General features: G+C 39.1%; 1 pseudogene; it reads right to left on the minus strand.

The window, feature by feature from the left end:
* Nucleotides 1-32094: 32094 nt before the first annotated feature.
* LOC132535950 (U1 spliceosomal RNA) lies at nucleotides 32095-32224 on the minus strand (annotated as a pseudogene).
* Between the last annotated feature and the right edge of the window lie 39865 nt (nucleotides 32225-72089).

Here is a 72089-nt window from a genome sequence, read left to right on the forward strand (position 1 = left end):
TGGGTGGGATGGGACACAGTCTTTTGGTGGTAGGAAAGGTGTTTATGTACACTCCTATTAATTTGTAGTTACATAAATCACTATTTAATTAATATGAGAGAGGAAAAATTGATGTGTGTCTCAAACTTTTTAAAGCACAGACTTAGTCTTTTTAATACATATGCTGAGTCTTTGATATGTTGACTCTCTCAAAGCCTAGACCAAGGATAATGGAAGCAACCAGTGGCAGAGCTATATGCAAGACGTTGGGTATTATACAGCAAATCCTAACAAAGGGACTTTCAAAGTTAACCCAATTACCAAATAATGTGATGATAACAATAACTATCTATTGTCTTCTTGAACCCTAAGACAGCAGGAACCTCACATTTCCACTATAGAGCCTATATTTCCCCCAGTCCTGGTACCTTAGGGTGGGGTGCACTTTCCTGCATGCTTCTCTCAATTCATACCAAATAATATTGCACCCGCCAATCCCAACCTAATCAACGCAAGGAGTGCCACCCCAGCATGCTTCACTTCAGACTGTGTTCAGAGACTTCAGGTGTGGAATGACAACCCTTCAGCTTCATCACTTGGGTGCGACCTTTCCTTTCAAAGTATTCTCTAATTCCATTCCAGGCGGTTCACTTCCTAACAAAGTCCCAAAACCTAGATATAGACCAGGTACCCTGAGATAGAGCATATGTTCACACATATCCATAAACTAGGGCAAAATATATACCTGAAAGCAGTACACAAGAGTTTGCAGTGAGTACCCCCCAACACTTCATCTGCACTATTCTAGCCTTTAGGTCAATAATTGTACAACAATTTGTTTGGCTTTGTATGTGAACTCTCTTTTCAGCCACCAGATTCCAGATTGTCATGATACCGACCAGACTTCCCTGGACAGAGGACGCCACCAATGTGTCCTGGAGCTCCGATTCCCCAGAGACCCACCCTACTAGGGGAAAAGAGAGGCAGACTGGGAGTATGGATTGACCAGTCAACGCCCATGTTCAGCAGGGAAGCAATTACAGAAGCCAGACCGTCCACCTTCTGCATCCCACAATGACCTCGGGTCCATACTCCCAGAGGGATAAAGAATGGAAAAACTATCAGAGGAGAGGATGGGATATGGAGATCTGGTGGTGGGAATTGTGTGGAGTTGTACCCCTCCTATCTTACAGTTTTGTTAATGTCTCATTTTTTAAAAATAATAAATAAATAAATAAATAAATAAATAAATAAATAAATAATAAAAGAGTTATACTCTGAGGGAGTCGGGTGGTAGCGCAGCAGGTTAAGCACACATGGCACGAAGCGCAAGGACCTGCTAAGGATCCTGGTTCAAGCTCCCGTCTCCCCACCTGCAAGGGCGTCGCTTCACAGGTAGTGAAGCAGATCTGTAGGTGTCTTTCTCTTCCCCTCTCTATCTTCCCCTCCTCTCTCCATTTCTCTTGTCCTATCCAACAATGACGACATCAATAACAACAACAATAATAACTACAACAATAAAAACAACAAGGGCAACAAAAGGGAAAATAAATAAATAAATATTTTTTAAAAAGAGTTACACTCTGGAGGGGTCCAAGCTCTCATGTCATCACAAAGCATATAGATGTTCACAGTTGCTTGCACTTATTTCCAGGCTGCTATAGGTATCTGAGTTTAAGGGCTCTGAAATAAATAAATAAATAAATAAATAAACAAATAAGTAAATAAATAAATCTGCCTGTTGCAGGGATATCATCCCTGGGGGTTAGAACTAGAAAAAGACCTGGAGGCTAAAGTTGTTTATTTTTTTCATTTATTTTCAAGAAAAGAGACAACGAGTGCATTAGTTTCTGTAACCCAAGTCTGAGCAACTCTTGACAAAATTAAGGCTGACGTTAAACAAAAAAATAACCTATTAACCAAGACTCTGTAATTTGGTAAGGCAGTCTCACTAATATGCATATATTTATCTCAATCATAATGAAGGTAATGAGGGCTAGAGCTAACTAAAGTATGGTACCTACCAGAATGTATTCAAAAGGGAATGAGAAGTGAGCATGTTCTCAGAAGTAGCAATGAAACTCAGGACATTACCTCATTTTATAAGCACCCCCTGACTCCTCTAACCTAGTCTTCCCAATGCTCAGTCATGCAGAAAGTGACTCTCTGCTAATTCTTTTTTTTTTTTCCTCCAGGGTTATTGCTGGGTTCGGTGCCTGCACCATGAATCCACCGCTCCTGGAGGCCATTTTTCCCCCTTTTTGTTGCCCTAGTTGTTGCAGCCTCGTTGCAGTTATTATTGCCATTGTTGACGTTGCTTTGTTGTTGGATAGGACAGAGAGAAATGGAGAGAGGAGGGGAAGACAGAGAGAGAGGGGAGAGAAAGATAGATACCTGCAGACCTGATTCACCACCCGTGAAGCGACTCCCCTGCAGGTGGGGAGCCGGGGGCTCGAACCAGGATCCTTACGCTGGTCCCTGCGCTTTGCGCCACGTGCGCTTAACCCACTGCGCCACCGCCCGACTCCCTCTCTGCTAATTCTTAACTACTCATCATTAATTTCCAATCAGGAGCCGCATAGTAATCAAATATATATATATATATATATATATATATATATATATATATATGTACATGCATCTATATTAATAATAATGTAGCAAACTCATTTAGTTTCTATTCAGATCTTATAACATCATTTTTCATTTCGTCCCTTTGATGATTTTAGAATATTTTACCATTTATGATTCTCTTCTTATAGATAACAAAATCAAAACCAACAAAGTTATGAAGCTCTCCAAATGTCACATATTTGGAGGTAGAATTCAGGGCCAGATATTAAGACAAAGAAGGTTTTCATCTGTGAAATTTGGAAAGTTTTAACTAAAGCCTTAATAGATAAGACATGATTCCATGCTAATTATTCTGCCTGCTTCCAGAGCATGATGTATTAGATTTTTTCTTTGAACATGTTTGATAGTAGAGAAACTGGAGCCCTAATAATGTTGTTGAAATTGTTTTGAGTACTTTTTGAACAAAGATCTCAAATGCAGTTCACATTCTTTTGTTTATTTATGATCACATCTGCTCAGTTGGACTTAGTTCTTGATCTCTGTGATCTAAGACTTCAACCCACAATAAATACACTTTATGTTACATGCACTGCGTTATATAGCCTTTTACATCAGAGCTTGTTTGATATGTACTGGGAATTTAGTAGTGAGTAGGAAAAGTTGAGCAGATCTGCTAAAGTTCAGGCAGTACTCCTGATTTCTCCTTCAACTGGAAATGACTTAAATCTTATTTACAAGGAAATATGGTGCTTGGATGTGTCTGGCTAATTTGATGTCTATATTAGCATAAATATGACTAGTGTTCTGACAGCCATTATTCTGTTTTATTCAGGACTTTATAGGATGGATCAGCCTCACTCCCTTGTTCTCAGAAGGTTAACCCCCCCAAAGGAAAATGGGATATGTGCTAAGTTTTGGTTGGTTGTTAGGAAAAAAATAAATAAGTTTAAAAAAAGAAAAAAGAGAAAAAAAGAAAGGTGCCAATGAAAGTTTTTTTTTTTAATTTGAAGTTGAGTGGGAGGCTTTTAAATGTCATTGAAATCAACTCAGCTAGATGTTTGGCTGGAAAATATCAAGATACATTAACACTGCTTAGACTAGCTTCCTACAGTCTGAAACTACATGGCACAAAAAGTGTATTCAAAGGCGTTGCCTGTGGGAAAATTATTTCTCAAAACAGGGCTGTACAGGCCATGGGGGATGGAGAAAAAGAACCACTGTGTCTGTGGGCCAAGAGTTAAAAGAGAGTCAATGATAAAACTCAGGCATTAACACTTGTAAAACAAAGCATAGACTTCACATCTGAATTATAAAGCAAATACCCTGAGCAAGTAGACTATTGGTCTACAGTCAGCCATATTGAAACTCAAAAGACTTGAGGTGTGCTCTCTTAGACCCTTTCCTTACTCTGCTTTCTGGGACTGAGGATATCAAATTAAGGAGAGAAAAAGTCCAAAGGCAGAGGAAAAGAAGCACAAGGAATACAGGAGAGGAGACAAGAGCAATTTAAAGGTAGGGATCCCTCCCCATACAGGGTTTCTGCCCTTGTACCAAGGGCACAGAGCTAATGAAAACATAGGCAGCCCTTTCGTATCTCCAGAAAACTAAAGCAACCGAAGTTACAATGAGAATCTTTTTTTTTTGTTTTTGCCTCCAAAGCACTCTGAGCCCTCTGTGCCACCTTCCCTCCATGCCTGGATCCCTCAGTGCCTCTGGTGGACCTATCCTCATGGTAGGAAATCAATAAGCAAACAAGAGCATTAAATGAAGAGATGGATAGGTTAGACCTACTAGACATTTTCAGAGCTCTTCATGCCCCCAAAGTAGAATATATATTTTTCTTGAATCTATATGTGACATTCTCACAGATAGACCATATGGTAGGCCACAATGACAATATAAATAAATTCAGAAGCATTAGACATTCCAAACACTTTGTCAACTACAGTGGAATTAAACTAACATTCAGGAGTGAACAGAAATTTAGAAAAAAAATATGGAAACTCTGGTCCAAAAAGGATGACAGAGGACCCAGTGAGGGTTGTATTGCTATGTGGAAAACTGGGAAATGTTATGCATGTACAAACTATTGTATTTACTGCTGAATGTAAAACATTAACTCCCCAACAAAGAAATTTGAAAAAATATGGAAACTCAAAAGTAAATTATCTAACAACTATTGAATAAGAAAGGAAATTAAAATGTTTCTGAAGACAAATGAAAATGAAGAACTGAGCTATCAGAATATTTGAGACACAGCTAAAGCAGTACTAAGAGGGACATTCATAGCCATACAGGAACAAGAAACAAGGGGAAAAAACTCAGAATAAATAACCTGACTTCACATCTGAAATATTTAGGAAAAGAAGAACAAAGGAAACCCAAAGCAAGCAGTAGGAACAAAATAATAAAAATTAGAGTAGAAATAAATAATGTTGAAAATAAAAAAAAATCCATATAAAAGATCAATGAAGTTAAGAGCTGGTTCTTTGCAAAGTTAAGCAAATTGAAAAACTACTGGTCAGCCTTACTGAAAATGGGGAGAAGAACCAAATAAATTGTATCATAAACAAAAAGGGAGAGGTCACAACAGACACCATAGAAATCCAAATTATTATGCAAACCTTATATGAACAACTATATATGCCACTAAACTGGAGAACATGGAAGTGATGGATAGATTTTTAAGAAACATATACTCTCCTCAGACTAAACCAAGAGGAACCACAAAACAAGAATAGACCAATTATAGCCAAAGAAATTGAAACTGTAATCAAAAACCTTCTAACAACAGAAGTCAAGGCCCAGATGATTTTGCAAATGAGTTCTACAAAACCTTTAAGAAAGGACTACTGCATATACTTCTCAAGCTCTTCCAAAATATCGAAGATACAGAAATACTCCCTTCCACATCCTATAATACTCTGATTCCAAAATAAGACAGTGACACAACTAAAAAACAAAACTGTAGATATATCCCTGATGAGTATAAATGCTTAAGATATTTAACAAAATTCTAGCCAACTGGAAACAGCAATACATTAAAATTTATCCCAGTGGTGCAAAGCTGGCTTATCATATGTAAATCAATAAATGTGATTCACTATATCATCAAAAGGAAAACCAAAAGCCACATAATTATTTCAGTAGAAGCAGAGAAGCCTTTGACAAGATCAAGGATCCTTTCATGATCAAAACATTGAAAAGAACTGGGATAGATGGGAAATTTCTCAACCTAGTTTAGTTGATATACAGCAAATGTATAGCCAACATGATAGTGAATGATGAGAAACTGAAAGTTTTCCCACTCTGGTCAAGTGCAAGGCAGCGCTGCCTATTAACACCACTACTGTTGAACATAGTAGTGGGAGTCCTACCCATAGCAATTATGCAAATGAAAAGAATTAATGGGATTAAGAGTAGAAGAGAAGAACTAAAACTGCCACTATTTGTAGATGGTATGATTACATATGTAGACAATTCTAAGGAATCTAATAGATAACTCCTGGGAATTATTGTACAACATAAAAAGTGGCAGGCCACAAAATCAATATGCAAAAATAATTGGCATTCTTCTAAATTAGAAGAAAAAGATATCCAGAAATCAATCCCTTCTACTATAGCAGCAAAAACAAACAAAAATATTTAGGAAAAAATATTTAGTTTACAAAAGCCTTGTACACTGAAAATTAGGAGTCCATCTTCAAAGAAATAAAAAGATATAGCAAGAAATGGAAAGATATATCATGCCCTTAGATTGGAAAAATTAACATTGTCAAAATAACCGTTCTACCCAGAATCAAATACAAATTTAATGCCATTCCCATCAAAGTACTATTAAATTTCTTTAAGGCAAAAGAACAAAAGTTACAAACCTTTTCTGGAACTAGATGTACCTAGGACTGCCAAGGAAATTGTGAGGAAAACAATAAAAATAAACAAGACTGAAAGTGTTACACTACCTGACCTCACGCTATACTGCAGCACTACTGTAATCAAAACTTTCTGTTACTGAAACCAAATTAGACATACAGACTAGTGGCACAGAATTAAAGCCCCCAGAAAAGCTCCCACAAGACTGCATCAGAATAATTCCTCAGTGTCAAAGGGAAAGGAGGAGATGATGCTGAGGAATTATTCTGATGCAGTCTCCGCCCCCAGGTTTTACCACGCCCTGCGAAATCCTAGCAGTGCCCTCTTCAACCAATCCTGGCCCCACACGTCACCCCTGGTTGTCGCCCAATAAAAGCCCCCTCACCGCCCCCCTCTCTGGGCTCTCAGCTCCCCCTCTCTCTCGGCTCCTTCGACTCTCTCTCAGATCTCTCTCCCTTCTCTCGCCCTGTGGTCAGGTAGTGGGGACGGCCATTGTCGGCTGACTCCACGTGGCCTGAGCCACCCCCCCATCCTATAATAAAGATTTGTGTACCCCACTTGCTCTGGACTTCCTCTCTCTTCTCCGCGGTGCAGCCCGACACCTGACCACAACAACAACACCCACACCTATAAACAATTACCTTTTGGTAAGAGGGCCCAAAACATTAAAGGGAGTAGGAAGAGTCTCTCCAACAAGTAGTGTTGGGAAAATAATTTGACTGAAACTTGCAAATGAACGAAATTGGATAATCGCATATAGCCATGCACAAAAATCAACAGCAAGTAGATCAAAGACATAGACATTAAAACAGAAATTGTCAGATACATAGAAGAAAATATTAGTAGAGCATTTCACAACCTATGCTTCAAAAATCTCTTCAAAAACTCAAGTCCAACAGCAATAAAAACAAAACAAAAAATAAATCAATAGGACTGTAGTAAACTGAAAATCTTCTGCACAGCAAAGGGTACCATCACCCAAACAGAAAGAAACCCTACAAAGTTGCAGAAAATCAGATAAAGGACTAATAATAATAATAATAAAACCCACAAAGAACACAACAAACTTAACACTAGAAAAACAAACAAACCCATTAGAAATTGGGGAAAGGACATGGACAGAAACTTCAAAGACAGGGTAGGAGGGTGGTAGCTCAGTGGGTTAAGAGCATGTGGTGGGAAGCGCACGGACCAGTTTAAGGATCCCAGTTGGAGCCGCTGGCTGCCCACCTGCAGGGGAGTCCCTTCACAAGTGGTTGAAGCAGGTCTTCAGGTGTCTACCTTTCTCTCCTCCTCTCTGTCTTCCCCCCCTCTCCATTTCTCTCTGTCCTATCCAACAACGACTACAATAAGCATAACTACAACAATAAAACAACAAGGGCAACAAAAGGGAATAAATAAATAAATAAATAAATAAATATAAAGAAAAGAAACTTCATAGTGGAAGAGTTCCAGAGGGCCAACAGACACTTCAGAAAGAGCTCAAAGTTACTGATTATCAGATAAATGCAAATGAAGACAAAAATGAGATACTGTTTTACACTGGTGAGAATGTTATACATTAGAAAGGACAGTTACAACAAATGTTGGAGAATGGAGGGGATGACATTGCTGCACCATTGGTGGGAATGTAAATTGGTCCAATCCTTGTGGAAAACTGTCTGGAGATTTCTCAGAATATTAGAAATTGATCTACCCAATGACCCTGTAATTTCTTTGCTGAGGATTTACTCAAAGGAAACAAAAGCACCTATTAGAAGAGATCTATGTACACCTTTGTCCATAGCATCACAATTCGTAATAGCCAAAACTTGGAAGCAGTTCAGATGTCCAAGGACAGATGAGTGACTAAGAAAATTGTGGTATATATACACAAAGGAATACTAGTCAGCTGTTTACAATGGTGAAGTCATCTCCTTCGCCGCACTGGGATGGAACTTGAAGACATCACGTTAAGTGAAGTAAGCCAAAAAGAGAAGGGCAAATACTGAGTGATTTAATTTGTAGGTGGGACTTAATTAATAGGGACAGGGTGGAGAACACAAAGCGAAATTGGGACTGTGCATGGTGTATTGCATCAGAGAAAAGGATTTGGGGAAAGGAGGGTAAGGGAAGGCCTGAAAAGCATCATGGGGTCCTGGTGTATGATGATGTGGAGGGACCTATGTTGTGGGTGAGAGTATTCTGCAGAGAACTCTCACAGGGGGATGAGAAATGGTAACCATGTGTTAATGACTACACTGTAAGCCATGAACCTTGCCAATATAAGGATTAAAAGACCAGATAATTGAAAACATAGAACTATAGAAATAAATATATCAGTAATCACAGTACATTTAGTCTAAATGCATTTAGTAAATATCTAAAACAAAAAATAGACAAGAAAATATAACAGAAGATCCAAGAAGAGGAAATTTAGTAGAAAGTTAAAGAAAATAAGGGTTCAAACAATGGTAGCATATGTAAGGATTCACCAACTTTCTCTGTTGTGATTCTGAAAAAGCAAACCATCTTGTTAGGGATAATTCGGGAGATGTTATTAAGGCAAGGAGCTCTTGGAGAATGCATTCTCTAGCTTACAACTAATCAAAACGTGGTGAGTTCTGCCAACAACCCAAGTGAGCTTAGAAGAAAGTCAACTATCTGAAAGCCAAGAAGGGTCTTTCAAAGTAGCCAAATCTGCCAACATAGTGAGTGATCATGGACATTCTCTCCCCCAGAGCTGTGAGAAAAATCAGTCTGTTGGGTCCTTCTTTACCTTAAGTGCAACGCAGGCTCTAGCCTGGACCCCGCTACATAGAATGGAGCTTCAGTGCTGTGGTCTCTTTCACTTCCTCTCTCTTTTTGCCATTCTTCCTCTCTGTCTCTGTCAAAAAAAAAAATCAAGATCTTTAAATCACCTAACCTGTGGTATTTTGCTGTAGCAGCCTCAATAAAAAGGCAAAAACACATTAGTTTTCAATTTTTCCACCTTAGGTATCCTAGACTAATAAAATAGCTTGAAGGAAACTTATTAAACATATATTTCAGTTTCTTTTAGAAATACAGATGCCAGATGCTTTCTCTGTGCACACCCCATTAGCAAGGTCCTCACATCATTCTTGTAAATATGATAGACTTATATCCTCTTCTTTTACAAAATTTACTGGGGGATTAGTGGTTTACAGTCAAAGTAAATACGGTTGTTGGTACATGTATAAAATTTATCAGTTTTTCTGTAAAGCAGCCTAACCCACCATCATGCACCAGGCCCTCATCCACCCCAGGGCCCACAAAGTCCTTTACTTTGGTGCAACACATCAAACCCAATCCAAGTTCTGCTTTGTGTATGTCGTGTTCTTCTCAACTTCGGTCTATGAGTGAGATCATCTCATATTTTTCCTTCTCTTTCTGGCTTATCTCACTTAATATAATTCCATCAAACTCCATCCAGGATGAGGTGAATTAATCATTTTGAATAGCTGAGTAGTGTTCCACTGTGTATACATCACAACTTTCTCAGCTCTCTGTTCAACTTTCTCTGTTGTTGCAAACATGGGTTTTGTCCAAGTTTTGGCTATTACAAATTGTGCTGCTATGAACACAGGCATACCCAGGCCTTTTTGAATGGACGTGTTTGATTCCTTAGGGTATATTCCCAGGAAAGGAATTGCAGGGTCAATAGGGTAAGTCCATTTCTAGCCTTCTAGAAAGTTCTGTAGACTGCTTTCCATGGAGGTTTAACCAATTTACATTCCCATCAACAGGGAAGGAGAGTTCTTTTGCTCCCACAACCTCTCCAGAATTTGTTGTTGCTATATTTTCTGATGTATGACATTCTCACAGGGGGTGAAGTGGTATCTCAATGACTTTATTTCCATTTCTCTGAAAATCAGTGACTTGGAGCATTTTTTTAAAATGTCTGTTGGTCTTTTGTATCTCTTCTTTGGTGAATAGTCTGTTCATATCCTGTCCCCATTTTTGGATGGGGTCATTTGGGTTTTTTTGTTGTTATTGTTGTTGCTGAGTTTGGTGAGATCTTTGTATATTTTGTCTGATGTATGCCATGTAAAGGTATTCTACCATTCTGTAAAGAGTCTCTTTGTTTAGTTGGTGATTTCTTTTGCTGTGCATCAGCTTGTTGATTTGATGTAGTCTCATTGGTTTATTTTTGTTTTAGTCTTCCTTGCAATTGAATTTTTGTCACTGAAGATGCCTCTATTAAGTTAGATGGGAAAGAGTGCTGCCAATATTTTCCTCTAAATATTTGATAGTTACTGGTGTAACATCCCAGTCCTTGATCCATTTGGAGTTTACTTTTGTGTTTAGTGAAATGTAGTGTTTCAGCTTCATTCTTTTGCACATTTCAACCAATTTTCTCAACACCATTTGTTAAAGAGACTGCCCTTTCTCCATTTAGTTGTTTGGGCCCCCTTGTCAAAAATTAGAAGTCCACAGGTGTGGGAGTTTATTTCTGGACTCTCAATTCTATTCCACAGGTCACTGTGTCTATTTTTGTAGCAATACCAGGCAGTTTTGATTACAATGGCCCTGTAATACAGTTTGAGATCTGAGGGTGAGATGCCTCTAGTTCTATTCTTTATTTTCAAGATTGTTTTGGCAACCTAGGTTCCAGATAAACATTTGTAACTTTTGTTGTAGTCTCATAAAAAAATTGGAAGGATCTTAATGCAGATTGCATTAAATTTGTAAATGGCTCTGGGTAGAATAGTCATTTTGATGATAATTCTCCCAATTAATGAATATGGAATATATTTCCACTTCTTTGTATCTTTTTCTATTTTCTTGAATAGTGACTCGCAGTTTTCAGTGTATAAGTCTTTCACTTCTTTTGTTAGTTTTATTCCTAGATATTTTATTGTTTTTGCTGCTATAGTGAATGAAACTAATTTCTGGATTTCTTCTTCTGACTTAATGTTGCATAAAGGAATGTCACAGACTTATATATGTTGATTTTGTAGCCTGTCACCTTACTATATTGCCAGATAATATCCAGGAGTTTCCTGCTGGATTCTTTAGGTTTTTCTGTGTATACTATCATATCATCTGCAAATAGTGACAGTTTGATTTCTCTTACATCAGTATCCCTTTAACTCCTTACTCTTGCCTGATGTTTAATACTAGATCTTTGTGGGAATGCTTACAGTTTCTTAACCATTGAGTATGATGTTAGCTATAAGCGTAGGGTATATGGACTCTACTAGGCTAAGGAATTTTCTTTCTAGTCCCTTTTTTTGTAGTATTTTGATCATGAAAGGATGTTAGATTTCATCAAAGGTGTTCTCTTCATCTATTGAGATAATCATGTGTCTTTGGTTTTTCTTTCGTTGATGTGGTGGATCACATTGATTTATTTACATATATTGAACCAGTCTTGCATCCCATGAGTCATGATATATAATATACTTCTCTATCCAGTTTGCTAGAGTTTTGTTCAATATTTTACCATATATATTCTCAGAGATAATAGTCTGTAGTCTTTTTTTATGTGTTCTTGTCTGCTTTTGGTACTAGGGTGATGTTGACTTCGTAGAAGGTGGATGGGAGTTTTCTTGTACCTTCAATATTTGGAAGAGCTTAAAAAGTATAGGTATTAACTATTTGGAGTTTTTTTGGCGTTTATCTGTAAAACCATCTGGCCCTGGACTTTTATTTTTGGGAATATTCCTGATAACTCTTTCAATTTCTTTGGCTGTGATTGACCTGTTCATATTTTCTAGTTCCTCTTGGTTCAATTTTGGACGAATGTATGTTTCAAGGAATTTTTCCAATTCTTCCATGTTCTCTAGTTTTGTGGCATGTAGTTGTTCATAAAAACCTCAAATAACACTTTGAATTTCTGTGTTGTCTGCTGTGATGTCTCCTCTTTCATTTACAATCCTATTTATTTCAGTTTTATTCCCTCCTTTTTTTTAGTGAGTCTGGTCAAAGGTTTGCCAGGTTTTTTTTTCTCTTTTTATTTAAGAAAGGAGACATTAACAAAACCATAGGATAAGAGGGGTACAGTTCCACACAATTCCCACCACCAGGTCTCCATATCCCATCCCCTCCCCTGATAGCTTTCCCATTCTCTATCCCTCTGGGAGTATGGACCCAGGGTCATTGTGGGTTACAGAAGGTGGAAGGTCTGGCTTCTGTAATTGCTTCCCCGCTGAACGTGGGCGTTGACTGGTAGATCCGTACTCCCAGTCTGCCTCTCTCTTTCCCTAGTAGTGTGGGTCTCTGGGGAAGTGGAGCTCCAGTACACATTGGTGGGGTCATTTGTCCAGGGAAGTCTGGTGGGCATCGTGCTGGCATCCGAAACCTGGTGGCTGAAAAGAGAGTTAACATACAAAGCCAAACAAATTGTTGAACAACCAAGGACCTAAAGACTGGAATAGTGCAGATGAAGTGTTGGGAGGTATTCCCTGCAGGCTCTTGTGTACTTCAGCTTTCGGGTATATATTTTGCCCTAGTTTATGGGCACATGTGAACCTATGCTTTATCTCAGGGGACCTGGACTATTTCTAGGTTTGGGGACTTTATTGGGCAGTGGAACACCCTGAATGGAATTAGAGAATACTATGAAAGGAAAGGTCTCACCCGAGTGATGAAGCTGAAGGGTTGTCATTTCCACACCTGAAGTCTCTGGACACAGTCTAAAGTGAAGCATGCTGGGGAGGCACTAGTTGTGTTGATTGGGCTGCAATCCGCGGATGCAATATTATTTTATTTGGATTGAGAGAAGCATGCAGGAAAGTGTGCCCCACCCTAAGGTTCCAGGACTGGGGGAAATATAGGCTCTATAGTGGAAATGTGAGGTTCCTGCTGTCTTAGGGTTCAAGAAGACAATGGATAGTTATTGTTATCATCACATTATTTGGTGATTGGGTTAACTTTGAAAAGTCCCTTTGTTAGGGTTTGGAGTATAATACCCAGCATCTTGTATATAGCTTTGCTACCAGTTGCTTCTGTTCTCCCTGGTCTAGGCTGTTTTTTTTTTTTTTTTACCCTTTTGAAGAACCAACATTTAGCTTTATTAATTTTATAGTGTTCTCTTGTCTTCAGTGACATTTATTTCTGTCATAATTTTAATTATTTCAATCCTTCTGGTTGCTTTAGAGATCATTTGTACTTCTAAGTCCTTAAAGTGTGTCATTAGTTGTTTATTTGAGCTTATTCTTGTTTCCTGATGTGTGCCTGTATGACAATGAATTTCCCTCTTGTATTGTCTTAGCTATGTCTTAAATATTTTAATAGATCTTGCCTTCATTGTCATTTGATTTTAAGAACATTTAAATTTCTTCCTTAATTTTTTCTTTGACCCACTAGTTGTTAAGTAGTGGATTTCTGAATTTCCATATTTTGGGACTTTTACTAATTTTCTGTTTGTTGCTAACTGTTAGTTTAATTCCACTATAGTCTGAGATGATGCTTGGGATAATTTCAATGCTCTTGAATTTGTTGACACGTCTTTGTTCTCAAACATATGGTCTATATTTGAAAATATCCCATATGAATTTAAAAATAAAACATATTCCAGTTTCTTGAAGTAAAGGACTCTCAAAATGTTCAGTAGGTCTAGACTATCTATTTTGTTTAATCCTCTTGTTTCTTTATTAATTCTTTGCCTAGATGATCTGTCAATTTTAGAGTGTGGAGTGTTGAGGTCTCCTATTAGTACTGTGTTGATGTTGATTCATTTTTGTAGTTCTTTCAGTAGATGTTTGACATAGTTAGATGGCTCCTTATTGGATGCACAAATACTAATAACTGCTAAATCCTCTTGCTTGACTGATCCTCTGAGCAATGTAATGTTCATCACTATCTTTTACTGTTTTATTTATTTCAAAGTTTTTTTAATGTCCAATATGAGAATAGCTGTTCCTGCCCTTTGTTGTGGCCTGTTAGCTTGTATGATAATTTTGTACCCTTTCACTTTGAGTCTGTGTTTGTCCTGTTGAATTAGGTGGCATTCCTACTAACAGCATATGGTTGAGTTGTGTTTTTAATAGGCAAATTCAGTCCATTGACATTTAGTGATATTGTGAATTTAAGATATTTCAATGCCATCATTCTCACCTTTTCTGAGCATTCTGATATATGGAATGTTTTGCATGATATTATTGTTGTTCATAGGAGACCATTTAAAACTTCCTGCATAGCATGTTTGGTGATAGTTAATTCCTTCTACTGTTGCTTGTCTTAGAAGGTTTTATTAACTTCATCTAGTCTGAATGACAGTCTAGCAGGATACAATAATCTTGGCTGTAAACCTTTCTCATTGAACATTCAATGTATATATCTTGCCATTCTATTCTGGCTTTTAAAGTTTGCATGGAGAAATTTGCTGATAATATTAATGGATTTTCCTCTGTATATGACTGTTTTTTTTTTCTCTTGAAGCCTTCAGAATCCTTTATAATTGTTTTTATTCTTTTCTTTTCTTTATTTTATTTCCTCCAGGTTTATTTCTGGGGCTCAGTGCCAGCACTATAAATCTATGGCTCTTAGTGTCCATTTTTAAGTTTTTTGTTTGTTTATGTTTTATTTGACAAGACAGAGAGAAATTGAGAGGGAGGGGAAAGGGGAAAGGAGAAAGAGAGACACTTGCAGAGCTGCTTCACCACTTGTGACGTGTCCTCCCTGTGGTGGGGGGCAGAGGGTTGGGACTGGAACCCTCGTCCTTGTGCATGATGGTATGTGTGCTTAACCAGGTGAACCACTGCCCCCTCCCTTAGAATCCTTTCTTTATCCTCACTCCTTTCCATTTCAACTATGATGTGTCTTGGTGCATGTAGGTCTGGATAAATTCTGTTTGATATTCTCTGGACTTCTTGAATATTTATGACTTTTCTCTTGGTTCAAGTGGAGAAGTTTTCTTCTATTATCTCCTCTAGTATGCTTTGTTCAAACATTTCCTTTGACAATCCTTTAATATGTATATTGCTTCTTTTGAGGCCATCACAAATGTGTCTCTTATTTTAAGTATCTCTTAATTGCTTTTTCAGTTCTCTTACTTCTTTCTTAATTTTCTCTAATTCATCCTCTATATTGTTAATTCTGTTTTCTGCCTCAGTTCTTTTGCTCTTAATTCCCTCAACACTATTCCTTAGTTCATTTAATTTGTTACTGTATAGCTTTTTCAGCTAGTTGGGATCTTTACTCAGCTATTGCAACTTTCAGCTCTCTAATTACCTCAAGATTATTCATGTTCTTTCAGAGTCTCATTTATTTGTTGTTTCCCCATTTCTTATAATATTTCCCTCAAAAGCTTTCATAACTTCTATGATTATTACACCAATTAATATTTGCATGTTTTCTTCATTTTTATTTGCTTCTGGCATGTCAGGTTTTTTTTTTACTTGTGTCCTTGTTCATTGCTACAATGGTTATTTTAGGTTTAACTATTCTATTTAGTATCATTTAAAGTTTGTTTCCTGAGTGTTGCTGTTCAGGTATGATGAAAGGTGGCTTCTGGTCTACTGCTTCTTGGACTTTTGAATCCAGTCACCTTGTGGCGTGTCTTAGGAGCGGGTGGAGCTATTGTTTTAGTGGTAACACCATTGCCATTGGAAGATGAGAAGTAAGGTCTCTTACATTCAAATTAAATAGAGGAACAGGTGAGTAGAACAGCTACAAAACAGAAGCAGAAGAAAGGAGAAGGAGGAGAAAGAGAAGAAGGAGAAAAAGAGCTAAACAAACTAACAAAAAAAACCAAAACAACTAAATAAACAAAAAACCCAAAACCAAAACAAGCAAATGAACAAAACAAAACAAAAAAAAAAAGTTGCTAACCCCAGAAAACAGAAGGACTATACACTGAGTGCCACAGAAGTTCGTGGAAAAATTGGTACTTATGAAATCAGGATCCTGTTTCACTCCATTGGCTCCCACTTTCTTCCTCTTTATGTCTTTTTAACTTCTTTCCTTTCATAGCCTGCCTTCCTGAATTTCTCGCCCAAGAGTTCTTTTGGATTTTAATTTCAAAGAAGATATTTTAAAAATTAGCTTCTGGAGGTGTGACTATGGAATAGCAACAGCCAATTGACCAGTTCCCTGTTCAACTAGGAAAAGCTATGAAAACTACCTGATTGTCAGTAAAATACAAAAGGATTTACTATGAAACTCACCAAACCAGAGGTGAATATAGACACGTGTGGCTCAGGGACAGAAAAGGGGTGAGGGAGAGATTCCTGGGACTAAAAGGTCAACTCAGGGACAGTTGGCACCAAACTGGTCTAAGTCAATGAAACAATTGTTAAAAAAATAAGAAAGAAAACCACCCAAGCCACAGGTGAGTACAGACACATGTGTCCTGTGGATAGAAAGGGGGTGATGGAGTTATTCTGGGAACTAAAAACTAGTGCTAAGGAATGGCTGGCACCAAATTGGAAGATTGGCAGCTGAGCTGCACCAATTCCGAGTCCAAGTCTAAGCAACAAAGAACTGTTAAAAAGAGGGGAAAAAATCACCTAAAATTTGCCAAATTACAATTGTGACATCTTCAGTTCCCAATGCTGTTGTCCCACAAAAGGTGGAAGAGCAATAGAATGATCCTATATTGACATCAGGGACACTGACCTATCCTGGTGACTCGGGATAAAAATCTCCTCTTCCCCGTCAAGATATATAAACAGGGAAATCAAACGCCTTAGCCACAGTGCCTCCTGCTGGCACAACAAAATCCACAACAAATAAGGAAACTGAAAAATACACAGACAAAAATCACAGAAAACCCCATTGATCAGACAGATCTAGAAAAAATGACAGAGATAGAGTTCAGAAAATTTATTATGAAATCATTTCAAGAAACTAAACTTAAGATTCAAGAGCTCAGTGATCATTTTACAAAGAAATTCCAAAGAACAGAAAAAAACTCTAAACAAAACTTCAGGACACTTTAAATGCAGTTGAGGTTGAGGTAAGAGGTCTCAGAAGTAGACTTAATCTGGTGGAGGAGAGAATATCAACAAGAGAAGACAAAACCACCACACTCTGAGAATTTAAAACTCTTGGAGTGGAAAGGTTTAGAGAAAATAAAGTAATTCTCTATCAGACTCTAGTATCAGAGTTATGGGATCCCTAAGAAAAAAGAGAAAGAAGGAGAAGTAGAGAACTTATTCAAAGAAATTTTAAAAGAATTTTCCATACCTGAGCAATGTTCAAAAGAAGAAAGATAAATTAACATCTAATTTTCAAGTCCAAAATGACACACACCAAAACACATTATTGAAAAGCTAACTAAAACCAAGGGCAAGGAAAAAAAAATAATGCAGTGTGCCAAAGAAAGGAAGAAAGTAATATACAAATGTAGAACCATCAGGCTTTCATCAGATATCTCATTACAAACCCTAGAGGCAAGGAGAGAGTGGAATGACATAGTCAAAGTATTACAAGACACAAATTCTTAGGGTTCAAAAAGACAATAGATAGTTAACGTTATCATCACATTATTTGATAATTGGGTTAACTTTGAAAAGTCCTTTTGTTATGGTTTGCTGTACAGTATCCAGTATCTTGTATATAGCTGTGCTATTGGATGCTTCTAATCTACTTGGTCTAGGCTTTTGAGAGAGTCCGCATATCAAATACACAGCCTATATATTCCCAATTACCAAATAATGTGATGATAACATTAACTATCGATTGTCTTTTTGAATCCTAAGACAGCAGGAACCTCACATCTCCACTATAGAGCCCCTACTTCCCCCAGTCCTGGAACCCTTGAATAGGGCCCACTTTCCCAGATGTGTCTCCCAATCCAAACCAAATAATATTGCATCCGCCGATCACAACCTAACCAACGCAACGATTGCCACCTCAACATGCTTCACCTCAGACTGTGTCCAGAGACTTCACGTGTGGAATGACAACCCTTCGGCTTCATTACTCGGGTGAGACCTTTCCTTTAATAGTACACTCTAATTTCATCTCAGGTAGTTCACTTTCTAACAAAGTCCCATAACCTAGATATACATCAGTTTCTGTGAGAGAGAGCTTATGTGCACACGTATCCATAAACTACTGCAAAATATATACCTGAAAGCAGTAGTACACTAGAGTTTGCAGTGAGTACCTCCCTAACACTTCCTCTCCACTATTCCAAGCTTGGGATCCATGATTGCTCAACAAATTGTTTGGCTTCGTATGTTAACTCTCTTTTCAATCACCAGGTTCCAGATGCCACCAGGATGCTGGCCAGGCTTCCCTGGATTGAAGACCCCACCAATGTGTCCTGGAGCTCAGTTTCCCCAGAGACACACCTTACTAGGGAAAGAGAGAGACAGACTGGGAGTATGGACCCATGTTCAGCGGGGAAGCAATTACAGAAGCCAGACCTTCTACCTTCTGCAACCCTCAAAGACCCTGGGTCCATGCTCCCAGAGGGCTAGAGAATGGGAAAGCTATCATGGGAGGGGGTGGGTTATGGAGATTGGGTGGTGGGAATTGTGTGGAGTTGTATCCCTCCTACCTTATGTTTTTGTTCATTAATCCTTTCTTAAATAAAAAAATTTTTAAAAAGACACAAATTCTAAGCCATTAATTCTATTTACTGCTAAAATATACTTCAAATATGAGGAAGAAATAAAGATATTTTCAAACATTGAGAAACTGAAGGAATATGCCACTACTAATCCTGCCTTGCAAGAATTTCTGAGAGGAGTCTAACATGAAATGAAGAAACAAAGTAATTACAACTTTTAATGAGATTCTCTGTATTATAATAGAACCAGGAACACAACAAAAATCGGGAAAACCAGACAGAAAAGGAGAGAGCAAAATAGTCAGTCTTGAACAGCTATTGCTGCATCCTATAGGGTCTGATAGTTGGTCTATTTCTCTTTTTATTTCTTCAGTATCCCATGTATTATTCAGAATTATTGTTCAGTTTCAATAATTTAGGTTTATTTCTTTGTTTCTTTTTGTGGTTGATTTCTAACCTCACCGTCTCATGGTCAGAAAAGATACTTTTCATAATTTCAATGTTTATGTATTTATTAAGCCTGTCTTTGTGTTCCAACGCCTAGTTGATCCTCGAGAATGTTCTATATGCATTTGAACAGGATTTATGTTCTTTTTTGGAGGGATGAAATGTTCTGAATATATCTATTAAATTCACCTCCTCTATGACTTCATATAAAGCCTCTATGCCCTTGTTGATTTTTTCTTTGTCCTGATGATCTGTTTCTTGCTGTGAGTGGTGTGCTGAGGTTTCAAACTAAATCTCTGCTTCTGTCCATGTCTCCCTTAAGGTCTGTAAGTACTTTTTATATATTTTGGTGTAACTGTATTAGGACCATATATATTGAAGATTGTTATATCTTACTGTTGGATTGAAACTCTGACAAATATGTTGTGTCCTTGAGTCATTGTAGAGTATGGGCCCAAGATCAAATTAATGGGCTTTGTAATTACCAGTATTTGTGTACTTTTCACATATTTGGAAACTACTCTCTTCCCCCTGATCCAGCTTTCTAGTTCTATTTCTAACTCTGACATCATAGCCCCAGACAATACATTTATCCCGCTGTAATGTTAGCTGTCAGGCTCAGACAAAAATTAGTAAAGTCATGGACCCCTTGGAATATACCTAAAATAGACCTACTAGCTTTTTCCAAAAAGGAAATTCCGAGTATCATCCACGATATTCTTAGCTTTAGGCTTCTGATTATTAAATTTTTTTCTGCTTTATATCTTAGAGCTTTTTAACCACCAAGTTGCAGATGCTGCCATTATGCCAACATGACTTCCTGGGCAGAGAACCTCACCAATGTTTCCTGGAATGCCACCTTTCCAGAGCTCTATCCCACTAGGAAAAAGTAGAAACAGGCTAGGAGTATGGATTAACCTGTCAACCTCCATGTCCAGCAGAGAAGCAATTACAAAAGCCAGACCCTCCACCTTCTGCACCCCATAATGATCCCAGGTCCTTGCTCCCAGAGGGATAAAGAATAGGAAAGCTTCCGATGGAGGAGATGGGATACAGAACTCTGGTGGTGGGAATCGTGTGGAACTGTACCCTTCTTGTTCTATAGTCTTGTTCATTATTATTAAATCAAAAATAAAAGAATATGTAATGTCCATGTCTGTCACTTTTCACCTTCTTTGCCTAAGTCTAATTTATCTGACATTAGAATAGCTGTTCCTGCCCTTTGTTTGTGTTATGGGCTTGTAATACCTCATTTCATCCTGTAGCAGAAGCTTCTGTTTTTCTTTCTTTTGGACATGTGTTTCCTGGAGACTCAGAATAGATGGGCCTTGATTTTTGACCATTTAGTCACTGTGAATCTTTTGACTTGTGAATTGAAGCCATTCACATTTAGAGTGATTGTTGATAAATCGTTTGCTTATTTACATTCTTATTTTTTCATTTCTAAAAATTTATTCATAAAATAAAAATATCAACAAGATCATGGGATAAGAGGGGTACAATTATACACAATTCCCACCACCAAAGTTCCGTATCCCTTCCCCTCCATTGAAAGCTTTCCTATTCTTTATCCCTCTAGGAGTATGGAGCCGGGATCATTATGGGGTGCAGATGGTGGAAGGTCTGGCTTCTCTAATTGCTTCTCCACTGGACATGGGTGTTGGCAGGCTGATCCATACTCTTAGCCTGTCTCTATCTTTCCCTAGTGGGGCAGGGCTATGGGGAGGTGGGGCTCCAGGACACATTGATGAGGTTATCTGCCCAGTGAATTCAGGTTGGCTTCACTGTCTGGAACCTGGTGGTTGAAAAATTAGATATAAAGCAGAACAAATTGTTTAACAATCAGGAACCTAAAGGCAGAAGTATAGCAGATGAGATTTGCGACCTCCATTTTGGAAAAAGCTATTAGGTCTACTTTAGGTATATTACAGGGGGCCTATGACTTTATTAATTATTGCTTGAGCCTGAAAGCTAACATGCAAGTGAACCAAAAGTATTGTCTAGGGAGATGGTGTCAGAGTTGGGAATAGGACTAGAAAGCTGGATCAGGGGAGAGAGTAGCTCCCAAATATGGTGAAATATATATAAATCTGGTTAACTGAAAAACCCCATTGATTTAATCTGGGTACCATATTCAGTGCTGGAGCCTGTGTTACCTCTGCATCCATCTCTGTTGATCTGAACTTGCATTCTGTGGTCATAGCTAGGAACATTCTATGCTTCCCTCTTTGCAGGACTCATCTTCCTTGATTGATAGAGTATTTTGGCCCAAACTCCCTTCAGAGAATGGGGCAGTCCCTACCATTGTTGATCCACATTGAGGGCAAGGTCCTATAAGGGGCCTACAAAGGGGTTCATTATGTTGTTTCTACTGGAGATGACCAGTGATAGTGGAGAGAGGGATCTGTTAGAGGTCTAGGCCCATTATGTCTGTGTGGGAATCCCAGGATTCCCTAACTAGGTGATGAGGTGGCCTGGTAGCAACCAAAAGAACCATCATTAGAGTATGCTAGTCTCTTACTCTTATCTAACTTTTGTAGTCCTTACTTTGTATGACAAAGTTAGCCTGACAAGGTTAGATGATATCTAGGTCTAAGTAGAAACTATTTAGCTAAGTACGTTATGGTGCCTTTTAAAAAATGCCTTTCTACATGCTTGCTGCACTTATTGGGTCACTGCAAACTACTGTGCACTTTTGCTTTAAGGTGTATATTTTTCCCTAATTTATGTGTACATGTGCTCCGTCTCTTGCCCCCTGGTGCATATCTAGGTGCTGTGGCTTTGCTAACAAGTGCACCACCTGAAATGGAATTATGGAGTCTTATGGGCTAGGAACCATCTCACCAGAGTACTGGAGCTGAGGGGTTGACATCGCAGGCCTGGCTTCTGTGTACATAGTCTGAAGTGAAACATGTTGAGGTGGTACTTCTTGCACTGATTAGGCTGAGATCAGCAGATACAGTATCAATTGGTATGGGTCGAGAGAAGCTTTCTGGAAATAGAACCTCACAACAGGTTCCAGGACTAGGAGAAATATGGGTTTTATATACAATAGGGAGGGTTCCTGCTGTCTTAGGGATTAAGAAGGCAATAGGTAATTATTATATAGCCAAGTTATTTGGAAATTTGGTTGACTTTGAAAATCTCATTGTTAGGATTTTCTGTATCATACAATATGTCACCATGATTTATGTCATTTAATGCTATTTACATATAGCTGTATCTTATGTAGCAATGCAACCAGTTGTTTCTGGTCTCTCTGGTCTAAGATTATAGGTGACAATATTTCAAAGAAAAATACATTATTAGAAATCTATTAACAATTTAAGTCCACTGTTGAGATTCAATCAGGTTACCATTTTGAAGCTTTGAGTGCTTAGATTAAGGGAATATATACTCAGAACTGGGGTCTATGCATCAGAAAGTTTTAGACATTCAATCAATCTATTTTCCCCCTCTCATATTGATTAAATAGTGATTTATAAGAATATAGGTTCATAGGAGTGTGTATTAACACCATTCCTGCCACCAAAGGTCTGTGTCCCTACCCTGCTCCCCTACAGTGAAGCTGAAATCTACTCTCCTCCTAGAGGTGGTTTGTTTGTTTGTTTTTACTTTGGTGCAATACTCCAAACTCAGATTCTGATTTATTTACCTTTCTGTTCTTCTTTCTCATATTGCACTTGTGAGTGGGATCATACCATATGCACCTTCATCTTTCTTACTTACCTCACTTAACATTATTCCTTCTAGCTCCATCCAAGATGGATCAGAGAAGGTGGGTTCATTATTCATAATAGCTAAGTAGTATTCCATTGTGTAGATATACTACAACTTTCTCAGTCATTCATCTGTTGTTGGGCACCTAGTTTGCTTCCAGATTTTGGTTATTATATATTGTGCTTCTATAAACATAGGTTTACACATATCTTTTTGTATGTGTGTGATTAAGTCATTAGGATATATCCCTAGAAGAGGAAATACTGGATCATATGGAAGGTCCACTTCTAGCCTTGTGAGAATTCTCCAGACTGCTTTCCACAGGGGTTGGACCAATTTACATTCCCACTAGCAGTGCAGGAAGGTTACTTTGTTCCCACAATCTCTCCATAATTTATTGCTGTTTTAATTTTTGATGTATGACATTCTCACAGAGGTGAGCTTGTATCTCATTGCTGTCTTTATTTCCATTTCTCTGACAATCAGTAACCTGGAGCAATTTTTCATATGCTTGTTAGCCTTTTGAATATCTTCTGTAGTGAATATTCTGTTCATATCCTCTGCCCATTTTTGGATGGGATTATTTACTTTTCTGTTGCTGAGTTTGGTGAGCTCTTTATATATTTTGATTATTAGTCTCTTGTCAGATGTAAAGATCTTCTCCCATTCTGTGAGGGGTCTCTTTGTTTGGGTGATGGTTTCTTTCACTGTGCAGAAGGTTTTAAATTTGATGTAGTCCCATTAATTTATTTTTTATTCAGTCTTCCTTGCAGATAGGTTCCTATCATCAAAGATGCCTTTGAGCTTCAGATGAAAAAGGGTTCGGCCAATATCTTCCTCTGAGTATTTGATAGTTTCTAGTCTAACATCCAGGTCCTGGATCCATTTGGAATTGACTTTTGTTTTATCTTTTAATACTTAGAATATGCCATTCCACTCTCTCCTTGCCTCTAGGGTTTGTAATGAGAAATCTGATGAAAGCCTGAAGGTTTGTCTTTGTATGTGACTTTCTTCCTTTCACTAGCAGCCTGCAGTACTTTTTCCTTACCCCTGGTTTTGGTTAGTTTTTCAATAATGTGTTTTGGTGTGTGTCATTTAGGATTTAAAAATTAGATGTGCATTTATCTTTCTTCTTTTGAACATTGTTCAGGTATGGAAAATTCTGTTAAAGTTTTTTTTGAATAAGCTTTCTACTTCTCTTTCTTTCTCTTTTTTCCTTAGTGGTCCCAATAACTCTGATATTTGTCTTTCTGATAGAGTCTGCCAATTTGTTGAGAATACTTTATTTTTCATAAACCTTTCCACTCCAAGAGTTTTAAATTCACAGAGTGTGTGGTTTTGTCTTCTCTTGTTGATATTTTCTCCTCCACCAGATTAAGTCTACTTCTGAGGCATCTTACCTCAACCCAACCGCATTTAAAATGTCCTGAAGTTGTTTTCTTTTTGTTTGTTTTTTTCTTTACTTTCTAATTCTTTTGTAAAATGATTGCTTAGTTCTTCAACTGATTTCATAATAAATTTTTGAACCCTATCTTGGTCTTTTTTGTATAAATCTATACCTGTATGGTAATTTGGGTTTCTGTCACTGCTGTCTGTGTATGTCTCAGCTTCCTCATTTACTATGGATTTTGTTGTGCCAGGAGGAGGCACTGTGGCTAAGTTGTTTGATTTCCCTGTTTATACATCTTGATGGAAGAGGGGAGATTTTATCCTGAATGACCAGGCTCATTTAGTAACTTTGATGTCAATAGAGAGTCATTGTGCTGCTGTTAACTGAGTTTTTAGGTAATTTTTTGTTTATAACAGTTTTTTTTTTCTAAAACTAGAACCCAGAAGTGGTGTTTCTCAGTCCCTAATCTAACTTGACATCTGCTATCTCTGAGCACTTGCTTTTTAGTCCTAGGAATCACTCACCCTTTTTCAGTCCTCCAGCCACATGTGTCTATAGGTGTGGCTTAGGTGATTTTCCTTCTTCCATCTTTCTTCTTTCTTTCTTTCTTTCTTTCTTTCTTTCTTTCTTTCTTTCTTTCTTCCTTTCTTTCTTATGTTGTTTCTTTAACTGACTCAGAAGTGGTGACTCTCATCTGCCAAACTCCCTGTATGGTGCCAGTCATCCCTGAGTACAGACTTTAAATCCTAGGAATTGCTCTGCATCCTTCTAGATCTGAGCTCACATTCTGTGGTCATGAGTAGGAATGTTCCAAACTGCCCAAATATTGACCCGCCTTCCTCAGGTGTAGCATACAGTCTGGTTGAAAAATGAACTTGATCTTGAGATATAAAGGGGAAAAAAAGCAGTCCACTGTTTTCATTGACCCCCCCCCCCCCCACGATCAGGGAGTTCTTATTTTAATAAGCAATGTGTTATGGAAACCAAGTTTCCTTTTTCAGTGTTTGTGGACACACTTTAAGATTGGGTATAAATTCAGGATTCCAGAAGCTGGAGTGTTTTCTCAGTCTAACAAATACACTTCTACTGAGTCTAATATTTAGAGACTATATAGGTTTCCCCCCCCCCCCCATTTGTAAGTTGCTGCAGCCTATGACTGCTGTTCATCTTGGGAATTTTAATAGTAACTTTGGAAAATTCCCAAGTCATTAGCTTTGATTCTCTTCACCTAAAGGTATAACTAAATGTATATTTTAAATGTATATTTGTCTCCCGAAGCTTCTTTGCTCTGGGTTGCCTTTTCCAGATAGACAGAGAGAAACAGTGGGAGTGAGGGAAAAATACCCCAACACTATAGCTTCCTTTGATGGTGGGTGTGGTGTGGAACTATGTAATCTCTTGTAAATGACTATTAATCACAATTAAAAATGACTTGATAACAAGTGTATACTGTAAATTTATTAACACATCTATCATTTTACATAGAGGATTTTTGTAGTGAGAATTTAAAAAAATTCTCTAATAATTACTTTATTTTATTTGTCACTACAGTGAGTTACAAGATTGTAGGATTACGGGATATAGTTCCACACTACGCCCACCACTGAAGTTCTGTGTTCCCACCCTCTGACTTCCCAAAGATAACTACCACAAGAGATTTTCAGGGACATAGCCATGGAGTAACAGCAAGTGAAAAACCACACTTAGAAACAACCAGACAAAGCAAGGAAAAAATAAACCAAAATGTGGAGATAACAGGACACTCTACTAAATCAAAAACTGTGTTTCCCATTCAAAGGGTGAAAGTGGGCTTCCAGAGTCCAGAATAAAGCCTGAAACAAGGCATAAAAACCCACACAAGTGAAGACAAAAAAAATGCTCCCCTAACACCCCCACACATGATAATGACATAAAAAAAAAAGAACCAGACACAGCACCACCTGTTGGATGAACAACAAATACTACATTATGGAAGCTCAAAAAGAGTTGGACTAATTGTCAAAATTTGACTTCAGAAAAATTATGAAGGCAATTCAAGACTTCAACTATAACAAGCAAACACAAATTCATGACCTTAAAGGATATTTTGCCTAACGAACTACAAAATTCACAAAAAAAAACTTAGACTGGAAATTCATGAAATTAAAGCTCTTAAGGGAGTTAGATCTAATATTAGATAATTTCTTTTTTAAAATTCATTTATTTAAGAAAGGATACATTAAAAAAAACATAGAATAGGAGGGGTACAACTCCACACAATTCCCACCACCCAGTCTCCTTATCCCATCCCCTCCCCTGATAGCTTTCCCATTCTCTATCCCTCTGGGAGTAAGGACCCAGGGTCATTGTGGGTTGCAGAAGGTGGAATGTCTGGCTTCTGTAATTGCTTCCCCGCTGAACATGGGCGTTGACTGGTCGATTCATACTCCCAGTCTGCCTCTCTCTTTCCCTAGTAGGGTGGGGCTCTGGGGAAGCGGAGCTCCAGGACATATTGGTGGGGTCGTCAGTCCAGGGAAGTCTGGTCGGCATCATTTTTATATTTTGTATTTGTTGAATGTTCCTTTTGATTTTTTCCTTTGAAATTTCCACATCTCACTTAGAATAATACTGGCCTTTTAAAGTGAGTTGGGAATGTTTCCCCTTCTAATTTTTTGTAGAGTCTGAGATGAGTTAAATTTAAGTCTTCTTTATGTTTGGTAGAATTCTTCAGTAAGGTCATCCTTTGTAGATCTTTTTTATTGGGAAATTTTTGTGTACTGATTCAACCTCCTTACTAATTATCATTCTGTTTGTATTTTATATTTTCTTATATTTCAGCCTTGGTAGGTTATATGTTTCTAGGAATTTATTGATTTTTATAAGTTATGCAATTTATTTGTGTATGATGGATTGTTCATAGTATTTATTCTCGTATGACTCTTGGTATTTTTATTATATTAATTGTAATGTTTGACTTAGAATTTTATTTGGGTGGGTTTCTTCCTTTCTTGGCTAGCATAAAGACTGGTCAGTGTTGTGATATTTTCAAATAACGAAATCTTGGTTTTGTTAATTTTCCTATTTGATTGATTTACTCTTTAATGTTCAATGTATCCCTTCTTTTTAAATATTTTACTTATTTATTCATTCATTTACTGGATAGAGATAGAGAAACCAATACGGAAAATGGAGTTATATAGGGGTAGTAGGTAGAGTATGTTATCCAACCTCCCTTCAGAGAATGGAACATTCCCTACCATTGTTCATCCACATTGAGGGCAAGGTCTTATAAGGGCCCACAGAGGGGTCCATTATGCTAGTCCTGATGGAGATGTCCTCATACTCTTTTAATGTAGTCCTTCATGGTCTCTTTGCTCCATGGGGATGCTTTGGTTTCAACTCTAGGTTTTGGGCTTGCTTTCTTTTCTATAAATAGTTGCTAGTTGGCCTTCTTATAAAGGAGGACTAAAATTGGGAGCAACCCATGCTGCTGCCTTGATGACATCACTCTATTTTCTTCTTAATAGGAACATTCTGTCAAAAGGAACTTTACTGTCCCAGGAGTTTTGATAGGATACAAATGTAATGAAAGTTTTAGTGTCTAGTCAGTGTAGCTCCCCAGAATCAATGAATCAGTTACTTGGAGTGGCAAATTATTTACTTAGTTCACTGCTTCAATATGACTTAAGCATAAACCTGAATGTGGTATATATATAATGCTTATGTATATTTTTCATTATAAGGTTAAATTATATCTCTTTTTAAATACCTCCTCATTCTCTTTCTTTTGAAGCAATTGACAGGTCTTCCATATATACACATATCTGGGGATATATCTCTAGACACACACACACACATATATGTAGACTTGTATAGCTATGCATAATCTATAGTGTGAAAGATGAAATGCCCTTCTTGCAGGTAGAACTTCCTCCAGAACAGTTAATGAATGAGACTCATCCTTGACATATAGACTTTATTAACATCATAACTTGTGTGTCATTTCCTGTGGAAGGACTAGACTTGGGTAAACTTCAAGGTTGCTTATCTACAGATGTTGACCAGATTAGTTTGACCAGATTAATCATCATACTGTCATATTTTCTCACAAATATACCTACATTCTGCAACACAGCACTGAAAACATGCAACCACATGTATGCATTATTGGCTTCTTTTGGTTGAATTTAATGGTTTCAGAGACAGACCATTCATAAGTCTAGAGTTTGAACCCATGGGTCTTACTCACACTCATTCCAAAGAAGTTATTGCTGAGTTAATTTTAAATGTTTGAAAACCCAAGAGTCTGGCACTGGATGGTGGAAATTATGGATGGCATAGTCTCAGGACTGGCTCTTCTACATGTATTTTTCCTGAAAGATAAATTGCTGTTACTGATGCCAAAATAGAAAACAAAACTGGAGTTGTTGCAGCATATAAAGAAATATAGGTAATAATGACTCATTAGAAGTAGCAATAATACCAAGTAGTGGGTTATAGGAATGACTTTACCTAAAACTGGAAAGGGTGTATCATTACTTTAGGCTCCCCTTTTGAGTAGTTTTTTCAAAATGAGAAAAATTATCCTTTGAAGATCTCAAGTTCAACTTGGTTGTGGAGTCACAGAGCCGCTTTTTTTGATTCACTGAGAACATGTCAAAGAAAATACCAGCAAAAATGTTCATGAAGTGTCTAGGTAAGTAAAATGGAAAACTGAAAGATTGGTTTTTGAGGCTTTCTTGAACGATTGCTCAAATTCTTCTTGAATTTGGAAGATGAATCCTCACTCCTTCTGGCTCTGAAGTTCAACATAGACCAGTTATGAGTTTTCCAGGAAATGAGTAATAATAGTAAGACCAAGGGACTCATTTCTGGAGCCTTAGAAGACTGCTTCATCCAGAGTCTGTAGGTGGGGTTTGCCCCAACAAAAGGTTTCAGGGAGTACTTGAGGTTTGTGCAGACTTGCAATAGGAATGGAGAACTGAACATGATCTTGTCCTAGAGATTCTGCTAGATCTTTGAGCTCAGACCCTAGCTTTTCCCATGCAAAAAGGCTTCTTCCTTTATATTCTTCCTCATTATTTTCTTCTCTTATTTTCAGCTTATTGTTCAATTGTTACTTTCCACAAAGTCTAAATAACAATGTCCATATAAAAATCCCAAGAAATTTTGAATAGGCATCATTTAGACTTCTTGGAAGACATAAAAGTAAACTGCTGCCAAGTGACTCTGTGGGTAGTGACTATCTTCTGCTTCACACCCAAGCCAAAATCATGAGAGCTCATAAAAGTCATTGTTGGAAAAGGGATGTACGAGAGAGGGAGAGGGAGAAAGAGAGAGAGGGAGAGAGAGAGGGAGAGGGAGAGGGAGAGGGAGAGGGAGAGAGGGAGAGAAAGACGAAGAGAGAGAGACAGAGAGAGACAGAGAGAGAGAGAGCTATCACAGCAGTGAGGCTCCTTTTAATATGTGGGGTCCAGACTTAATCCTGCACCATTCACATGGCAAAGCAGCACACTACCCAGGAGAGCTATTTCACCACCCTGTATTCATGATTTTTTTAAAAAAAGAAATGTATGTTCTGCTTAGGATAAAAAAGTACAGTTTTAGTTCAAAATTCAGCGGATATCATTTTCTCTAGACATTCGATCACTGAACAAATATGTATCGTGCACCTGCTCTGTGTCAGCATGGTGTTGAGTGATGTTATGGCAGAAGATAGTCACTACCCACAGATTTCTGTGGTTTAGGAAAGAAGAAAGATAATAAAAAGACTAAGAGCTGATGCCACGGATAGTTAGGGAAAGTGACCAGAATTTGGGACTCAATTCTGGATGTCCTAAATGTTAAAGTTAATGAGGACATTTTGTGTATGCATGTGTTTTTGAGCATAGAAATGCATACAGACACACACACACAAAGTTTCCTAAAGCATCCAAAACTTCAGCGATCTCCTTCCAGTTGTTCAATCTACCGCCCCCCCCCCCCCCCCGGCAACTAGACTGACACTCAGTATTTGCTATATAACTTCCAAGCAAAGCTTTGGCTCAGAAGTCTTCTTTCAAACACAAAACAAACTAACAAATCATGCTCTTCTGACAAGATAGGGTGTGTTCAGGGTGGTATGGCTGTAGACATTCATACTCTTCTGATTGAAGGATGAGGAGACAGCAGTAAGATCATGAGGAGTGGGTCTACTGCCAAAAATTGAGAAATTTTACCCACGTATTTACTATAAACCATTAACCTCCCAACAAAAATAAACAAACAAACAAATACATATATCTGAGTCTGTAATAGGATGTATTTCACAATTAGAGGGAAAATGGGGAAAACTTTGTGGTACCCTTGAGGAAAATACCTATTCTATGCATCATACCCATTCTTGTGTTTTGCTTGCTTGTTTGTTTGTTTTTGTCATTTCCTTGGATTTATCATTCTAGGCTCACTTTTTCATATAGAGCTAGAGGCAGAAAGAAAGATAGATAGACAGAGAGAGAACAAAAGCTTTCTTCAATGCTGGGGTACTTGAACACAAAGCAAAGTGCTATCCAAATGAGCTATGCAAATACTGATCTCTACACTTAGAACATGAAGGAGTAAATCATAGATTTATACCACATACCACAGCTCAAATTCCATTAAGATGAATTTCAAGGGCTGCCCACATTCTTTAACTGCGATAGAATGTAGTTGTATTTAGTGTTAGTCAACTTAAGTAAACTCTATGTTAGTTTAGAAATAGTTGGTTTGGTAGAACAGATGATCTCAAAAGATGTGAACTTTATGAATTCTATGAATTCTATACCTATTCAATTCTATCTGTACCCTGGAGATAAGATTAGTAAAGCTTTTTTGAAACTTAGGTCTATTCGTTCTTTTTTTCTGAGTAATTTCCGATGATAAAGTATTACGTAATAATGCTATAAAATCCACCATGTGATGAATATGTAAAATATGAAATAAATATTTTTCCACTCTTGGTTTCTTTCTCCAGATTCACTTAATATTTTCTTTTAGCATTTCTCATCAAATTTCTATGTATATACAAAATAATTAGTCTTTTTAAAGATAAGCATTTTTGACATTGTACAGTATAGCTAGAAGAAGACACAGTAAATATTTTATACTTTGGCGTATTTAGTATATTCTTTGTGGTGTATTTCTTAGCAAATTTTTATTCTCCCCCCACACTTATGGATAACTGATTTTTGACAAACGGTCCCAAAACATTAAATGGAGAAAGGAGAATCTCTTCAACAAGTGGTTTTGAGAAAAATCGGGTAGAAACATTCAAATGAATGGAATTGGAACAAGAAATATCACTGAACATAAAAGTCAACTCCAAGAAGATCAAATACATGGACCTTAGACCAGAAACTATCAAGTACGTAGAAGAAAACACTGGGGGCGGGGATAGATAGCATAATGGTTATGCAAAGAGACTCTCATGCCTGAGGCTCCAAAGTCCCAGGTTCAATCCCCCGCCTCACCATAAGCCAGAGCTGAGCAGTACTCTGGTGTTTCTCTCTGTGTCTTTCTCTCTCTCTGCATCTCTCTCAAAAATAAAATACTTTAAAAAAAAGAAGAAGAAAACACTGGTAGAACACTTCACAATACATGCTTCAAAATGTCTTCAGAAACATTAGGGGAAAGGGTGCAGTCGACTGCATAACACAGTCGAATTTCCCACATTTGGGGATATCACAGGGGTCAGCACATCTGGAGTGTAATGGATAAACCTCACCCTGGGAAAACCACCTTCGTGATCATGGTTATCTCCCCTGCCGGGTAAGTATTAATGTATATTTCTAAAAACGATGTGAAATAACTTGTGGTGAACACAAGATTGTTGTATTGTGTTTCCGAATGCATGGCGGTGACAAGGCACATAGTGGGTACAATGGCTACCGATATACATAGGAGATGAAGATTTTTCCTGAACCTACCTATGCCTCTACAAGGCATCCAAATGGATAAAAGTCTAGGAATTTCTCTTTTGGTATCAATGTTTGCTGAACCCTGTGACATAACAGCAGCACGTGAACACTGTGTGAAGAGAGCTGCCTTTGTCTCATTTCCAGTAGGATGTAAGTGTGAAGCTCTACAAAAGATAGAGCTTAAGCCTGTGTAAACAGTGAGCAACTAAAGCTGCATTTTTTTCTTTTTGTATTACTGATTTTAATAATGCTCTACAAGATTATAAAATTATAGGGGGGTAGTTCCCAACTGCACTCACCACCAATGTTCCGTGTCTTCCCCCACGCCATAGAATTTCCATAATTCTCACAAAGTCTTTGAGATAGTTAGGTTATGCCTTTTTTTCCTTTTAATATTTTTGCAAGTTCATGTGTTCTAGATATCTGTATTGGAGCTGGGAGAGAGCATAATGGTTATGCAAACGATTTTAATGCCTGAGTCTGTGATGTCCCAGGTTCAGCCCCCCAGCATCACTATAAGCCAAAAGACATCAACCATCTACATTCTACTATTTGTACATTCTCTATTTGTCTTTCACCTCCTTACTCACTTCATTAAGTGTAATCATTTCCAGTCCCATCTGTCCTGAAGGACACAATATTGCCTTTTTAAATTGAAGAGAAATGTTCCATTGAATATATGTCCTATTGTTCCTTTATCCTGTCATCTCTTGGTGGGCATTTAGGTTTCTCCCACTTCTTGGTGATTATGAATTGTCATCTTTGGGGATCTACCATTCCATCTCTATCTTTTTAAGATAGAAAGAGAAAGACAAGACAAAGGAGCAGAAGGGGTGAAAAAAAAAGGTACCATAGCACTGACACTTCCCCCAGTGAAGTAAAGGCTGGTTCAAACCTGACTTGCTAGTATATCATAGTAGGAACCCTCCCAAGTGAGCTACTGAGTTGGGCCTAGAATTGAAAATTTTTTGTAAGTGCATTTCAAGTATCTAGAGAAGGAGAATGGAGGTGGGGAAGAGAGGAGATTAACAGAGTTCTAATGAAAGGTAATTAAATTTTTGTAGCGTTTGGAGTAAGATGAAAAAGTTAAAGTGATTGAAAAGTCAGCATACTAATGTATATTGGGTCTAAGAAAATAAATGGTAAAATCAGTGAACAAGGAAAACCATAATAATAATAAACTACATAATAACCAATGAAACTAAAAGTGAGAGATTTGTTTACAACTTTTTCAAGACTAGACAATTCACTCTATGATGACTTCCAAAAGTCATATATAACATATAAAAGTCACTATAACAGAATCCCCAATATGCTGAGAAGCAAAATGATAAAGTGGAAAGAAATCCTGATACGAAGTGCTTGACAATTAAATGAGTGTATTCTAATTCTGAAGAAAAGCTAGAATTGTTGTGGCATAGATTGTTACTTTAGTGCACTCTACCAGTACTCTGCTTTGTAGTCCCCTTCAGAACTATCTCAGCCATGGCCATCTGATCAACTTAGGTCACTGAAATTGTTAGGGAGAGGTTAGGACCAGAAGGGGCCCTGAATCCTAGCTTCTCTGGAGTCTGGAACAGTTGTGACCAGGAACCTTTGGCTTGCCCTTGCTACTGAGAGGGAGGAGAATTTGGGGAACACCTGAGGGAGCCAGGACTGTTGTTTCCCTTACCTGAGAGGGAAGATGAAAAAAGACCCACAAGTTGTAATAGGTGTGGACATAGCTTAGAAAGGAAGTGAAGGCGAGGCCTTAAAAATAAGTAAAAAAACTTATAACCTCACTGCCATTCTCCTATTTGCCCACATGTCTCTCTGAGCATGTGCTTTCACTTTTCTTGAATAAAAGCTTTAAAATCTTGAAATAATGCTCTTCTCCCCAATTCTTTATCAAGTTTAGTATGACAAACCAGAGACCACTAAGGAAAGCTACCTTGGACCCTTTCCCCATCAACAGAACCCCGAGAAGGAGATGACACAATTTGGTAACTTGGACATAACATTCTGGAAAACTCCGTTTTGGGAACATTGTTGTAAAATCACTTGAGCTACACAAAAGGACAAGAGGAAAGAGGTCTTCAAGGGCAAGAAGCCATTTTATGTGTTTTATGTGTTACTGCTCAAGTCAAACTTTCAGCTGAGTGCAAACACCACAATTAAGTAGTCCCAATTACTCTCATGTGGCCTGAAAACTCATAGTATCAAGAGAATAATGAACTGTGATCTCCTTTTGTTTTTTATTTAATAAAAGAGAACCAAGTGCTTCTTTGGCATACTTGGTATGAGGAGTCAACCCTGAGCCGCATGTAAATTATACATGTAAATTCTGTGCTCTGGCCCTGAAACATCTTCCCAGTCATTGAACTGTTCTTTCTAGGCACTAAGATTTGTTGATTTATTATGCAATTATGGACACCTGAAACATATGCTTATGAAAACACTTCTTTTATTGAAGAGGAATATGATGTAGAAATGACAAAGGGATATATTTGCCCAAAGTCCCACAACTAGTTAGTGACAGAACTGGAGTTACATCAAGAACTCAGATCTCTTAATAGGTCAATTTGATGTTTCCTCCCCCATGTTACTGAAAATAATAAATTTTATTGTTGTTGTTGGGTAATTTCAGTTTCTGGCATTTCAAGACCACTTCAGCATTTGTACTTTTCAAATGTCCTAGAAACACTACTATTAATACCCAACATTTAACTAAGAATTTCTGTATGCCAGACACTCACTAATCAGGTGTTATCATTATCCTCATTTAATAAGTGAGGAAATCAAATTTTAGGCAATAATTTTCCTAAAGTCACATAGAGCTACACAATAGAGCTGCGTTTCTAACCCAGCACATTTTCAGAGACTTTTGTCTTGGTCACTGTGTTATAAGAGTAAAAATAAACGAAAGCTAATTAATTATGAGTAAAATGAAAATCTTCATAACAACTGATTTAGTTCAGAGCTCTCTTGTTGATGACTTACATGGATTGAAAAATAATTGATTCAGGGTCAAGGAGATAGCATAGTGTTTATGCAAAAGATTTTCATGCCTGAGTCTCTGAGGCTCCAGGTTTAGTCACTGGCGTCACTTTAGGTCAGAGAAGAACGGTGCTCTGGACAATGGAAGGAAGAAAAGAAAGAAGGAAGGAAAGAAGGAAGGAAGGAAGGAAGGAAAGTAGGAAGGAGAGAGGGAGGGAAGGAAGGAAGGGAGGGAGGGAGGTAGGAAGGGGAAAAAGGAAGAAGGAAGGAAATAAAGGGAGAGCAATGCAAAGAATATCTATCTATATTAATGTCTCCTTTTTTAAATAAATTAAAAAATGGAAAAAGAAAACTGATTTCCAGCTACCATTTGTTAAGTATTATCAATCACTAGTCCAGTTCAAAAGATGTGTATAGATATGGTCTGCACCACATGATTTTGAAAACATTTATACTTTGTCACTGTGCAAATGTCTGGAAATGTAAGCTTTGTCTGAAGATCCACATATAACTTAAGCCCATGACTTTTTTAATTAAAAGCAACCATAAAATTTTGCCTCAGCTAAATGCGAGTGTTCACTATATTGTTTAGGAAGAACTGTTCAATTTATAAGCAGTATTGCAATTTTATATGATTTGGGTCATAAAAACAGCTTTCTTGTATACTGCACTGGTTTGCCATGTGCTGGGCCCAGTTTCCCTCTGGCTCCCAAAGCATTGGGAGAAGTGTTAGTGCTGTGGTTTCTTTCCTGCTCCCCACCCTGCCATGCCCCCACCCTATTCTTCTCTAACTCTAGATCTGAAGAGACCAGAGTAGTGATGCCCCAGTGATGACAAAAAACAATCTCTATGTTTGAAAAACTTTTTTTGGGGGGGAAATAATGTACAATAATCAAGTATATCTCTTTTATAAAGCCTTCATTAACAAATTACAGTCTTTCATGACTCACTCTTTTTGTTCAATATACAATAAAACCTACTGAGTACTATTACCTAGTAGATACTAATGACACATCAACAAAAAAAAAGCGGAGTTGTACTTCAAGAAGTTCAAAACACTGGTAATATTAAGTTGTTAAGTCATAAGTAAAGGTATGCACTTAGTCCTGTTTATTATTTCTTAAACCTATTTTGATTCTGTGCTGACATTGTGACAGATAGAGATCTACATGCCAGGTAAACCAGCCAAACAGAATTCCTCTCTTCAAGATCCCATAACTCAACAACAAGGGAGGGAGTTCATATTCTGGGAAACACATAGAGAATAGTTCTCTGGTGAAACGAAGAGGCTGCTGCTACCCGAGAATAACCCAAAGGTGGAAAACTGGAGTGGTGGGTATTTGCTGAGAGGAAGAGCTGGTGGGATCTCTCACACAGTAGCACTTAAACTGACAATCACGGGGAGTTGGCGGTAGCGCAAGTAGCGCAAAGCACAAGGACCAGTGTGAGGATCCCGGTTCAAGCTCCCTGGATCCCCACCTGCAGGTCTGCAGGTGTCTATCTTTCTCTCCCCCTCTCTGTCTTCCCCTCCTCTCTCCATTTCTCTCTGTCCTATCCAACAACGATGACAACAATAATAACTACAACAATAAACAACAAGGGCAACAAAAGGGAATAAATAAATAAATAAAAATAAATAAACTGGCAGTCACATGGGGAGATCCATTACAGACAAAACTAAAAGTGCAAAGGCTCCGAGGTGGGGCAAATCTTAACTCAGTACTAAGAACTGACAGCAGGCTAGCAAAATTAGGGGCTTTTGAGTCTAGTACTAGACAGTGATAGATGTGGAGGCCAGATAATCTAGGCCTTCAAGACTATAAGAATTTTTCTCAGGTGGCACACTTGGTAGAGTGCACATGATATCATACATAAGAACCTGGGTTCAAGCCCCTAGTACCCACCAGCACATGGGAAGGTTCATAAGTGGTAGAGCAGTGCTTCAGGTCAATCTCTCTCTCTCTCTCTCTCTCTCTCTCCCCTAGCTCTCTATCACTCACTCTTTATCAAACAAAACAAAACAAAACAAAACAAGGCTACCAGAAGTGATAAGAGTCCTTGTGCAGACACCAAGCCCCAGTGATAATCCTGATGGCAAAGAACGATGAAAAGCTGTTGATAGGCATGGTGTCAGGCTGAGATCAAGGGATCTAGAATCATGATGTCCAGTTGATTTTTACCCCCATGACTTAGTGACTATGTCATGTTGGACAAGCGATAAGCGATAACATCTTTCTGTGCCTCATCTTGTTCATCTATAAGTGAGAATGATCATAGCGCTTATTATTGTAAAGATTCAAATGAGTCAACAACAGATACAAAGGGCTTAGAAAGGTACTATTGATAGATGGGAAACATTCTATCTGCATTAGCAATTAAGCAAGATGTGATTGACTTTCCATATCTCAAAAATATTTATTAATTTATTTATAGACTGGAAACATCAGTCATCAGTCTGTCTTGGCATTTGCAGGACTGGGGATCAAACCTTGACCTTTAAGCATGTGAAACCTGTGCTCTATTTGCTGATAATCTCCCTGGATTCTCTCTCTCTCTCTCTCCTTCTCCTCAGTATCACTTTATTGAGTAAATATTGCTTTACAAAATTTTCTTTTAAATTTTTTATTAGTGATTTAATATTTACTCACAAAATAACAAGGTAACAGGGGCACATCTCTTCACTGTTCCCACCATCAGAGTTCTGGATTCCCCAACCCTTCCATTGTAAGAAACAGCAGTTCTCCTAAGGTTGCAGATATGGGTTAACTATTATTTCTACAACTATCTGTCTATGTGTGTATATATTTGCCCATTTCCCTCCCCCATGGTCCCATCTTCTATTCCTTTCAAAGTCACACATACTACTACACCCAAATGTCCCTCCCTTTTTCTTCTCCTCTTTCTGGGTCCTCATGGGGCTAGAGTTCAGAGCCCTCTTGTCATCTTCCTTCTATCATTACTGCCCCACTGGGAGCATGGATCAAAATTATTTTTGGAGTGCAGAAGATGCGAGTTTTGGCCTCTTTAACTGCTTCTCCGCTGAACATAGGTGTTGACAGTTTGAGCCATACCCCCAACAGCTTTATAGAATTTTCCCAGTCACATGGGTACATTTTCACATGTCCCTCAAGATTGATATCAGTACATTTCACCCTCAACCAAACTGTCTTACTCTTAAGGACTTTAATCGCTTAACAGGTTCTAGCTTAACGGGTGGGGGACTTGAAGGACTTAGGCATTTTCACCTTGAAAGAGGGCTTTTTCTGGCGGTGATGACAATCAAGGCTTTCTAGAAGGCCTGTAGGATTCTGAAAAGCAGTTGAATCTTGAGTTTCCTAAGTTGAAGTTTGTTTTCTCTTCTTTCTCTCGCAGTCCTAGCAGAAGTGCATTGTGATCTTTGCCCTGGTGTGCTGCTTTGCCATTTGTATTACATTGATTTTAAAAAATATATTGAGGGGGATTATTAATTTACAGTCAACAGTAAATACAGTTGTTAGTATAGTATAAAATTTCTCAGTTTCTGCAAAACACTATAACCCACCCCCACCTAGGTCCTCCTCCACCAGTGTGCACCAGGACCAGAACTTTCTTCCTCCAGAGTCCTTTACTTTGGTGAAATACACCAAATTCAGTCCAAGTTCTCCATTGTGTTTTTCCTTTCTGGACTTATTTCTCAACTTCTGTCAAAGAGTGAGATCATCTCATATTCATCCTTCTCTTTCTGGCTTAACTCACATAGCACAATTCCTTCACACTTCATCCAAGTTGAAGCAAAAAAAAAAAAAAGTGAAGTCATCATTCTTAATAGCTGAATAGTATTCTGTTGTGTATATATACAACTTTCTCAGACACGTAAGTGCTGTTGGAGACCTGGGTTGCATCCAGGTTTTGCCGATTATGAAGTGTGCTGCTATGAACAGAAGAATACAGAGATCTTTTTTGGATGGATGTATTTAGTTTCTGAGGATTTATCACCAGGAGAGGAATTGCAGATAAGTCCATTTCTAGCCTGCAGAGTGTTCTCCAGACTGCTCTCCATGGGGGTTGGACCAATTTACATTCCCATTAACAGTGCAGGAGGGCTCCTTTGACCCCACAACCTCTCCAACATTTGTTGTTGCGTTGTTTCTGATGTACGACATTTTCATGGGGGTAAAGTGATATTTCACTGTTGTCTTTATTTGCATTTGTCTGACCATCAATGACTTGGAGCATTTTTTCGTATGTATGTTGGTCTTTTGTATCTCTTCTTTTGTGAATATTCTGTTCATATCCTCTCCTTTGGATGGATCTCTTTTTGGATGAGGATATTTTTTATGTTTATTTATTTATTTATTCCCTTTTATTGCCCTTGTTTTATTGTTGTAGTTATTATTATTGTTGTTATTGATGTCGTCATTGTTGGATAGGACAGAGAGAAATGGAGAGAGGAGGGGAAGACAGAGAGGGGGAGAGAAAGACAGACACCTGCAGACCTGCTTCACCGCCTGTGAAGCGACTCCCCTGCAGGTGGGGAGCCAGGGGCTTGAACCAGGATCCTTACACCGGTCCTTGTGCTTTGCGCCACGCACGCTTAACCTGCTACACTACTGCCCAGCTCCCAGAATGGGGTTATTTTGTTGTTGTTGTTTTAGTAGTTGTTGCTGAAGTTTGGTGAAGTATTTGCATATTTTGGTTATTAGCCTTTTGTCTGATATATGACATGTAAAGATCTTCTACCACTATGTAGAGAGTCTCTGTTTGGGGTTTCTTCTGCTGTGAAGAAGCTTTTTAATTTGATGTAGTCTCATTGCTTTATTTTTGCTTTAGTCTTCCTTGTAATTGGATTTGTATCACGTGTTAGCGAGCAAAAATCAAACCACCATCCACTGCAAGGAAGCAAAAGATGTTTATTCAAGAATTCGAATCTGGGCCGAGAGGTGACTGACAGCAGTCCAGCAGCTCGACCCTGAACAAGGCTCAAACCACACAATTTATAGGATTCTAGAGTACATTCTGAGTGGGGAATATGCAAAACTAGAATTCTATCACACACTTAATAGCATTTTACAGAAAACGCAGGATCCAGTCATTTCAGACATTGTCATACCCTAAGCAGCCTATAAGAATTGTCTAATTTCAAGCCTTTATGCAAAATAGGGTCACCACACTTTCTTGTTGTCAGCCAAGACCACCTGGCTATCAGCTCCCTCGACCTTGAGCAAGTGGTTGGGTTTCAAGGACTTGGTTAGGCTAGCTATTCTCTTTCTTACATCTTGGTGTGTGGGTTTTGTTTTTCTAGGGGAAAGGGTAAGGAATTTTCCATCTCACACTATAAGCAGAAAAGCAACTATACTTAAAACTCATACTTAAAATTATACTTAAAGCAATTCTAAAGCTACTGCTTCTAACATCACGGAAGATGCTTATATAAGTTAGATGGGAAAGAGACCTGCCAATATTTTCCTTTAAGTATTTGATAGTTACAGGTGTAACATCCAAGGCCTTGATCCATTTGGAGTTTACTTTTGTGTTTGGTGAAATGTAGTGGTTCAGTTTCATTCTTCTGCATATTTTAAGCCAGAATTTCTCAACACCATATATTGAAGAAACTTTCCTTTCTTCAGTTAATAGTTTTGGCCCTATTGTCAAAAATGAGAATTCCACAAATGTGGAAGTTTATTTCTGATGTCAATTCTATTCCACAAGTCACTGTGTCTATTTTTGTGGCAATACCAACCAGTTTTGATTACAGTGACTCTACAATATAATTTGAGATCTGTAAGTGAATGGAAATTAAAAAATAAAAGACTTTGGGGGTGCAGCTTGGCACAGGATTAAACAATTGAGAGGTTTATTACATTGTGGTACAGAGGTATGGAATGGTATTATTTAGGTACACTAAGACAAGCAAAGTGGCAAATATAAGACTAGGCTGGGCCCATGAGTCCATAAGTTAGTTACCAGCATTCAGCTACACATATACAGGTCCCAGGAGAAGCGGCCATGACAGTCTTTGAGACAGGAGCCAGCACCAAGCTGTGCAGGAAGAGGAAGGTTGGGAAAGAGACTGACTTCCGCCAGGCTCAAGCTTAAATCCATCAGCCTGTATGCTAATTACATTCGTCCTATCAGCCATATGCTAATTACATCCCAAAATACTATTCATGTGCTGTGTCATAACAAGAGTGTGATACAGATAAACTTTTTAAAAAAATATTTTTAAATGTTTTTATTTATTCCCCTTGTTTTATTGTGGTAGCTACTATTGTTGTTATTGATGTCGTTGTTGTTGGATAGGACAGAGAGGAATGGAGAGAGGAGGGGAAGACAGAGAGGGGGAGAGAAAGACACCTGCAGACCTGCTTCACTGCCTGTGAAGCAACTCCCCTGCAGGTGGGGAGCTGGGGGCTTGAACTGGGATTCTTAAGCGGGTCCTTGCGTTTTGCGCCACCTGCGCTTAACCCGCTGTGTTACCGCCAGACTCCCCCCCCAAGATATTTTATTTGTACTTTGTGTCAAGATTATAAGATTACAATGCATAGTGCCACACAGCACCCACCACCGCAAAGTTCTGTATCCCCACCCTCCCACCTCCCAAATAACCACCAGAGTTCTCACAACTCTTACAAACAGCTTGCTTTGCTTCTGTTTTGTTTGGATATTTTTTCTTTTTGGCAAATTTATGTAAATCAGATCTCTAGATTCCACATATGAAGGAAAGCATCTGATAGTTGTCGTTCATCTCTTTATTTAATTTGCTAAGCATAATCGCCTCCAGTTACATTCATATTGTTCCAAAGGACGCAATATAATCTTTTTTTTAATTGCAGAGTGGTATTTGATGGAATATATATCCTATAACTTCTTTAGCCAGTCATTTGATGATGGGCATTTAGGCTGTTTCCACTCTTTGGCTATTGTGAATAATGCAGAAACGAACAGAGAGGTGCAAATATCCCTTCTTTTTTAAATATTTATTTTATTTATTTATTCCCTTTTGTTGTCCTTGTTGTTTTATTGTTGTAGTTATTATTGTTGTCATCATTGTTGGATAGGACAGAGAGAAATGGAGAGAGGAGGGGAAGACAGAGAGGGGGAGAGAAAGATAGACACCTGCAGACCTGCTTCACCGCTTGTGAAGCGATTCCCCTGCAGGCGGGGAGCCAGGGCTCCAACCGGGATTGTCCTTGCGCTTTGCTCCACCTGCGCTTAACCCTCTGTGCTACAGCCCAACTCCCGCAAATATCCCTTCTAATGCCTAAGAGTGGTATTGTTGGGTCACTAGGTACTTCCGTTTTTATTTGTTTAAGGACTGTCCATACAGTCTTCCAAAGCTGCTATACCAGTTTGCATTCCCACCAGCTATCTAGCAGGTTTTTTTTTTCCCCTCCACAACCTCTCCAAATCGTGTCATTTCCTGGTTTGTTGATGTAAGCCATCTTCTCTGTTGTGAGATAGCATCTCAGTGTAGTTTTATTTTTTTAAATTTCTTTATTGGGGGATTGATGTTTTACAGTTGATAGTAAATACCATAGTTTGTACATACATAAGATTTCTGTTTTCCACATAACAATACAATCTCTACCATCATGCTCCAGGACCTGAACTCCCCCCACACCCACCCCAGTCTATTTTTTTTATTTAAAAAAAATATTTTATGACAAGGATAATTTCTTCTTGCCATACACTACACTGTCCCACGACATATATTCTTTTTCATTTGGGCTGGTTGGTTTCCACAACTGGTTTGTGTGCTTTCTTTTCATTCATGGCCCTTGCAACAGGTTTAAATTTGGGTCCCTTACCTTATGGCCTCATCTAAAACCTAGTCACCTCTCCAGACTCTCCAAAATACCATCTCACAGGGCTTAGGGATTCACCATATATGAATCGTGAGAATAATTTATAAAAATTAAAAATTTCAATTAATTTACATGCAAATATCCAGCCCATAACATTTTCCATCTTTATTTCCATTTTCTTTATTATTTTTTTGCAGTATGTTTTTCTTTTAATTTCTTTATTGGGGGATTAATGCTTTACACTCAACAGTAAATACAGTAGATTGTAGATGCATAATATTTCTCAGTTTTCCATGTTCCAAGACCTGAACTCCCCCCCACACCCACCCCAATATTTTACTTTGGTGCAACACACCAACTCCAGTTCAAGTTCTGTGTTCTGCTTAGAGTTTCTCTTCTGATCTGTTTTCCAACTTCTGCCTGTGAGTGAGATCATCCCATATTCATCCTTCTGTCTCTGACTGATCTCACTTAACATGATTTCTTCAAGCTCCATCCAAGATGCACTGAAAACAGTGAAATCACCATTATTAATACCTGAGTAGTATTCCATTGTGTCTATAAACCACAACTTGCTCAGGCACTCATCTGTTGTTGGACACCTGGGTTGCTTCCAGGTTTTGGCTATTACAAATTGTGCTGCTATGAACATATACACAAGTCTTTTTGGATGAGTATGTTTGGTTCCCCAGGAGAGGAATTTCAGGCTCAATAGGATAGGTCCATTTCTAGCCTTCTGTGAGTACTTCAGACTGCTCTCCACAGAGGCTGGACCAATTTACATTCCCACCCACAGTGCAGGAAGGTTCCTTTCTCCTCACAACCTCTCCAACATGTGTTGCTGCTACCTTTTCTGACGTATGACATTCTCACAGGACTGAAGTGGTATCTCATTATTGTCTTTATTTGCATTTCTCTGACAATCAATGACTTGGAGCATTTTTTCATATATTCCATGGCCTTTGGGATTTCTTCTGTGGTGAATATTCAGTTTATATCCTCTCTCAATAACTCTGATGTTCATATTTCTGATGGAGTCTGCTATTTCTTATAGAAATGCTTCATTTTCCCACCTTTCCTCTCCAAGAATTTTAAATTCACACAATGAAGTGGTTGTTTCTTCCAGTGTTGAAATTCTCTCCTCCATGTGATTAAATCTACTTCTGAGGCCTTTTACTTCAAGCTGCACTGCACTGAAGTTTCCTTTAAGCCCTACGATTCTGTTTGAATTTTTTTTTTAACTCCTGTACTTTGTAATTCTTTGATAAAATGATCACTGAGTTCTTGAATCTTTCAGTTTCCACATTTAGTGTTCTTTTGTTGTTGTGCCAGCAGGAGACGATGTGGCTAAGGTGTCTGATTTCCCTGTTTATATATCTTGGTGGAGAAGGGGGATATTTTAGCCTGAGTTACCAAACCAAGTCAATGTCCTTGGTGTCAATATAGGGTCTCTCTGCTGATGTTCTAGCCTCTATAGGGGTAACAGCATTGGAAACTCAAGAAGTAACAGTTTTAAATTGGTGAGATTTTAGGTGATTTTTTTTAAAAAATTGTATTTCTTTATTGCAGAATTAATGTTTTACAGTTGACAGTAAATACAATAGCTTGTACATACATAACATTTTTTTTTCTTTTTAATAGTTTTTTGTTGCTTAAACTCAAACCCAGAAGTGGTGCAGCTCAGCCTCCTATCTCCCAGTTTGGTGCCAGCTGTCCCTGAGCACTGATTTTTAGTCCTGGGAATTTCCTCTTTACTCCCTTACCATCCACTAGCTACATGTGTTCTCACTTGAAGCTTAGGTGATTTTCTTTTTTTTTCCCTTCCTGCCTTTCTTTCTCTCCCTTTCTTTCTTTTCTTTTCTTTTCTTTTCTTTTCTCTCTCTCTCTCTCTCTCTCTCTCTCTCTCTTTTTCTTTTAAACAGTTGTTTATTTAAGTCAGACCTGCAAGTGGACCCCTCAGCTGCTAATCTCCCAGTTCGGGACCAGCCATTCCTGAGTATAGTATTTTATTCCTGAGAATCTCTCCTTCACCCCTTTTTCTCTCCACGAGCCACACATGTCTGTACTCACCTGTGGCTTCTTGAGAGTCCAAGAAATCCTGGTCATGTTTTGTTAGTTTGCAAGTGATTTTTGTTGTTCTTCCTAGTTTACCAGGGAGAGCAAAACGAGTCTTCTGAGATTCCATAGCCTCTCTGCTGGAAGTTTACTAGATAAACTTTTGTAGTCTTTGTTCTATTCTCTTAAAAAAAAATGGTGGGACCTTGATAGGGATTGCATTAAATTTGTATATGGCTCTGAGTAGAATATTCATTCTGATGGTGTTAAGTCTTCCAGTCCATGAACATGGACTATCTTTCCACATCTTTGTATCGTTTTCTATTGCATTGACTTTTTTCAGCAGTGGACATCATGAGAGAAGATGAGGATGGGCTGTCAGGGAAAAAATTGTCAAAATAAATGTGAATAAGAGGTAACAAGCAAAAATTCTCTTTTAAGGGGTGTGCAAGAATGTCTAAGAGGGGACGGTGGAGAGGAAAACCTCATAAGTACATGTGATCACCCAACTTAGTCATATGCTGATGTTTGTAAATTTGACAGTGGAATACACAGGTATAAGGTTAAATTTTAGCTTTATATTTGACCATAGTCAGTATGGAGTGGCGATAAAGTGACATTATATGGCTATTTTCATTTCTAAAGATCACAGAGTATGAAGTTTTGGTTTATTCCAAGATGAGTGTGGCAAAAAATGTATCTCCCAATAGTCAAAAGTGCTCATTATATCAATTGGAAATAAAGACACACAAATCTCACATGTAGGAATTAGGGATCACACCAATCAGCCCATCTTTTAAAAGATACAGGCTATCTCAATTTGCTACAATGCAACAGTTTATTTTAATCTAGAAATTATTATAGATTAGTCAATTTTTGCATTATTTCTACTCAGAGATATTAAATGACACTTCTCTGATTGGCAGGGCCTATCAAAGAATGCCAAACCATCATCTTTTCTTTTAATTTTCATCTTTGTTTTTTAATTTATTAAATAGAAGTATTGACAAGACCATAGAATAAGAGGGGTACAATTCCACACAAGTCCCACCCCCAGAACTCCTTATCCAATCCCCTCCCTTGATAGCTTCCCTATTCTTTATCTCTCTGGGAGTATGGACCCAGAGTCATTATGATGTGCAGAAGGTGGAAGGTCTGGCTTCTGTAATTGCTTCTCTGCTAAACATGGGAATTGGCAGGTCAATCCATATTCCCTGCCTGTCTCTCTCTTTCCCTGGGGGGGCACGGATCTGGGGGAGGCTCCAAGTCACATGATGGGGTTGTCTTGCCAGGGAAGTCTGGTTAGCATCATGGTATCATCTGTAACCTGGTGGCTGAAAAAGAGTTAAGATATAAAGCAGGACTTTAGTCAACAAATTGTTGACTAATCATGAACCTAAAGGCAAGAATATTGCAGATGAACATTTGAGGTCTCCATTTTGGAAAAAGCTGGTAGGTCTATTTTAGGTATATTCCAAGATGCCCATGACTTTACTAGTTTTGCCTGAGCCAAACATCTAATATGCAGGTGGACCCAGGTTATTGTCTGGGGAGATGCTGTCATAGTTGGAAAAAGGCCTAGAAATCTGGATCAAGGAAGAGAGTAGCTCCCAGACATGGGGAAAATATATAAATATTGTTAACTGTAATCCCCATGAATTTGATCTGAGACCCATATTCAGCACAGGAGCCTATATAACCTCTGCTTTAAAGATCATCGTGCAGTGTGAAGTTGGAAACTTCAGTCTTTGTTATTTATCTAAATTGAGGATTGTAGAAGTTTTCACCCTCAAATCCATACTCTTATCTAAGACTATGTTGTCTTTCCAGATGTCTGAAGTTACTTAACCACAGAAGAAAGATCTGCTAGGATGGTCAGAAACTGAATATGTTTTGAGGTAAAAAAAAAAAGTCAGACTCTTTCACTAGGACAGTTAGCTATAACAGAAGATCTCTGTGGTAGTAATCATTCAGGGTCACAGGCCAGGTATTAGAATGAGAGTAGTATTCAGCAAGGGACTAAGTTTCCCACAGATAAACTGAAAGAACTTGGTAGAAACCAATTTAGTTCAACAAAAATTTCTGTGTCAACTGTATGTGTGCTAGAAGTCCTGATGAGCCAATATTTGGCACAGTGGGGTCTGGAATTCCCCTAATGTTCAAGAGAATCATGCCCCAGGTAGGTGATAATAGTTGACCATGAGAACACTGGTATCTTGGACCAAAAGTCAAAATAAAGGCTCAGCACTTAATACATGCAATGACTCAACCTCAACCATTCTGAATTATGGCTTTCATAAGAGTTGGAAAGTTATTTTATTCGTCCTTTTTTAAAAGAACAGTCTCTTTGTACAATACACATACCAAGAAGTCTAGCACTTTAAATTATATAATTCAGTGTTGTTTTTTTTTTATGATTGTGTGGAGCCATACAATGTGTATGGCATTTTGTATCTGGTCTTTTTAGCATAATGTTTTAAAGTTTAATTCATGATATATAGCATAGATGGATACTTTACTGCTTTCTATGGCTAAATATATTTTATGGATATCATATTTTTTTTATCCATTCTTCAGTTGATGGACATTCATACTTTTTCTTTATCTAAATACTTAGAACACTCATGCACAATTTTTCTTTTATTTTAATGAGAAGGGGAGGGAGAGAGAGATAGAGAGAGGGAGAGATGGAGGGAGGGAGAGGGAGAGAGAGATCCATTGAGAAAGATACAGAGAGATCAGAGCATTGCTCATATCTGGTTTGTGGTGGTGCTGGAGATTAAAACTGGGACTTTGCACTTTCAGCCATACAAGCTTCTTTGCATAATCATTATGTTATCTCCCTTGTTCCACACACCAATTTCTGTGAAGATATATGCTATCACTTCTCTTGAGTACAGGTCTTCGAGTGGCATGTCTAGGTTAATGAGTAGCTTTGTGTTTAATTATTGGAGGAACAACCGAACTATTTTGCAAAGGGGTTGCACATTTTTGAATTCCAACTAGGCATGTATTAAGGTTCCAGTTTCTCCATACCCTCACCCTTGCTTATTATTATTTACCCTTTGTTGTTGTTTTTTTTAATTTCAGTCATCTTATTGAGTGAGAAATGATATCTCATTGTGGCTTTGATTTGCATTTCTCTGATGACTGATATTAAGAATGCTTGTTCATTTGTATATCTTCTTTGGAGAAATGTTTATTCAGATAATTTAACCATTTAGTTGTCTTTTGATTGTTCAGTCATAAGTGCTCTTTATTTACTTTGGGTACAAGTCCTTTTTGAGTTATTATTTACAAATATTTATCCTCCTGTGTGATCATTGTAAATTTGGAACGTAAATTGGAGTCTCAGGAACTGAACTAGCAAAAGACACACTCTATCTTTTATACTTTCCTGATAGTGTTTCTTTTAAAAAAGATTTTATTATTATCTTTATTTACTTATTTGATAGAAACAGCTAGAAATTGAGAGAGAGAAGAGAGAGAAGAGAGAGAGAGAGAGAGAGAGAGAGAGAGAGAGACCGGCAGCCCTGCTTCACCACTTGCAAAGCTTTCCCCCTGCAGGTGGGAACCAAGGACTCAAGCCTGGGTTCTTGTGCACTGTAACATGTGCGCTCAATCAGGTGCGCCACCACCTGCCCCCTTTATTTTATTTTATATGACAGATAAATTAAGATAAATGGAGAAAGAGAGGGATAGAGACATGTGCAACACTCCTTCACCATTTGTATAGCTTCCCCCTGCAGGTGGGTGGCGGCTTGAACCCAGGTCCATGTGTATGATTATTTGTGCATTCAACCATCTGGCCCCCTCCCGATAGTGTTTCTTAGGTCACAAAGTGCTGGGATAGCCTGAGGGTGCTTCTTCCCGAGCTAGTGCTCTCTGGCTTGGAGAGAACTCAACTGGAGCCGATCTAGGCTGCTGCATGGGAGAGGGATCAGGAACTCATGCCGCACTAACTTCGCAGGAGATACACTCTGGAACTCTCGGAGCCAGAAAGCAATTTCCAATTGTCTTTAATCAGAAGAGCAGCTGTTTTTATACTCTCCAAGTAGGGTGGAAACAGGATGTGATATAGAGAGGGTGGAGAGAAAAGCGACTGGTGAAAATCAGAGTGTGACAAGGAGGGGGCGGAGCAGGCGAGAATCCTATCACTGAACCACCAATGCCCTGGAGGGAGTGCTTTATGTAAATGTAAAAGTGATTTATGTAAATAGACCAAAGCTTTGAATGGGATTAAATCTATCCCTATATAGGCATATGGTTAAGCAGAAGGAGGAGCAGGGGGAGCTGGCATACTATCCAACAACAAAGTTTTAAATTTTTTTTATGAAGTTTAATGAACAATACTTTGGGTGTAGATAAAACTTTTAAAAATACTGTTACAGAAGTTAAAGGTTAAGTAATTTTCCTCAAATCACATAGCTATTAAGTGGCAGAGCTAGACTGAATGTAGTCAGCTCGCAGTGTCCATGTTTTAACCACTATGAAATATATCTCTTAATAGAATATGTTGGACTTGGAGGAGTACCAAAAATTTACGTATCTCTTCCTCTTCTGAGCTTGTGGGACTCAAGAGATGTGATGAAAGTACCTAGGCATGGAAGGTGGTAGAGTAGGCTTTCCTTAAACCTCACCAGGGCTTTAGAGTGTATTATCTGCCTGTAAAAAGCCCCTCCCATGGAAATGCTTAGCTCTCTGCAGACAGACACAGCACAGAGGAAGGAAAAGAACTGTACTTGGGATCAGGCAGTGGCAAACCTGGTATTACCATGCCCAAGGCACTGGGTTTAATCCCCCAGTCCCCACCTGCAGGGGGAACCTTCGCAAGTGGTGAAGCAGAGCTGCAGGTATCGTTCTCTTTCCCTCTATGTCGGGGTTTCTCAGGGGGGTAGGGGGGAATGAGCCACCCCTGCTCCCACTTCTCCATCTGGCCTGTTGGCCACCAGGAGACAGGCGGAGAGTGGGGAACCTCGGGCTAGCAGAGGCAGGAGTGAATTCGTTAAGGGGTCTTCCAGCGTACCGTGGCAGTGGACTATACACAAACTTCCTTAGGGTAACTTGGCGGGGGACAGGACCTTTTATTGACACAGGTACAAGTTTATAAAGGGGTAGTTGTGCAGGGGAAGTGGCCAAGCTGGCCAATGAGACCAATATCTCTTTATAAGGGAAAAGAGAGCAAGACAATGAGAAGGTATGGATGGTGATGCAGGAACGGGGAAATAGAAATTTAAGGAAGTTGCGAAGCCCACCAGAGGGAAGAGAGGTGGGGTGATGCAGCAAGGTTCATAGGAAGGTTGGAATTCCCCTGCTTACTCTGGCCACATCTTGTTTGTCCACAAGGCTGGCATGCCAAGGGGAATCTGATAGACGAGCTTGGGGGAGGGGGGGTTAACCATCCATGCTCAAACACACATTAGACCCACACCTCTCTATCTTCCCCATCCCCTCACAATTTCTCTGTCTTTTAACTTTATTATTTTGGTAGAAGAGAGAGAAATTGAGAGGGAAGAGGGAGAGAGAGTGGGAGAGAGAGAGAGAGAGAGGCATCAGAAGCACTGCTGTACTGTTCCTGAAGCTTACCCCTTGCAGGTGGGGACAATGTCTCTCTGTCTTATCAAATGAAAGAAAAAAGGGCTGTGAAAACAGCATAATGGTTATATAAAATACTTTCATGCTGAGGCTCTGAGGCCCCAGGTTCAGTCTCCAGCACCACCTAAAGCCAGAGTTGAGCAGAGCTCTGGTATTTCTCTTTGTATCTTTCTCTCTCAGTAAAATAATTTTTTTTTAAAAAAAAAGAAGAAATGTTTTCCAGGAACAGTATATTTGTTATGTAGGTATTGAGCCACAGCAATAATCCTGGTGGCAAAAGAAAAGAAAAGAAATGAAAAAGAAAAAAAAGTACATTTGTCCAGGTTTTTTTTTTTCCCTCCCAGCTCATCTCCCATATAAGTAGTCTGAGTGAGGGATGAACAAAACTCAAGAGTATGCCCACAGGTAATTAGAAATGAGAAGTATTCTTTTTCCAGCCAAATAGTAGACAATTTGTTCATATACAAATTAAGGTGTCCTTTGAAAATAGTGAGGTATTATATTGGAAGATTTTTTTTTTCTGCCTCGAATTTATGTAATGAAGAGAACAGAATCTCAGTTTAGATATTCTGAGACCTAATGACCAAATTCAATCTTGCCCACTGTATGGCCAGCAGTAAATGTCATCCCTCTGACCTAGTAATTATTTCATCACAACTTCTGCCAGTAAAATGAAAACTGCTTGAAATGAAAGCTCTCTATTTAGAGAAACATGAAGAAAATTCTTTCTTAACTGAATTTCTTCCTCTGGGTTTATTTCCATAAGCTTCTCAATCTAAGAAATACTTGTATATTTTAATTTCCATTATTGTGTACATTAAGTGAAATCCATGAGGACTTTGATGTGTTTTCATTCCTACTTCATTCTGTTTCTCATATCCTGTTATTCTTTCTCCTTCATATGGTTTTTCACTGGAGGAAACTTTCCATGTCGTTTCTTAGGTTTAGCTCGTATTTACATATTACAACCTTTTCCAACCGACACATTTTTTCAAGTATTTCCAAGAAAAGAAGGAGAGGGGAAGCGATAGAGATAGAAAAGAAGGAAGGGGTAAGAAAATCAAAACTGAAAATAAGGGAGGAACAAGAGCAAAATTAGTTTTCTTTAAAATAAAATTTTTTTAGATTATAAAGACACTAGTCATGGGTAATATTTATATGGTTGAATACTTGTTTAAAGTTAAACTAAAAGGCTGCATGAGGTACATGACATTGTGTGCTCAGTTTCATGTACCTTTACCATACCAGGTTCTGAGTGTAAAAACACATAGCTAATAAAATCCATTATTTATTTTCTTTTTCATTTAATACTTCATTTATTTGTTTTGTTAAGTTTTTATTTATAAAGTGGAAAAATTGACAAAACTGTAGGATAAGAGGGGTACATTTCCACACATTGCCTACCCCCAGAGATCCATATCAAATCCCCTCCTTTGATAGCTTCCCTATTCTTTATCCTTCTGGGAGCATGGACCCAGGATCATTATGAAGTGCGGAAGGTGGAAGGTCTGGCTTCTGTAATTGCTTCTCCGCTAAACATGGATGTTGGCAGGTTGATCTATACTCCCAGCCTGTCACTTTCTATTGCTAGTAGTGCAGGGATCTGGGGAGGCAGGGCTTCAAGACACATGGTGGGCTCTTCTGCCCAGGGAAGTCAGGTTGACATCATGGTATCATCTGGAACCTAGTGGCAGAGTAATGAAGCTATGGGTTGACATTCCAAGTCTTAAGTCTCTGGACACAGTCCGAAGTGAAGCATGCTGAGGAGGTACTGGTTGCATTGATTAGGTTGGGATCAGCTGATGCAGTAGCAGTTGGTATGACTTGAGAGAAGCATGCAGGAAAGTGAGCCCCATCATAGAGGTTCCAGGACTGGGAGATGAATCAGATTTACAGAGAAAAAGGAAGTTTTCTGCTGTCTTAGGGTTTAAGAAGGCAATAGATAGCTATTGCTATAATCAAATTATTTGGCAATTGGGTTAACTGAAAATTCCATTGCTCATATTTGCTGTATCATACAAGACCTCACCATAATTTATGTCCTTTTATGCTATTTATATATTGCTACATTCTTTTTTTAAATTTTTATTTATAAAAAGGAAACACTGACTAAAACCATAGGATAAGAGGGGTACAACTCCACACAATTCGTACCACCAGAACTCTGTATCCCATTCCCTTTCCTGATAGATTTCCTATTTATCCCTCTAGGAGTGTGGACCCAGGGTCATTATGAGGTGCAGAAGGTGGAAGGTCTGGCTTCTGTAATTGCTTCCTCGCTGGACATGGGCATGGCAGGTCGATCCATACTCCCAGCCTGTCTCTGTCTTTCCCTAGTGGGGCAGGACTCCAGGGAAGCAGGGCTCCAGGACACATTGGTGGGGTCGTCTGCCCAGGGAAGTCCGGTTGGCATCATGCTAGCATCTGGAACCTAGTGGCTGAAAGAAGAATTAACATAAAAAGCCAAATAAATTGTTGACTAGTCATGAACCTAAAGGCTGGATTAGTGAAAATGAAGATTTGGGGGTCTCCATTTTGTAGATAGTTAATAGTCTTATTTTAGGTATATTACAAAGGGCACATGACTATACCAGTTTTTTTTGTTGTTGTTGTTGTTCTGAGCCTGACATCTGATATGCAGGTGGGTGCAAGTTATTGTCTGGGGGAGATGATGTCATGGCTAGAAAACGGGCTAGAAAGCTGAATCAAGGAAGAGAGTAGCTCCCAAATATGGGAAAAGTATATAAATATTGTTGATTATAAACCCCATTGAAACTGATCTGATCTGGGGCCCATATTCAGTTTAGGAGCCTATTTGACCTCTGCATCCCTCTAGATCTGAGCTCACATTCTGTGGTCTTGAGGAGGAATGTTCCAAGCTGCCCCAATTTCAGGACCCATCTTCCTCAGATGGAACATAGTGTATGTTGTTCAACCTCCCTTGGGAGGATGGAACATTCTCTACCATTGTTATTCCACTTCGAGGGCAAGGTCCTATGGGGGCCCAAAAAGGGGTCTATTGTGTTGTTCCTGATGTAGATGACTGGTAACAATGAAGAGAGGGATTTATTCAAGGTCTAGGCCCATCATGTCTGTTTGGGAATCTCAGGACTCCCTGACTAGGGCCCCAGTTGATGGGATGGCCTGATAGTGACCAAAGAGTCATTGTTAAAGTATGTCAGTCTCTTGTCCTTATTCAATATAGCTGTAACTTATAAAGTAACACCGCCAGTTACTTCTGTTCTCCCTGGTCTAAACTTTTAGGAGCTTTAATATTTCAAAGAACAGGTCATTATTAAAAAATCTATTAACAATTTGAGCCCACTGCTAAAATTCAATCTGATTACCAATTTGAAGTCTGAAGTGCTTAGATTGAAGGAGCATATCCTCAGCCCATGGTCTATGCATCAAAAAGTTTGAGACATTCAATCCATTTTTCCCCTCTCATATTAATTAAATAGTTATTTGTGAGACTGTAAGTTAATAGGAGTGTATATTAACACCATTCCTACCAACAAAGGTCTATGTCCCTACCCCCACCACTCCCCTCCCAGTGAAACTGAACAACTACCCTCACCCCACCCAGAGATTTTTACTTTGGTGCCATACTCCAAATTCAGTCAGATTCTGCTTTGAATTTCCCTTTCAGTTCTACTTTCTCAACTTCTGTTTATGAGTGGGATCATCCCATACTCATCTCTGTCTTTCTGACTTATCTCACTTAACATAATTCCTTCTAGCTCCATCCAAGATGGGACAGAGAAGGTGGGTTCACTGTTCTTAATAGCTGCATAGTATTCCATTGTGTAAATAAACCCACAGTTTTCTCAGCCACTCATCTGTTGTTGGGCACCTGGTTTGCTTTCAGGTTTTAGCTATTACGGATAGTGCTGCTATGAATATAGGTGTACACATATATTTTGGTTGTGTGTTATGGAGTCCTTATGATATATCCCTAGGAGAGAAATTACTGGGAAGGTCTATTTCTAGCCTTGTAAGGGTTCTCCAGACTGCTCTCCCCAGAGGTTGGACCAATTTACATTCCCACTAGCAGTGCAGGAGGGTTCCTTTATCCCCTCAACCTCTCCAGCATTTGTTGCTGCTTTTGTTTTTGATGTATGACATTCTCACAGGGCTGAGGTGGTATCTCAGTGTTGTCTTTATTTGCATTTCTCTGACAGTCAGTGACCTGGAGCAATTTTTCATATGTTTGTTACCCTTTTGGATCTCTTCTGTAGTGAATATTCCATTTAAATCCTCTGCCCATTTTGGATGGAGTAATTTGCTTCTTTGTTGCTAAGTTTGGTGAGCTTTCGATATATTTTGGCTATTAGCCTTTTGTCTGATGTATGGCATGTGAAGATCTTCTCCCATTCTGTGAGGGGTCTCTTTGTTTGGGTGGTGGTTTCTTTGGCTGTGAAGAGCTTTTCAATTTGGTGCAGTCCCATTGATTTTTTTTTTTTGTTTTTGTTTTAGTCTTCCTTGCAATTGGGTTTGTGTCATCAAAGATGTCCTTGAGGTTTAGGTGGGAAAGTATTCCACCAATTTTTTTCTCTAAGAATTTGATAGTTTCTAGTCTAACATCCAGGTCCTTGATCCATTTGGAGTTGACTTTTGTTTCTGATGAGGTAAAGTGGTTCAGTTTCATTCTTCTGCATGTTGCAACCTAGTTTTCCCAGCACCATTTTTTGAAGAGAGGCTCCTTCTTCCATTTAATAGTTTGGGTCCTTTTGCCAAAAATTAGGTGTCCATAGTTGTGAGGTCAATAGTCATTTTAAAGAAAAAACAAACTATATATTTTTCTCTATAAAACTGATTTTTTTTTCTATAAGTTTCATGAACATGGATTTTCCCACATTTTCCTTTAGGCAAATACACAGCTTTGTAGGCAGCTGATTTAATTGGTGCTATGAAATAACTAATCGATTAAGCTATAAAAAGAAAAGTACAAACCCATTCTTTGTCTGAAATCACCATTAAACTCATTAAAGTAGCTTCTCAACTCTTCCATGACCCGGTGGGCTATATGTGAAACAAAAGGAACTGGTCACTGGAAACAAAAGTTGCTTTGGGTCATCTTGACCTGACAAAACTGAAAGTGTGTCTTGATATTCAGCTTTTCCAAGTCTTGAGTTTATTTCTCTAAGAAGTTGAAACTTTATTCTTGAAAAAGGCAATAACAAAAAGCTGCCATGTTGTTTGTTGCCTTCTTTTTCTCTTCCTACATGTATACACTTTCCAAGAAATTCCTGCACCAAGAAGGCTTGACATGTGTGTCTTGGCAATTAATAACAATTAAGAGAATCTATTTTTTATTATAATTTTTTCTGGGGGGCAAATATCAGAAGTTCCCAGACTTCTGGAAGTTCCCTCAGACTGACAGTTGCTATGCTTTGAGATTTTCAGCCCTGGAAGTATTTCTACATTTGTTCTATTTATAGGGCTGTTATTCTCTGGCTGTTCTACTTAGGAGAGAAGTTCTGTCTCTTATAAGGAAAAAAAAACATCCCTGCAACTCCAAGCAAAAGGTCTTGCTGTTTTCTTCCCTTGCCAGTCCTTCACTTTGAAGTACAATGTCCTTTCTTAATGCTGTAAACATTTGGACCAAGCTGTGGAAACCTTAGATACAGCCACTGTATCCATACTATTGAGAGCATTTCACAACCAATCCATGAATTACAAAGATTTCCGTGGAATTCCATAAGCCTTTTTACCAGTTTTTCATCAGGAAGGAGATGAATATTCTTATGATGATATGATGAAGTGATAACAATGTTGAAAGAGAAAGAAGGCAGAGGTGTGTGTGTGTGTGTGTATGCTTTTATAGTTGGATAGTAGGTGCCCATTTCTTTATTTTTTTCATTAGTGATTTAATATTAATTTACAAAATAAGATAATAGGGGGTTAATTCCACATCATTCACACCACCAGAGCTCTGTGTCCTCATCTTTTCCATTGGACACTAAAGTAGTTCTCCCATGGTCACAGCTATAGGTTGACTTTATATCTGTAACTGTATCTGTCTATCTCTTTATCTATATGTTGCCATTTTTCCCCTACAGTCCTGCCTTCACTTCATTGCTAAGTCACACCTGTTGTAAATTAACTTAAAACAAAACGGGGTTAGGTTGGGGGCTGCTGCTGAGGTGCATAAAAGGAATCACAGTGTGAGCTGGGAAATGGTTTAAACAATACAAGGTTTATTAGGGTGAAACAGGTAAAAGGCAAAATAAGCACTTATTATCAAGGGATAAACGTACGCTAGGTCTATAAAGTCTGAATATAGTTATCAAAAGTTTAGTCAACGCTTGACGTCTCGTCACCCAATCTGGTCCCCTACGCCTACACTGAACTTCTCTGTTCCAGACTCTTGGAAACAGAGCTGGCAGTCAGCTGAGGTAAAGAACAAACACCTCATCACAGACCCCTGCAAGCGTCAACCCGGCTTTGACCTAGCACGTTATGATTGGGCTCTCCTCAATCGCTATCGAACAGGCCATGGCCGGTGCGCCGCCATGTTCCATCGCTGGGGAGCCAGAGACGACCCGAACTGCCCCTGCGGCTCCAGACAGACTATGACCCACATAGTCAATGACTGCCACCTCTCCAGATTCAAAGGAGGTCTCGAAACTTTACATCAGGCTCAACCTGATGCTGTTGACTGGCTACGGAAGAAGGGCAAACGCTAGAAGAAGAAGAAGAAAAGTTTAGTCCCATAAGATAAACAATTATCAGCTCTGATAAAGGTTGCTCATGACTGTAGAGGGGTCTAGAAGTTTACCAGCTAGCAGAGTCACACGTGTTCAGTTCCCAAGAGAAGAAGCCATGGCGAATGGATGCCTGGAGCACCTCTGCTGAGGTGCTTCTGACCAGGAGAAGCAGCAGCAGCCAAAAAGGCTCATGTGCTCAAAGTCCCATGCCTTTATACATTCCCTTTTCTGAAGCACCTCCTCAGGGTGACTTCATTTGTATGCTAATAGTCCCAAACTCCTGCTGGGGTCACCACAACACCTAAGCTTATTCTTACTTCTGAGTGTCCTTTCTTCTTTCCTCTTCTCAGATAAGAGAAATAGTGCTTAACTTGCCCTGGTGTTTGCCAGATTTGTTTCCCTTTTAGTGATGGTATAAAAACAAAACTCAGACAGTAGCCTGGGTCCACCTGCATATTGGATGTCAGGCCCATGCAAAAACTAGTAAAATCATGGACCCCTTGGAATATACCTAAAATAGACCCAGTAGCTTTTTCCAAAACGGAGACCTCAAATCTTCATCTGCAATATTCTTGCCTTTAGGTTCATGATTAAACAACAATTCATTCTGCATTATATCATAACTCTTTTTCAGCCACCAGGTTCCAGATAATACTATGATGCCAACTGGACTTCCCTGGGCAGATGATCCCCGCCCCACTAGGGAGAGAGAGAGAGACAGGCTGGGAGTATGGATTGACCTGCCAATGCTCATGTTTGGTAGGGAAGCAATTACAGAAGCCAGACCTTCTACCTTCTGCATCCCAGAATGACCCTGGGTCCATTCTCCCAAAGGGATAAAGAATGGGGAAACTATTAAGGGAGGGGATGGGATATGGAGTTCTGGTGGTGGGAACTGAGTGGAAATGTACCCCTCTTTTCCTATGGTCTTGTCAATATTTCCATTATATTAATAAAATAATAATTAAAAAAAACAAGACTCTTGGTGACAGATGCTTCAGGTCCTGGTGGAATTTGAGTCCAGAACCCTCTGGTCATTTCCTGTTACTTACCTTTCTGGGAGTATGGACCAAAATTCTTTTTTGGGGTGCAGAATGTGGGAATTCTGGCTTCTGTAATTGCTTCGCCACTGAACATGGATGCTGACAGGTCAATCAATACTCTCAAACTGTTCTTTCTCTAGCAGGGTAGGGCTCTGGAGAGGTAAGATTCTAAAACATATTGTTGAGGTCATCTGTCCAGTGAGATCAGGATGGAATCAGAGTAGAATCTGCAACTTGGTGGCTTGAAGGCCATAAGATATAATGCAGGACAAAACGTTCAATGAACAGGAATCAGAAAAATAGTAATATACCAGATGGGAATAGGGACCATAGAGTAGAAAGAATTTAGGAAGTCTATTTATTTATGTTCTTAGGGGTTCATGATTTTAGTAATCTTTGCTTGAGCTTGATACCTAACATGGATGTGAACTAAAAATATTTCCTGGGAAGACAGTGTCAGAAGTGAGAATAGTACTAGTAAACTAGATTAGGGAAGATGGTAGTTCCCAAACTTGAAGAAAATATGTAAATTCAGTTAACTGTTTACCACGTCAACCTCACCTGGGACCCATATGTATTTATATTTAGCAAGGAGCTTGCATAACCATTGAGTCCCTGTCAGCCTGAGCTCACAGTCCATGGTTACAGCCAGGAACATTCTAGGTTGCACTCATTTCAAGATCAGTCTTCCTCAAGTGGTAGAGTAGGATGACCCAGCCTCTGTTTGCTAGCTTATAGTGAAGGCGTGGTCCTAGAGAAGCCTACAAGAGGGCTTATGATGATGTTCTTGATGAAACTGACTAGTGATAATAGAGGTCTAGGCTCATAGTATCTATTGGGGAATCTAAGGATTCCTTGACTAGGGCCCTGGGTGATGAGGTAGCTTAGTGTTGGCCAAAATGGCCATCATTACGTGAACCAGTTCTTGCCCTTTTCCAGCTTCTGTAGTCTCTTCTTTGTATGATGAGCTCAGACTTTCTCACATTTGTTAAAGCACTGAACATTATTTGTTGTAACAAAACTGGTATTAGGTTTATGTCCTCTGGCCTAAAGTTAGGGAGGAAGCAGACCTAGGGTCTTAGTGGGGTCTAAGTTAACCTCAAGTTTTTGGTTATTTTTTTCTTCATTCACTTGTTTGATAATTCTAATAAAGGTTTTCATAAGGATATTAATCATTCTTTAGTTGATAATATATATTTTTGCCAGTATATATCTTGGCCAAATTGTATACACATGTTTCATCCAAAGATTCTCAAAGGGTAGAGGTAGTGCTGATGCCCTGTCAGAATAGATTAAAAGATGGAAGAGCAAATCTTACTATCTTTTCTTCTTTTTTTTCCTTTTTTTCTTTAATGTATGTTTTTTTTCTAATTTCTTTATTGGGGGATTAATGTTTTACATTCTACAATAAATGCAATAGTTTGTACCTGCATAACATTTCTCAGTTTTCCACATAACAATACAACCCCCACTAGGTCCTCTGTCATCCTTTTCCAGGACCTGTATTCTTCCCCCACCCACCCCAGAGTCTTTGCTGATTCTATCTTTGTGACCTACCATATGGTCTATCCTTGAGAATGACCCATGTGAACTTGAATAGAAAGTGTATTCCCATTTCCTGGGGTGAATGATTATGAAAATATCCAACAGTTCTAGTTTATCTATCTCCCCATTTAGCTCCCTCATTTCTTTATTTATATTCTGCCTGAATGATCTGTCAAGTTGAGAGAGTGGGGTGTTGAAGTCCCCTACTATGACTGTGTTGCTGTTAATATATTGCTGTAGCTTTTTCAGTAGATGTTTAATGTATTTAGATGGATTCTTATTGGGTGCATAGCTATTAATAATTGTTAAGTCCTCTTGACTGACTGATCCTCTGAGCATTAAGTAGTGTCCATCCCTATCTTTTTGAATTTTACTTATTTTAAATTCTATAGTGTCAGATATGAGAAGAGCTGTTCCTGCCCTTTTTTGTGGGCAATTGGCTTGTATGATAGTTTTCCATCCTTTCACTTTGAGTCTGTGTTTGTCTTGTTGAGTTAGGTGGGTTTCCTGTAGACAGCATATTGTTGGGTTGTGTTTTCTGATCCATCTTTCTATTCTGTGCCTTTTAATAGGTGAATTCAGGCCATTGACCTTTATTGATATCATAGATTGAAGATATTTTAATGTCACTCTTTTATATTTTTAGAGTGTTCTGATATATGGTATATGTATGGTGTATGGTGGTCTGACTATTTATAGGAGATCTTTCAGAACTTCTTTCAGGGCAGGCTTGGTGATAGTTAATTCCTTCAACTGTTGCTTGTCTGAAAAGGTTTTTATGCCTCCATCTACTCTGAATGACAATATAGCAGGATACAGTAGTCTTGGTTGAAAGCTTTTCTCATTGAGCACTGGAGAGATATCTTTCCATTCTCTTCTGGCCTGTAGTGTTTGTGTGGAGAAGTCTGGTGCTAATCTTATGGGTTTTCCTCAGTAGGTGACTCTTTGTTTTTTCTCTTGAAGCCTTCAGGATCCTTTCTTTATCCTTATTCCTGTTCATTCTAAATATGATGTGTCTTGGTGGCTTTAAGTCTGGGTTAATTCTGTTTGGGACCCTCTGGGCTTCTTGAACCTTTCTATCTTTGATGTTGTGTAGACTAGAGAAATTCTCACCTATTATATCCTAAAGAATGCTTTATTCCCCTCCCTCTCTTTCTTCCTCTGGCAAGCCAATAATGCATATATTATTTCTTTTGAAGTCATCCCATATGTCTCTGTTGTGGTTTTCAGTATCTCTTAATCTTTTTTTGAGTTCTCTTACTTCTTTTTTAGTTGTCTCTAATTCATCCTCAATCTTGCTAATTCTGTCTTCAGCCTCATTTATTCTATTCTCTCTCCCCTTTACTGTTTTCTGGAGTTCATCTATTTTGTTACCCTGTTCTGATACTGTTTTATCTTGTTCAGCTAGTTGTGTTCTTAGCTCAGCTAGTTCAGCTTTCAGCTTTCTAGTAACCTTGAGATGATTAGTGTTTTCTCCCAGAGTCTCATTTTTTGTTTCTGCATTTCTGATGACAATTATTTCAAACTCTTTACTCACTCCTATGACTATTTCTTTAACAAGCCATTGGATTTTGACCTCACTATTTTGTGCTTCAACCTTTGGGGGGATTTTAGCTGGACTCTTGTCCTGGTTCATTTCTCCAGTATTTCTTCTTGTTGGTTTAACCATTCTATATAGTATGTTATGAGTTCCCTCTCTCAGTACTTTTCAAATTACTTATCACTCTTGCCTGGATTCACTTGTGTCTGTGTAAGGTACTTAAAGATTTCACAGCTGTGGAAATTAACATTTGTTTCAATATTATTTCAATCCCTGAGTTGGAGCACAGTGGCTGTTAAAGCCTCTTTTGTTCTGTTTCTTCCCTGTAGGCTATGGGAGCCTGAGGTTTTTTAAGCTATAAGTAGGCTTCTTATCTTAATCACTCACTCCTGACCAAGAGATAAAGCAGGGTGGGGGAGAGACAATCCAGTGGTTATGCAAAGATACTCTCACTCCCCAAGGATCCAAAGCTCCAGTCTCAATTCAGCTTGTCTTCCAAGCTGGGCAGCACTGGTGGGCCCTGTGAGTTTCTAAACAAGTCCTGTTTATAGTCTGTAGGTTCTGAGGCAATTATTCACTATGTTCTCATCAGGAGAACAATGTTGAAAGGCTCCCACTATATATCCCCACTGCTAGGCCACCGAGGTATAGATATTCTCCTGAGTTTCCTGGTCAGTTCTCTGTCTCCCGATGTCAGTACAGGGCCTCCCTCCTGCTGCTGCAGCCTCTGGGGTCAGTAGCAGTGGAGGGAGACTCACAGTTCCATTTGGTGAGTCTTAGGGGAGTCCTCTTCTCCATTCAGCTGTCTTTTCGTTGGTAAAAACAGACTGGAGGTGGTGCCTTAACTGGTAAACTGTCAGACTTTTACCAGCCACTCAGTCTCTCCTTAGGCATCTCTCTGTCCACGAGCCGCACGTGTTTGCACTTCCTGGTGATTCAGTGTGTTCTTGAAGATGTTCTAGTCCTGTTTTGTTGCAGTCCCAGGTGATTTTCTTTGGTATTCCTAGTTGACCAGGGAGAGTAAAAGGGAGAAACACAGCTGCTGATGCCTTTACTATCTTTTCTATAGTTAGTTGAGTAGAAAGAGTGATTGAGGAAATGATGTATGGAGTAGAAGAGGAGGGTGTCTAGGCCTAAGTAATAAATATTTGATTAGAAAATTTATAGAGCCTTCTTTAGATCATAATTTAACTTTATTTTTATTGCCAATGGAGTTATCACTGGGGCTCAGTACCAGCACAATGAATCCACTGCTCCTGATGATCATTTCTTTTTCTTTTTCTTTTCTTTTTTGGTAAGAGACAAATTGAGAAGGAAAGAAAAGATTGAGAGGGAGAGAAAAACACCTGAAACACTGCTTCACTACTTGTTTCCCTCCTGTAGGTGATGACTAGGGGCTTCAACCTGGGTCCTTGTCTATTATAATATGTGTGTGCACTGCTGGCTGCACCAGTGCCTGGTCCCACATTTTTTTTTTGTTTCACACACAAAAAAGTTCTTAACAGATGAAATTTCTTAAATCCACATTTTATTATTATTGTCATGCTTATGTTTGCTGGTATTTTACTGGTTGCATGCTAAGTGACTTCTTTCTGAAATACTATGAACAACTGAAAGCTTTGAGTAACATCCCGGTGACTGATCAGTTAGCTCCTATGTTAGCTAAGTATCTGACAGTATAAGGGGGAAACTATGCAACAAGTCTGTAAGCTTTCTGTATGACAGCTGAGGACATCTGGGTGCTCTAGTCAAACTCTGACCTCAAACTCTGGGAGTCTGACCAGAAAACAGAAAAATGCAAAGTTTAGATTAGATGAAAAACTGTATACTTGTTTTTAAAAAAAATCTAAGACTTATCAAACAGTTGTTGCAAACATAGTCAAATCATTGGGTTCTACTTTATTCATCATAAAAGAGCAAGATGCTTTAAGCAATATGGTTTTCAGTGTTCTCTTATCACAAAAGAAAACCTAGGAACTATTTATCTGTTTTCAACTTTCAGTGAAATCACAGTGGTGGGAAGGGGTAGTAATAATTTTAATATTCTTTTCCATAAAAATGACACAAATGCAGGTGGCACAAAGCTCAAGGACTGGCGGAAGGATCCCAATTCGAGCCCCCGGCACCCCACCTGCAGGGGAGTCGCTTCACAGGTGGTGAAGCAGGTCTGCAGGTGTCTCTCTTTCTCTCCCCTCTCTGTCTTCCCCCTCCTCTCTCCATTTCTCTCTGTCCTATCCAGCAACAACAACAATAATAACTACTACAACAATGAAATACAAGGCAACAAAAGGGAAAAACAATAATAATATTTTTTTAAAAATGACACAAATGGTTAAATAATGAATACAAAATTGATTTATTTTTAAATAATTCTTTTCCATTTTATTAATGATTTATACTATTTCACTTCTGTTTAACTCCTAGTTAAAATAAGTAATGTAACTTTTCAGTCATAACATAAATAGATTAAGCAAGAAAACAACAAATTCACCTTTCCATAGCCAGCTCTGTCACCATATTAAAACTAGCTTAAAAATATGTGTATTAAAACATGAATAATAATGTAAGAAGAGAAAGGACTGTAATGGCATTAGTAGTTAATTATAATAAAGGTTAAATTGCACTTCTCCCAGTTGTATACACTGCACAAATTGCATGAAGATAAAATTATATTCTCCAACTCCAATTTATTTTGAGAGCCTGGATTGTCATGGAATGAGCTATACTGAAATAGCAGCTACAAAAATATATAAACCTTTTCAATATTCTTCATCCATCCATCTGCCATTAATTATAGTCTAACCCATTATTTGTACTGAAGAAGAAAGATTTATTAGTAAAAATCCAATATGGGGAGAGGCAAAATAACTCAGTGCAATTGCTTTGACATATGTAGACTCAAATTTGAGCCCAGTCTGAACCACACTGGAGGAAGCTTTAGTACTATGGTCTCACACATACTCGTTTCCTCTTTGTCTTTGTCTCTAGCTGAAAAAAAAAAAAGTTATCCCATAGAGGTGAAGTGATGAAAAAGAGAGAAAGAGGGAGAGAGAGAGAAACATATATTTATATAGTTATCTTATGGCACTCCAAAAAAGAATTTTGGTCTATACTTTTGGAGAGGAAAATGTTAGGGAGAGTTAACCAATGTTGGGGAAAGACCCAGAACTTTTGTGACCAGGAAACTTTGCTTTTACACCATCACTGAGAGGGAAAAGAATCTGGAGAATATCTGAGGAAGTCAGGTACTATTTCTCTTATCTGAGAGAGTTAAGTTGTAATAGGTAGAGATGTGGCATAGAGAAGACATGAAGTAGGTGAGGAGGGTATCTAGGTCTAAGTAGAAATTATTTCATTAGGAACTTCATGGTGTCTTTTTAGGTCTTTCTATTTGCTTGCTTCATTTATTGACTCACTGCAGACTGTTGTGTACTTTTGCTTTCAGGTATATACTTTGCCCTAATTTATGGATACATGTGAACATATGCCCTATCTCATGGGACCTGGTTTATATCTAGGTTTTTCCTATTATACTTCCCTCAGTCACTCCAAATGTAACCTTATCAAAGTAAGGACTGCAAAAGCTGAATAAGGGCAAGAGACTGGCATACTTTAATGATGACTCTTTAGTCACTATCAGGCCACCCCATCAGCTGGGACCCTAGTCGGGAAGTCCTGAGACTCTCACACAGACATCATGGGCCTAGACCTTGAATAAATCCCTCTCTTCATTGTTACCAGTCATCTACATCAGTAGCAACACAGTAGACCCCTTTGTGGGCCCCCATAGAACCTTGCCCTCAAAGTGGAATAACAATGGTAGAGAATGTTCCATCTTCCCAAGGGAGGTTGAACAACATACTCTATGCTACACCTGAGGAAGATGGGTCCTGAAATTGTGGAAGCTTGTGAAGTTCCTACCAATGACCACAGAATGTGAGCTCAGATTTAGAGGGATGCAGAGGTCACATAGGCTCCTAAGCTGAATATGGGCCCCAGATCAGATCAGTTTCAATGGGGTTTATAATCAATAATATTTATACACCTTTCTTATATTTGGGAGCTACTCTCTTCCCTGATTCAGCTTTCTAGCCCCTTTTCCAGCCATGACATCATCTCCCCCAGACAATAACTTGGACCCACTTGCATATCAGATGTCAGACTCAGAACAACAACAACAAAAAAAACTGGTATAGTCATGGGCCCTTTGGAATATACCTAAAATAGGCCTACTAACTATCTATAAAACGGAGACCCCTCAACTTTTCAGCTGAACTATTCCAGCCTTTAGGTTCATGATTAGTCAACAATTTGCGTGGCTTTATATGTTAACTCTCTTTTCAGCCACCAGGTTTCAGATGCTAAGATGATGCCAACCAGACTTCCCTAGGCAGATGATCCCACCAATGTGTCCTGGAGCTCCACTTCCCCAGAGCCCCACCCCACTAGGGAAAAAGAGAGACAGGCTGGGAATATGGATTGACCTGTCAGTGCCCATGTTCAGCGGGGAAGCAATTGCAGAAGCCAGACCTTCCACCTTCTGCACCCAATAGTGACCCTGGGTCCATGCTCCCAGAGGATGAAGAATAGGAAAGTTATCAGGGGAGGGGATGGAATACAGAGTTCTGGTGGTAGGAAATGTGTAGAGTTGTGCCCCTCTTATCCTATGGTTTTTGTCAGTGTTTCCTTTTCATAAATAAAAATTAAATATAAAAGAAAAGATGTGAACTCAGGACCTTAGAAGTGCATAAAAATCTCTAATACTAATTGTAGACCACAACCAAGTGTTGTTATATTTGACCAAACCTTGAATGGACAACATGAAGAGTGAACTTCAATGTGAGAAATGTATTTTTGGTAATTATCATGTGGTAAAGTAGACTTATCAGTTGTAACAAATGTGTCACTGTGGTGAGGATGTGACAGTAAGGGAGGTCATGCATGTGTTGAGTAGCAGAATAGGTATATAGGAAATCTCTCTGCATTCTGCTCATTTTTGGGGGGGGGATCTGAAACTGTTCTAGACGTCTTAATATATATATTTTAAATTTAAATGTTATATAATGTCAAGTCAGGTGATAGTTCACCCAGTATAACACATGGCTTATCCTGCACGAGATCTTTTTTTTTAAAAGAATTTTTAAATTTTTTTAAAAAATTATTTATTTTTCCATTTTGTTGCCCTTGTTTAACATTGTTGTGGTTATTGATGTCACTGTTGTTGGATAGGACAGAGAGAAATGGAGAGAGGAGGGGAAGACAGAGAGGGGGAGAGAAAGACAGACACCTGCAGACCTGCTTCACCGCTTGTGAAGCGACTCCCCTACAGGTGGGGAGCCGGGGGTTCGAACTGGGAACCTTCCGCCAGTCCTTGTGCTTTGTGCCACCTGCGCTTAACCCACTGCGCCACCGCCCAACTCTCCCTGCATGAGATCTCGAGTTTGAGCCTGAACAATCGATGGGAGCACCAGGAGATCTTTATGCATGGTCGTGTGGTGCTGTGACATCTCTTTTCCCTAACATTCTCTGACTTGTCTCTCTTCCTTTCTAAAAAATTGGGCTTGGGATGCAGCAGTGTCACACATGTGTGAGACTCCGAGTTCATGCTCCAGTGTTACATCAAAATAAAATATAAGGATTATTAAATTTCAACAGAAATAAAGTAAGTAGAAAATTCAAACATTCGGGAGTTGGGCGGTAGCGCAGCAGGGTAGGTGCACTTGGCGCAAAGCACTAGGACCTGCGTAAGGATCCCGGTTCCAAGGATGCACCGTCATTGAGATCATGCCAAGGAAGGAAACAACAGAAAGATGAGCTTATTTGGAAGAGCTAGTTAACTTACTGTTGGCTCAAATAATCAGGTGTTCCTCTGAATGTAATCTACGGTTACCTGTAGTAGAATTTCCTGGGCCTCTGGTTAAAAACACAGAAGAACCAGCAATGGAGCTCAGAAATATTTGTAGCCATAGCCCCTGGATATGTTTTATGTATATGAACATACAAAATTGCGGTCTCAAAGACTGGTATATTGCTTATACTCACTTATCAATGACGTGGCTCTTCCTGTTGTAGAATTCATCCCCAAACACGAGACCGGAGCCGGATGTGGTGAAAAGAGAGGAGTTTGAATATACCCATGGGCTAGAGATCTGGATAGCTCCAGGAACTTCTCTGCATCAAACAAAGGAACAGCACGAGTTTATATAGACAGAGTTTTACATCTCGGTTACAAAGGGAATACGGACATTGGCACACTGCGGGCACATGATCTTTGGCCCTGGTGCTGGTTGGATACAGGGGTCTTAACTCTTCCAGCTAAGGTGGATTTCTCCCTAGCTGTCCTGCTTAGGAATGTGGAAGGAGGAGGTATAGTAGTTGTAATCTTTTTTTTTTTTTTTTTTGCTTCCGGGATTATTGCTGGGGCTCAGTGCCTGCACCATGAATTCGCTGTTCCTGGAGGCTATTTTTTCCCTCTTTTGTTGCCCTTGTTGTTGTAGCCTTCTTGTGGTCGTTATTGTTGTTATTGATGCCATCATTCTTGGATAGGACAGAGAGAAATGGAGAGAGGAGGGGAAGACAGAGAGGGGGACAGAAAGACTCCTGCATACCTGCTTCACCGCCTGTGAAGCTACACCCCTGAAGGTGGGGAGCCGGGGGTTCAGACCGGAATCCTTAAGCGGGTCCCTGCGCTTTGTGTCACGTGAGTTTAATCTGCTGCGCTACCGCCCCATCCCCGGTAGCTGCAATCACTTATTGTTATTAGGCACATCGGACACAATGGAAGGATAAACTTACATTCATATATTTTCTATTTCATTCCTAAGGAATATATCTTTAGTATTTCAAAATTAATATACTTTATTTTATTGGATAGAGACAGAAAGAAATCAAGTGGGTAGGGGGATATAGAAATAGAGAAAGACAGTGAAACACCTGCAGTACTGCTTCACTGCCCAAGAAGTTTCCCCCTGCAGGCGGGGACTGAGGGTTTGAACCAGGGTCCTTTCACATTGTAATATGTGTGCTCAGCTGCTGCAATACCACCTGGCCCCAAAGTTAATATACTTTATATTACTCCGTGAACACTAACTATATGCTATAAAAAGTCTAATGAGCTGATCTGCTGAGTCTTTTTGGCAAATATCATGCAGAAATGTTTGTCAGTGTCCTTTTGAACAAACAACACAAAATGCACTACATCTTGCTATGTAATGAATTCCCCCAAAATCTGTATGCTGAAACTCTCGCATCCATTGTGATGGTATTTTGAAGTGAGAACACTGAAAGAATTTAAATGGAATCATAAGGATGCAGGCATCATGATGCTATTTTTTAAAACGTTTATTTATTCCCTTTTGCTGCCCTTGTTGTTTTATTGTTGTAGTTATTCTTGTCGTTGCTGGATAGGACAGAGAGAAATAGAGAGAGGAGGGGAAGACAGAGAGGGGGAGAGAAAGATAAACACCTGCAGACCTGCTTCACCGCTTGTGAAGGGACTCCCCTGCAGGTGGGGAGCTGGAGGCTAGAACCGGAATCCTTACACCACCCTTGTGCTTTGCACCACCTGCACTTAACCTGCTGTGCTACCGCCTGACTCCCATCATGCTATTAACTTCTTTATTAGAGGAGATGGACTGGGTGGCGGTGTACCCAATAGATTGTACACATTACCATGAGTGAGAACCCAGGTTAAAGTTCTCAGTCCCCACTTGTAAGGAAGAAACCTCATGAGTGATGCAGCAGTACAAGTCTCCCTCTCCCTCTCCCTCTCCCTCTCCCTCTCCCTCTCCCTCTCCCTCTCCCTCTCCCTCTCCCTCTCCCTCTCCCTCTCCCTCTCCCTCTCCCTCTCCCTCTCCCTCTCCCTCTCCCTCTCCCTCCTCCCCTCCCTCTCCCTCTCCCCCTCCCTCTCCCCCTCTCTCTCCTTTTCTGTCTCTATTGAAAAAGAAAGAAAATGGGGACAATGGGGGCCAGGAATGGAGGAGTGTAGGAACTGAGCCATAGCAGTAAGACTGGTGGGAAAATAAGTAAAATAGATGAATAAATGGATAGATGGATGGATGGATGTATAGATGGAGAGAGAGCAGAGAACTTTTTTTTCTCTTTCTCTTTTTATCCCTCTTTACTGTTTGAGGAAACAGCAGAAGACCACGACTAGAATCTGACATGTCTGGCACCCAAATCTTAGACTTCCAACTGCCACAACTGTGAGAAAATTAGTTTCTATTGTTTTAAATCTACACAATCCATAGTATTTTGCTATGGCAGCTGGATCAAGTCTGACTTTGCTCAACTTCTGAGTCTCTTACTATTAATGCCTTCCCCACCTTTGGAAGCCAGCCCTTATTTAAGAGGATTGTCACACACCACAAACCCCAGCTCATTCCCGGCTTGTTTGTGACTCTTTGCCATACTGTGAAGTTTTGTATAGTGAATCCAGATTTATTACGACTCATTTCATCCATTTATTCTGTTATTCATTAATTTTTAGAAAATTTATTGAGCTTGCTATGAGCTTGGCCTCTTGTTAAGTGGTGGCAAACAGAGGTGAGTCAAATTTAAGTGCTTCCTGCCTTTGTAGAGCTCTCAGCCTCATTGGCAGATGTTAAATTAATAAACAGATATGTAATCATTCATCATGAAGTAAGAAGAAGGAAAACAGCAAGTCCTCACTATGGCACTAATATATTTTTTAAAATTTTTTATTTATAAAAAGGAAACATTGACAAAACCATAGGATAAGAGGGGTACAGCTTCGCACAGTTCCTACCACCAGAACTCCGTATCCCATCCCCTCCCCTGATAGCTTTCCTATTCTTTAACCCTCTGGGAGCATGGACCCAAGATCATTGTGGGATGCAGAAGGTGGAAGGTCTGGCTTCTGTAATTGCTTCCCCGCTGAACATGGGCGTTGACAGGTCGATCCATACTCCCAGCCTGTCTCTCTCTTTCCCTAGTGGGGAAGGGATCTGGGGAAGCGGAGCTCCAAGGCACACTGGTGGGGTTGCCTGTCCAGGGAAGTCTGATCACATCCTGCTAGCATCTGGCACTAATATTTTAACTGGATTATGAAGGACAGGGATGAATCATCCTTGCAAACAATCAGAGGGAAGCATAATAGATAGAAAGGCAACTATATGAAAAATTTCCAATAAAAGACCTTGAATTGAAAGACAGTGTGGTGGAACACTATCAAGTACTACCTAGAGGTTTCTTCGTGGAACAACTTCTTGTCTTAACTGCTGGGAGTGCAAAGGATAACTACCTTCTAGTGTCAGCACTTTCAGATGCCATACTGACAAGGCCACATCTTTCCTAAGGTAGGCTACATTCATAATTTATGTGAGAAATATAGGACTTGCCCATACAGTTTCAGAGTGGAACAGCACTGAAAAATCAACCCTCAGGGCTCCATTAAGGTTCAATTGATTCTGTCACTGTGCTACTATTGTATCTCCATTTCTCCACATTTCTAATATCCTTTGTTCTTTTCCTTCATTAGGTCTGATACCAAGAGCACACTCTGAAAACTGTCCTACACATGAAACTCCATCTCAGAGTCCTCTCCCTGGGTAAATCAATGTACAATCTCCACCACGGCTAGATAGGAGTGACTCAAGGTGAGTCAAGGGCACAATATAAGGACCAGATGATGACAGATTTGCTAAGTCATGTTTGATTTCTCTCCCCCCTCCCCAAGACTATGAAAGACATTTGAAACTTTTTAAATTAAGTAATACTGAGATCAGGTGTTGGCACACCCAGTTGAGCACACATGTTACCATGCTCAGGGACCTGGGTTTCAGCCTCCCACCCCATTTGCAGAGAGGAAAGCTTCAGAAAGCTATAGGATTTTTGTCCTGTAACATATTATTATAGTTTTTTTATAAAAAGGAAGAGCTGACAAAGCCATAGGATAAGAGGGGTACAGCTCCACACAATTCCCACCACCAGAACTCCATATCCCATCCCCTCCCTTGATAGCTTTCCTATACTTTAACCCTCTAGGAGTATGGACCCAAGGTCATTGTGGGATGCAGAAGGTGGAAGGTCTGGCTTCTGTAATTGCTTCCCTGTTGAGCATGGGCACTGACAGGTTGATCCATACTCCGCCCCCCCCCCCGCCGCCCCTCTCTTTTCCCTAGTGGGGCGGGGGTTCTGAGGAATCAGAGCTCTAGGACACATTGGTGGGGTCATCTGCCCAGGGAAGTCTGGTTGGCATCATCTAGCATCTGGAACCTGGTGGATGAAAAGAGAATTAACATATAAAGCCAAACAAGTTGTTGATTAATCATGAACCTAAAGGCTGAAATAGTGCAGATGAATATGGGCCCCAGAGCACATCAAATCAATGGGGTTTACAGTCAACAACATTTATACACCTTTCCCATATTTGGGAGCTACTTTCTTCCCTGATCCAGCTTTCTGGTCCTTTTTCCAGCCATGACATCATCTCCCCAGACAATAACTTGGATCCAC

This window comes from Erinaceus europaeus, chromosome X (assembly GCF_950295315.1).
Source record: "Erinaceus europaeus chromosome X, mEriEur2.1, whole genome shotgun sequence".
NCBI lineage: Eukaryota > Metazoa > Chordata > Mammalia > Eulipotyphla > Erinaceidae > Erinaceus > Erinaceus europaeus.